Source organism: Micromys minutus, assembly GCF_963924665.1.
Source record: "Micromys minutus genome assembly, chromosome: 14".
Lineage (NCBI taxonomy): Eukaryota > Metazoa > Chordata > Mammalia > Rodentia > Muridae > Micromys > Micromys minutus.
In genome coordinates, this window is record NC_137983.1 from 41,884,030 (window position 1) to 41,955,020 (window position 70,991).

The 70,991-nt window shown below is 46.1% G+C and overlaps 2 protein-coding genes across 4 annotated transcripts; both read right to left on the bottom strand.

The window, feature by feature from the left end:
• Positions 1–14,604: 14,604 nt before the first annotated feature.
• On the bottom strand, positions 14,605–27,173 carry PLPBP (pyridoxal phosphate binding protein). 2 transcript variants are annotated; one of them, XM_080928560.1, is made up of 8 exons: positions 27,037–27,173; positions 24,767–24,874; positions 24,455–24,490; positions 23,894–23,969; positions 20,033–20,167; positions 17,749–17,891; positions 16,860–16,958; positions 14,605–15,958 (listed from the first exon to the last, which is right to left on the bottom strand). In XM_080928560.1, exons 1-8 carry the CDS (start codon positions 27,133–27,135, stop codon positions 15,827–15,829), a joined length of 828 nt encoding a protein of 275 aa, XP_080784686.1. In that variant the 5' UTR covers positions 27,136–27,173; the 3' UTR covers positions 14,605–15,826. The 2 variants fall into 2 exon arrangements, with proteins under 2 accessions (XP_080784686.1, XP_080784687.1); XM_080928561.1 differs by lacking the exon at positions 27,037–27,173 and adding an exon at positions 26,394–26,574.
• Positions 27,174–30,336: 3,163 nt separating this feature from the next.
• Positions 30,337–45,854, bottom strand: ERLIN2 (ER lipid raft associated 2). Of its 2 annotated transcripts, none has more exons than XM_080929065.1 (12): positions 45,797–45,854; positions 44,532–44,653; positions 42,445–42,526; positions 41,088–41,134; positions 40,663–40,724; positions 40,393–40,518; positions 38,258–38,331; positions 38,054–38,112; positions 37,423–37,514; positions 36,219–36,308; positions 33,470–33,549; positions 30,337–33,125 (listed from the first exon to the last, which is right to left on the bottom strand). In XM_080929065.1, exons 2-12 carry the CDS (start codon positions 44,636–44,638, stop codon positions 32,925–32,927), a joined length of 1,020 nt encoding a protein of 339 aa, XP_080785191.1. In that variant the 5' UTR covers positions 44,639–44,653; positions 45,797–45,854; the 3' UTR covers positions 30,337–32,924. The 2 variants fall into 2 exon arrangements, with proteins under 2 accessions (XP_080785191.1, XP_080785192.1); XM_080929066.1 differs by lacking the exon at positions 45,797–45,854 and adding an exon at positions 45,503–45,607.
• Between the last annotated feature and the right edge of the window lie 25,137 nt (positions 45,855–70,991).

Consider the following 70,991-nt stretch of genomic DNA (forward strand, 5'->3'; position numbering starts at 1 on the left):
TTATCTTGAGAAGTTTTCCCTGTGGGCTATCTTTCTGCCCAGTTTCCACTTTTAAAGATATGTTCAGATTGGGGAGGGATGTCCCATGGTGTGCATGTTGAGGTCAGAGGACAAACTTCGGAAGTAGGTTCTCTGCTTACTCCAGGTTTGTTCTGGGGGTTGAGAACTTCTACCCATGGAGCCATTTCCTTGCCCTGTAGCAACTTCTTGAGTGTTGGAATTGCATTCATATACCACCACCACCACTGAAGCAGATTTAAATTGACCCTCTTGGGGACCCATCGAGTGTGGAAGAAGTGGGACTTATAGGAAAGTAGGAAAAGCAACACCTCGGACCAGTTGAGAAATGAAGAGTCTTAGACACAGACGGTGTTGAAAGTGGTCAAGAGAATTTAAGCCAAGCTACTCATGGTGATACACTTAGGAGGCTGGCACATGTCTATGAGTTCAAGGCCAACCTGATCTACACAGAGAGTAGCAGGAAATCTAGGGCCACAGAGAGACCCTGTCTTAGAGAGGAGATGTGTGAAAGGAGGAGGGAGGAAGAGGGAACCAAGATGTTTGTACTGAAAGTGGAGCTCGGTGACACCATGATATAAATATTTGGTCTTGTTCCCACTTCCTGGCATAGACTCTAAAATCCTTGGAGTCTCTGAAATAAGAGTCTTTTTGTATGCTAATTAGTTGAATGAGCATAGACTGCTCCCAGAGGGGATCGGATAGAGGAAAGACCAGGACAAGAATCAATGGACTGGAACTTCATGTCCTGTCCACCAATCTCCTGGGACATGGGTAAGATTAACTTAATAACCAGTGCCTTGAGCAATCGTGTCTAGGTAACCACACCACTGTAAATCCCAAACTGGATGAGTTTGTTAAGCTTTCAAGTAGCTGAACATGTAGAGCGGAGCTCTTAGCCCTTCCCTGACAGTTCACCCATGAAATCTTTTCATCAAATCAGCAAATGTTAATAACCATTTTTTTCTGACATCAGGTCCAGCAATTTGATCAAACCCCAGCTGAGAACCCACATATAGCTAGTTGTCAGAAGCACTCCTGGGACTTGGGTTGACATCCAAGTCAGGTGGGAGCCAGGTATGGCTACACCTCCCTCTAATCCTAGACTTTGGAAGGTGGAGGTAGGAAGGACCAGGAGATCAGGGCTAGCCAGGGTTACATGTAAACAAAGGAAAGAAAGAACAAAGCAAACAAGTAAAAGCAAATTAACCAACAAACAACTCCCCAAGGCCAATCGATGTAGTATATTTTATAATCCTAGCATTAGAGAGGTGGGGCCAGGAGGCTCATTAGACTTAGGCCAGCCTTCTTGTCTTCTTGTTAGAAGACTGTCTCTCCTCCCACTTCTTCCACACTCATCGAAAACAAAAGCAAAAAAGAACAAACAAAAACAGTGGGGGATAGGTTCTGGGGAGCAGATGAAGTTTGGCTCTTCACTCTAAGTGAGTGGAAAAAGGATATGCTCAGTACCTTAATGGTACTGATCAACTAGGAGGAGAGCAGCTACTTAGTGGAGAAGGACATAGATGGTTATAGTTAGAAACTGTGGGAAATAGTTTAAGGGGAAGGGTAGCAGAGATTTAGAGGAAAGAATGGAGCAGAAGCCCTCTGGTTTCCTTGGTGGCACAAAAGGATACAAAAATGACTAAAATGGCCAATGGAACTCAAGTAGTCTGGGGGCTTCTGAAGCCCCACCTACCCCTGGACAGGAAGAACACGTTGCCTCACACAGAGCCAGGTTTGAGGATGCAGAGGAGACAAGGTAAAGACAGGGTAAGCATGGGTGTAAGGGAGCCCGTGAAGAGGCTGCCTCCTCCTCCACGGCCTCATAATGTCACAGAAAAAGGGCCTTTCCTGAAGGACTGAGATGGTGTGCCCATAGGGAACTAATTTCTCATCTGGTTTGGGAAGTCTGTGATCTCTTCTGGTTCCCCAGGGCTTTTCTCCCCAAGACAGTAAAGAGGCCCAACCAAGGACACCCTTCTTCTTAACCTCAATATGTGCAGATCACTCAGGTCCCTGAAGTAGAAGCAGCTGTGGCCAAGAGGAGATGAAAAACATGGAGGCCAGAGTTTTTATCAGCCAGATAGACCAGAGGCTTTAAGGTTGTGGAAGACAGAGGGAGAGAATGTGAGCCACCTTGGTGGGTAGGGTTAAGGTTCAGTGATGTTCAGTGTGATTATCAATTCGAGGACATTAAGAAACACCAGGGGCAGATGGGGGATGAGGGGGTGGTCCAGTCAGTGCTGTGTCCTCATCTCCCTTTCACTTCGGGAAGCATGGCCTCTGACGGAGGGGTCAGGTCATTCAGTGACATGGAGGTGTTTGGGTCCTCAGTGCTAGAGAAAGCAAGATGTAAGAAGACAAGGTCCTTCTGTCAAAAGAGAGGACAAGAAAAACGAGATCCTGCATAAAGGCAAGGGGATCCCGGCATGTGTTATGGAACGACCCGTAGACGGTCACCACCTTTGTCAAGATGCTGCCAGTCAAGAGCTTCTGTAGTCTTCTCTGTGATGCAAAGAAAGCAAGTTAGGGGAACCGGTGTTCGTCTTCTGGGCTGCTGAGGGCGCACCCTTAAGAGCAGACTTAGCTGGGCCAGCTCTACGGAGGGGAGGCATCAGGAAGAAGTCAACAGATCAAGCATGGATCTCAGGCAAACTGCAACAAGGTGGTCAAGGACAGCTGCGTCCTGGCTTTCATCTCCCTGGAGGGCAAGCTTTTATCAGTTACTTCAAGCCCCCGTGCCTGGAGCATCTATAGATACAGCCCAGGCCTGCTCTTAGATGCTGCAGGCTGCCCTTTTCCTACTAGACTGAGAGGCTGGGGGAAATCCCAGACTGGCCAGGGCAATCCCCTCTGCTCCCCACAAAATCTGTTCATCCCTGACAGTCTTGGCTTTCCCAAAGTGTTTTGACCTCCTGGTTCCTTTAGGTTGAGGCAGGCCAAGCACGCTACCGCCACCTGTACACACCAGTCTGGAGAGAGCATGACTAGTTTTAAAAAAATTTATTTATTATATGTGTGAGTACACTGTAGCTTCCCTCAGACAGACCAAAAGAGGACATCAGATCCCATTACAGATGGTTGTGAGCCACCACATGGTTGCTGGGATTTGGACTCAGGACCTCTGGAAGAGCAGTCAGTGCTCTTAACCACTGAGCCGTCTCTTCAGCGCGCATGTATTTTTAAAAATGACACCCCTTCTCCTTATCTGTCTCTTCCCATCTTTTACTTCTAATTTCTGGTGAAAACTAAACTGTTTAGTTCTGTGTGTAAACAGCATGTTGTGGAAACGACCCTTTTCTGCACCAGCTGGCCATCCTCTCCTTTCTCCCGGTCTTGGGCACTCTTGGAAGCAGGACCAATAAGAGATACTTGAGTCACATGGGGAGATCAGGCTGTACTCACCTGGAAGTTTCATTCCTGCTGGCTGGCTTTTACGGTGCTGGAATGTGCCATGCTCATTATCAGAGGAGAAAAGAAATCATTGACTTGGCCTAAAGAGATACACCCGCAGGTGCAACAATGGCATAAACGTTACAGAACTAACCATTCACTCTCTGGTTGAAGTAGCATTATTATCTGGCTTTGGTTTTTTTCTTCTTCTCTGTGTAACTCTGGTTGTCCTGAAACTCACTGTGTTGACCAGGCTGGACTCAAACTCAGAGATTCACTTGCCTCGGCTTCCCAAGGATTAAAGGCACATGCCACCACACCTAGATTTATCCAGCATTATTAAAGAGGTGAAGAGTCTGTGGTTAGATTGGTTGTAGGTCCAAGAGGTGAACCCAATATTATTGTTCTGCTAAATGGACATATTATGAAAATGACTCCTACTGGCATATTGCTATATTAGTAGATTATGGCATCTTTCCACCCCCACCAAAGAAGCTTCTTTTTACAGTAGGTAAAGAGTAACATGAAGACCCTCAACTGGTCACAGTGTGGAGGATAAAAGACTGTGGAGAGCTCTGTCCTAAAAGGGACAGACATATTACACCCTTCCTTCAGTGTTCAGGGATCTTCAAGGAAGAGGCAGCAGAAAGATTAGAGCCATAGATGGAAGACACCATTAAAGAAAAAGTGTTCTCTGAACACAAAAGCACAGTTGCACATAGGAACTTCTAGCCACTGTGACAGTGTGCACAACACATACCTTCAAAGGCTGAAGCCAGATCGAATACCAGCGTAGAGGGGGTGGGGTCGACAGGAGATTCCATACTAGCTGAGGAGTCATTGACTTTTGATAACGGCTGGGACCGGGACAGTCTGTGTTCCTTAATGATATGGCCCTCGTAGGTCAGTCCTCGTCACAGCACACCCACTTCCAAGATTAGTTCGTGGACACAAGCTGCACTGGAGATAGAAAGAAGATTCAAGTCAGGTGGGAAAGTGCCAGGTCCCAAAGAGACCTGGGACAAGTCTCACCCAGTACCCGTGGCTTCTCCCGGCACATCTTACCTCCCTCCCTATCCTAAACCTCTCCTGCCCAGGGCCTGGACTTCTCTTCTCTCAGCTTTGGATTCCTATAACACTTTGGCTAAGTGTGCTCTTGGTCTCCTGCCTCACTCCTGGTTCTCTTGGTTTCCAATGCACTCTCTTGGTCCTGTTGGCGCCTTTCCCCCTCTATCTCTTCCTCTCCTGCCTCTCTGCCTCCCTACCCGCGATGGCCAGGTCTGGTCTGCTGGTCATGTTCAGTCTGGACTCTCCAGATGTTTCTGGCTATTCTTTTCCTCATATTTATAACAAAACCCTCCTCTTCAACCATACCTAGGTGTGTGTGGTCATGTCCTCATTTTCATTCAAAAGGGATGGAGGAGTAGAAAAGGGTAGTTATGAGAGGAGCTGGGGAAGCATTATAGACACTCAAAATTCTCAATGAATCACTAAAGACACTGTTTCATAAATGGTACAAAAAAGGCTAATCAAGGTCGTGATTTCTAGGCAAGCCTACTCGATGAATAAAGAATTTTTACATTTATTTTTATCTTATGTGCATTGGTTTTCTGTCTGCATGTATGTCTGTGTGAGGGGGTTGATCCACTGAAACCATAGTTACAGGCAGTTGTGAGTGTACACCAAGTTGAGGTTGATGCTTATCTGAAAAGCTTGTCTGGTTCTATGCCTACTTCCGGTTGCCAGCACCAGAATTGAACTAGCATAGAGGCAGAGCTGGAGCAGAGGTCATGGGAGGGTGCTGCTTACTAGCTTGCTCTTCATGGCTTGCTCAGCCTGCTGTCTCTGTCTGTCTCAGTCTTTACTTCTGAGATAGGGTTTCTCTGCATAGCCTTGGTTGTCCTGGAGCTCTGTAGACCATCACCTCCTTTCTTACAGAACACAGGACCACCAGCCCAGGGATGATGGCACATCCCAAAATGGGCTGGGTCCTCCCCTATCAACCACTAATTAAGAAAATGCCCTACAGGCTTGTCTATAGTCCTATATTATGGGAGCATTTTCTCAACTTAGGTTTCCTCTTCTTGGATGACACAAGTTTGCACCAAGTTCACATAAAATTAGCCAGGACACTGTCTGCTACTGCTGCTGTGTCTGCTGGTGATAGTGGTGAGTGGTGGTGGAGGTGGTGGCGATGGTCTGTGTGTGTTTTCAAATCCAGCTTTCAAGTCTCAGCACCCCACCGGGCTACATCTCTCTTGGAGCTGGAGCCCCTCCATAGTGGGCAGACCAGATTTGCCTGAGTCACTACAGCTGTTTGTCAACACCGTGAGCCAGCCAGGAGCACAGAAAACTCTCATGTATGGGACTCAGACACATACCTCCATTAATACACAGTCCAAGTTGGTCGGCAGCCTGGGAGTTAGGATTGTCAGTTTGGTGTGAAAATCCAGGTCCGTGTGGACCCTAATGGCACCTCTCTCCCCAGCCTGGGCACCGCAGTGAAAGGGTCTGAGTGTTTGCTGGCGTCTAGAATCCCATCACATGTTTTGTGCCAGGGTTATTTTGATGTTTATCCGTCCCGGTTGGTGAGACTCTGTTGATTTTGTTTTGCAGTGCTGAGCGCGGACAAATGCTTTATGTGGAACAAGTACCCTGCCACTGAGCTACACAGCCAGCCCCGTGTCCCAGAAGTCAGGTCTTTCTGCTCTAAGATGGAAGGACCAAAGGGAAGGCTTGGATGCCCATATTTGGACAGCAGCTATGTGGATTCAGAGCCTTTCCACCCCGTCGCCCCAGCTGGTTATGTCAGTGGTCATCCATGAGTGACCCACGCTGAGAGGCCATGCAGAATGTGGGGCTTTGGTTGCTTTCTCCCTCTGCCTGACAGTTTCAGGTTTCACTGTGAGGGCAGGCAGGCAGCCATACTCCCCCCTCCTTATCTGCTCTTCCCATCGATGCTCCCCTGCTAGTTCTCTTTGCAGACCCCAGGCAGGCAGGACAAAGCTGCTGAGGCAGTAGGATGGACACCACCTTGCCTTCCAATATGTGCCAGGAGCTGGTCACATGTCAACGTCACAGCAATGTCATGCTGCTTGGGATGCCAGCCTCTATGCAGGGATAAGGACTCTAAGCCCCACTTGTCAGTAAGAATTTGATGGCTGTTCAGACTCAAACATATTGACACCAGTCTTCCAGTAACCGTTGCAACTTGTGTCTGTGACTGTGTTTGAACATGTGTGTCGCTGTGTACACACATGTGTATGTGTGTATATAAGCATGTGTATCTGTGGCTGTATATTTTTGATAGCATTATGTACATGTATGTACATGTGAGTGTATTATTTGTACTTTGGGTATATATGTTATGTGCTTGTTTATGGCTATATATGTGTATGCTCTTATATCCATGGTTGTAAACATATATGTGTGTATGTGCTATAGCATGCTTGTAGTTGCATGCATATGTGCATGGTATGGCTGTGTGTGTCTGAATATGGACTGCGCATGTGTGTATAGTAACTCCCACTTGGCAAGGCTGTCTTTTCTATTTTCCGTAGCTCCTCTTGGAGTATGTTCTTTAACTTACTGTACAAAGTCCTTTTGATAACTGGGCTCCTTAAAGTGAACACAGTGAGAGCCCTGTTCCCCTTTTCCCCACCCATTGCCCCAGGCTCTGGGCCTCAGCTTAGAGGGCAAAATGACCCACTGGCTGCCAAGGGGGTCCTGGGCCTCACAGGTGAGTACTGGCATTCTACAGAGAGCAAATACTAGCACAGGGCACATACTTTGTTTCCAAGAAGAGACAGCTTCTTGATGGACATAAAGAGTCAGTCACACAGAGCTCCTAGAAGGACACCACACATGTCCCAAGCGGAAAAGAACGGCTGTCTCCATAGCCCAGACACTCCCAGTCCCCACAAACTTAGAACAGGAAGGAAGTCAGACACAGTCAGAGTCATCCCCTACAACAAGGGGCTGCCCACCAGAATGAGGCCCAAGTCCCAGCATGCCTATGGCAGCCATCTCATGGTGCTGGCCATTTCCTGCCTCATTCAAAGGTGCTGATCAAAGTAGCAAAGTAATACCAGAGCCTTGTGTATTCATGGCCTCTCAGAATGCAGCTGTCTTTAGTGAATTGTGGAGAGGGGAAAGCAATGGGAACCAGAGAGAAAAGCAGATGGAGAGAGCAATAGAGATGGAAAAAAGGAAGGAGAGGGAGGAAAAGGAGGAGGAGAGGAAGAAGAGGGAAAAGAGGAAGGAGGGGAAGAAGGAAAGGAGGAAGGGATAGAGGAAAAAGAAAAAGAGCAGGGGAGGAAGAAAGGGAAGAGGAGGAGAAGAAAAGGAAGAGGAGGGAAAAAGGAAGAGGAGGAGAGAAGGAGAAAAGGAGGAGGAGAAGGGAGAGGGAGAAATGGCTTGGTTCATCTGAGGACCCCAAAGTGGTGAGGCACTTTTCAGTTTCCTCCACGGAAGCAGTGTTTCCTATGAAGACTTAGGAAGTAAGATGGAGATGCAGGACCAGGAGGAGATGGGCTGTCAGTCTGATACTGCAGACCCTGCACAGCATCACCTCTCTATAGTCTGGGGAGTCTGTGGCCCAGCAGGAACCTCCCTCCCTGAACCTAGCCGATTCTAGTTGGGGAGTGCAATTGGCAGCCGCTTGTCTCCAATCTCTGGCTTTATCTTCCCAACACATTGAAACCATCAAGCCCAGGCCTGACTGCAGAGGCCTCGATGTTGGGTAGTCTGGAGAAACACTGAGTTCATCCAAAGAAGACAGGCCTCCTGCATTCCTCACTCAACAGGGAAGAGGGGCAGGCCTTCCCCATGCTCCAGATGCAAACCTTAGGAACTAGGGTCTCTGAAATCTTTAGAGGACCGGACCCCTGCTTTACACTCATTCTCCGGAGGGAACGTTTGTCGCTGCTATTTGCAACAGTGACTCCTCGCCACCCCCAACCAAGCTATCCCATCAAAAGCAGCACCCTTCAGTGCTTTGAGTTCAGGGGAAGCCAAATCAAAAGCAAGCCCTGAATTCCTCTTGCTCATGGCCAATAAAAACCTTGCTTCGGAGCTGGCTTCCTTTGCTGAAATCAGATATCCTAGTAATAAACAAGTCCTAAAGGCAGGGGGGAGAGTCTTGCTTCTTTCTACTGATTAGTTTTTCTTCCTTTAAAAGGGGCCTCTCCTATAACAGGATGCCTGCCCTAGAAACTTGAGCACAGAAGGTGGCCCAGCCCTGCCCTGCCCTACCCTGTATCACCTCCCCCTGGGCAAGAACCTCCCACCCTGGGCTCCTATGGGTGGGATGGGCTCTGCTTCTCTGATGCTACACTGTTTAGCTCAAAGGCAAGACAAAGGGGCTTGGGGAGAAGAGGCCTTAGCTGTCTGAGGAACTGGCAGCTGTCATTTCCAGAAAGAGCTGAGCTCTTGCCTTTTGGCTCCTGGTACTGTTAGGAAAAGGAAAGTGGAGTTATCACAGGTGGGGGCCCCTTTCTTCCAAACAGTCTTGAGTTCTTGTTTCAGGCTGTTGAAACAGTTCCACGGTGTTTCTTTACTTGTTTTGGTTTGTTTTCATTGCTGGGGATGGAGCCCAGAGGCCTGTGCTTGCCTGGTAACGTACTCTATCAGGGAGGGCTACAGACTTAGCCCTCATGGGAATGTACCGTTGAGTCCAGGCCCAGAGAAGGCGTCAGAGCAGAGAGCAGGGGCAAAAGACGGGTGTGGGGGGGAATTAGCTTCCTGGGGCAGCCTTGCCCTTGCTCCTCAGCTCTTTCTAGGCCCCTCTTCCCGTCTTGCCCAATCTCTGGGCAGATACTGGTAGCCAGCTGTGGAGAGTGCCCTCCCTTGATATGCAGACATTGCTCATCCCCCAAATAGGTTTTTAAGTAACTTTGCTGTCAGAAGATGCACACCGCCGCTGTTTGTTTTTTCCTTCGACGCTATCTCTCGGGAGAGTTTCTGGTCAAGAGAATTATGTTGAGGCTGCAGATTGCGAGAGAATTGCGCCTAATGGGGAACAGACGGACAAGATACCTTTCATGTTTGGCCAAGTTTCTCTCCCCTCCGCTTTCTCTGTCTCTCTCGCTTCTCATCTTCCCTTTTTGGCTTCAAAATTGGCCCCAGTCTGCGCTTGTTTCTTTGGTACATCTGCTGAATAAGGTCACACGTTGATTTTATTTTGGAAATTGGCAGCTCAGTCGAGCTGAGCTCCGAGGCTGCAGAACAAGGCCACTGTTGGATGGCTATAGGAGCAACTCTAGCGCGCTGCTGGCCCAGAGTAGCCTAGTTCATCGAGCGGCGAGGAGCACTTCTGTACCCAAATTGCGCCATCTGCTGCTGAGGCATCTCAGAGTCGCCCAAGCTTGTAGGAATTAAAGGAATGCTCCCGACCTGTGCGATAGATACTCTATAGGGAAGAAAGTGTTAGTTCTAAGGCCCCTTGGGACGCTTAAGTCATTAAAGGAGAACTTAAGTCTAAGGGCCTTGTAAATGCCCACTTAAGGCCTGGTAAAACGACGCAGAGGGAAATAGTGTTTACTGAGCAAACACAATGACCGGAGTTCGACCCCTGGGTTGGGGTGGAAGGAGGTAGAGTGCAGATTCCAGCAAGAGGATCTCTGGTCTCCATATGCACACCTGCGCTCAACCATGCAAACGCCACGCGCGCGCGCACTGTACTTATAAATACCCAAAGGAATACATACAGAAGCACGGAAGACAGAAGTAGTTACAAAACGGATGGGAGAGAGCATCGTTTCCTCAGGGCTGGGAGTGTGGTGCTTTCCTTGCTTAGAACTGCTAGGACCAGAGTTAGATTTCCCTAGAACAACACAAAACAACCCCCCCCCCACACACACTTTCTTTGTGCTCCTCCAGAGAAGGCAGATTAGTAAAAAAATGTTTGGGAGGATGCTGGTGGTTTGGATTCCTTGGCCCTTAGTCATGAGGATGATGTAAGAGCATCCAACTGATTTCATGGTGAGGACAGTCACAGTTCTCAGCAAACCGTTTCCAATTGCACCCTATCCAGCCCCCTCTCAGGATCTGCTCTTCTCCCAAAGCTTTGGTGGGACGCATGAGTTACTTGCTTTCCAAAGCACAGAGTGAATGTCCTGTTGGGCCTCATTCCTTCCCTGTCTAGCCTTGGGTAACATAAGTCACTGTTGCTCCAGCCCAGGGGTTTTGAACACAGTGGTCCCCGTGGCCTGTGTGAGAATGGATCTGGAGGAGGGAAGTAGGAGTCAGGAATTCGGGCTGGTGATAGGCTGATGCTAAATGTTGGGAAATGGGATGATGGGAGGAAGGCAGATTCTCCTCCTGTCTGGGCTTAGTTCTCCTTCCTTTCTTCTTACACCCTCTGCTTGTGGTTTCAGTTTGTTTTGTATTAAGATATATCAGTTTTCAACCAACACAACAGACTGAAAAAGGAAAACCGTATACTGCTTTCCTAGCAAAATCTAGCACACTGCTTATCACTGATTAAAGCCAGCAACAGAAGCTGAGTGAGACTTGGTGGTAGAAGGCCTGTAGAAAAACCAGGGTGCCAATCTTAGCACTGCCAAATACTACTACTACTGATAATTACCACCACCATTATTCTGTCCTTAGTCAAGGTGTGTGTGTGTGTGTGTGTGTGTGTCTATCCCCAGCCTCAGTGCTGGATCCAAAAAGGGGATACTTACAGATTGCCTAAATTGAGCTGTCATGAGAAAACACAGGGCTGGGGAGATGACTTAGTGGATAAAGTGCTTACTGTGCAAGTATGAAGATCTGAGTTCAAATCCCCTAAAGCCATATAAGCCAGGCATAGCAGCATACTTTTGTAACCCCAGTGTTCCTACTGCAAGATGGGACATGGAGACCTGAAAAATCCCTGAAAGTTTGTGGTCCAGCTAGCCTGGTATATATAGCTATGAACAATGAAGTGACCCTGTCTCAAACAAGTGAGAACTAGACACCACACACATACACACACACACACACACACACACACACACACACAAGGCTGGCCTCTCATCTCTACCCATGTACAGTACACACAGTAAAGGCATGCCCCTACTCACACACATGAGTATGTACACACACTAATTAGAAAAAGTTAGGGGACCTGGAGAGCTGGCTCTGCAGTTAAGAATGCTGATTGTTCTTGCAGAGGACCTGGGTTTGAATCCTGACACCCATACTATGGTTAACAACTATCTGTAACTCTAGTTCCAGGGGATCTGACACCCTCTTCTGGCCTCCACAAGCACCGCACAAATGTAGTGTACAGATGTACATGCAAACAAATACACACATACATACACATATATACACATGCAATATACATATACACACTTACACATTTGTATATACATATACATTTTCAAGACAGGGTTTCTCTGTGTAGCCTGGCTGTCCTAGAACTCACTCTGTAGATGAGGCTAGCCTTAAACTCAGAGATCCACCTACCTCTGCCTTCCAGTGTTGGAAATAAAGGGGTACGCCACCACCGATCTGCTAAAATAAATATTTTTAATATGGTGGTGGCTGGAGAGATGGTCTAGCAGTTAAGAGTATCGGTTGCTGTTTTAGGGGACCCAGGTTTCTTTCTGAGTACCCATGTGGTGGCTCACAACCACCCATAACTCCAGCGATTCGATCCTCTTCTGACCTCCACGATCACCAGGCACACACGTGGTGTGTATACACAGATTTGAGCAAGACACCCACACGCATAAAAGGCTTAAATGTTTTATTTTTAAAGAGACAGAACACAGGGGAGAGGACTTACAGACTGCCAAGGTTTTAAAATGGGTGTGTGATGGGATGCAGAGATTTATTTATTTTTTTTCCTTTTTCTTAAAAAGGAATGTGGTGAATGGGGAAAAAAAGCCATGAAGGTAGAAGGGAGTGGTTGGGAAGAATATGGGGGTAAGTGGGCGGGGCCAAGAGAGCGTGCGTGATTGATGGGCGGTGAATGTGGTCAAAATACATTCTATACTCTAGGGGGTTGGTCTTGTGCACTGTATATGCAGATGCTAATTTCTGAGCCCAGAGACTGGTTACATACAGCCACTAACATCGCCAGGATTATTGATTGAACCGTCTCCTGTGTCAATGTTGTCTAAAGAATGTTCCCCAGTTATCTCTGATTGGTTAATAAAGAGCCAATCAGCCTGTGGCTGGGCAGAGGAGATAGGAAGGCTGGACTTCTGATCCCAGCCAGGGGAGAAGACAGAGACCACGTGGAGAGCTGGCGATAAGATGGTGTCCAGGCGGAGTTGTGATGAGCAGGACACCAAAGGATCTGCCATGAGGACACACATGGACCAGAGCAAGCCAGTGCAAGACCAGGTGGCAAGTCGCAGGGCATTTATCTGGCTGTTAACATCCTAGTTGGGTAAGAACAGCTCAGAACCTGCCCAGTTTAGGCTTGCAGCTTGTTAATAAATCTATTAGGTCTCCATGTTACTTATGTGGGTGCTAAGATGGACTAGAATGAGGACAGACAAGGACTTCATCCTTAAAGTACAGCTACACCATACATGCATGAAACATCATAATGACGCCGGTTATTGTGTATAATTAATGCATGAAAAAAAGGAAGGAGTGTGGTAATGGCCAGGGTGCAGCTTCATGATACTGTACTTCCCAGAGTGCACTAGGGCCTGGCTTCCATCACAAGGTTGGGGGTGTGTGTCTGTGTACACGGTCTCTTACCCGGGGCTTCTTGAGCCTCTCAAACCTGATGCTGGACTCAGGGTAACTGATGGCTCATCTTGGTTGTCGACTTGACAGCGTTTGGAATTATGCAAACCCAAGCAGCTGGGCACACCTGTGAGGGCTTTTTCTTGGTTGAATATCTGAAGAGGGAAGACCCACTTAAGTGCGGGATTGTTTGAGGTCAGAAGCCCCACCCTAATTCTGGGCCGCGCCACCTGGTGGTGACCCACATAAAGGGACTTGGGAGAAGGAAGCTTGTGCTTTCTGTCTGTCTGCCCCACCAGCTCATCTGTTCTGAGCCACTCCTTCGCTGGTGGGAGAGCCTACTTCCTTTTGGGATTCTAAAGGACTGAAAACCGGCAGCTCTCCAGGGTTTCCCTGGGATCCCAGCACCTGCACTGCTGAGACAGCCAGGCTTGTGGAATGAACAACTACGAGATCCTTGGCCTGTATCGGTCTGCTGATGGACTATTCGGACTGCAGCCTGTAAACCATCCTAATAAATCCCATGCATGCACCCCTGCCCATGTACACACACACACACACACACACACACACACACACACACACACGGGCTGTCGGGGAGAGGTAGTTACTTGTGCATGACTAGTTGGGTGGATGTCCCTAAAACTTCCCCCAATGCTGTCACTTCTGCTGTTAAGATCTGGGAGTAACCCAGGCAGCTGCCTCACATGAAACAAAAGACAGTCTCACAGTATGGCTGAATTTTCTCAAGAGAGCCATTCCATCATGGATACAGTCTGGCTTCCTTCCTTCATTTGGACTAATGTTCACTCTTGGCTTCTCCTCTGCTGTGTTCTTAATCCCCAGGCACAGCCAGGGAGATCTTTTATTGCTTAACCATTTCTTGCAAAGCTTCCAGCGTTGCCTTCAGATCCCTTAATCAAGTCAGCCTAGAATCTGCATTGACAAAAGCACCTTTCAAGACAGAGTGTGCGAGTCCATGGGTTACCGGGGCAAACACGTCCTCCCTGCCCTCCGCTTCCACTCATAGAGACTGAATAGGTCCTACTAGGATAAACAATGGCAAACGTGTGCTTTTCACAGTGAAGTTTGCCTGCTCCTCAGGCCAGCCAATGTCGCCATCTAGAGGCAATCAAAAGAGTTTCATACAACAGGCAGCAGGCACCTTTCTGACTCCTGACAAGCCAAACAACTTCATTTTCTTATTTTTTTGAGACAGGGTCTCAATATACATGCCAGGTGGCAAGAAACTGGCTATGTAGCCCTGGTTGGTCTTGAACTTGCCACCTTCTGTGTAGTGTGTTTATAGGCAAGTCACGAAGCTCTACGAAGACATTTTCTCACCCATGAAGTTCAGAACCATTCTTGTATGTCTGGTGTGGTTTTGGTGGCATCTTGGACGTAAGGATGGGCCTCTCCAGAGCCAGGCAGGATGCCAGACAATTTGCTTTCTATCAGGTCTGATGCCCCCTATGTCAATGTACTCATTACACCAGATCATAAAAATAAACCTTTAATGGCTGTATAGTTGGCACAGGTGGTGAAATTCAAGCTCACATTTGTACTGAATAAACTGAAACACCGCACTAGCTTTGATTGAGACAGAACAAGAATCATAGTGGTTTATGTTGTAAATTACATTCAGCAACAGCGGGTTCTGAAGTTCTTTGTTAAAAGAAGGATGAGGGCTGGAATAAACAAGAGGAAAGGCTATCAGGAAGCAAGCAGCCCATACTGAAGCTCTGTTGTGATTACTGTGGAACTGTGCTTTCTGGTTTATATTATTTGTAGAGAAAGAAGTGTCTCATTTAGCCTTTGTCTATCCTTGACCTTCCTACCTGCAACCACAAATGCCAGAGTTATGGGCAGGTGCTACTATGCCCAGCTGTTTCCTCGTTTTTGAAGTTCTAATGGCATCGTGAACAACCAAGAGCTGCAACATTCTGGCCTGTAAATACAGTGTGTATACTGGAAATAGCTGTAAGGATGCCTGGGAGATACATCCCCAGAAGAGGAAAAGCAAGTGACGCCTTGTAGGAACCATGTGCCAGGAAGGGAGGCTTTCATCTCCAAGTGGGGGCAGTCTTTGCTAAAAACCAGACAAGGATTATGATGGGGAGAAATCCTGTCACCCACCTTCCATCACCGTGGTCCTCAAGAACTAAGCTATAAGTCCTGCCCTTTAGCAAGGAAGGCTCCAGTGCGGTTTACAAGCTACATGGAATTTCAGGTCTGTGCCACAGAGGAGCTGTGACTGGAGACATCCACTGGCCAGGATAGAAACTGGGAGCAGAAACCACCCCATCCCAGAGTAGTGGGGACAGCAGGGTGGTCCATTAGAGTGAGATGGCAAAGAGAATCCCTCTGATTTTCTCCATTATAGATGCCAGCCACCCAAAAGAACTCAGAGTCAGGCATTCACAGTGTGTAGGGTGGGGGGTGGGGTGGGGTGTTGGGTATTCCTGGGCAGTGCTCAACCAAACTCAGGTCCTGGCTAATAATTTGGTGTCAGTTCTGAAGTCTCGCAACTCTTGAAATCCAAGCCTAAGCCACTGCTTGAACCGAGCTTCCTGTAGCAGAAGCTAAGCACAGGTGGTTTCCGTCAACACTTGTAATCCTCAGCGCTCTATAGCGGCCGCAGAAGAGTGTGACTGGGAACATGCAGAACACCAAAATGAACTAGGCTGGTGCGTGGTTCATCTGCTGAGCGGTCCTGGCTTCACTGTCTTTGCACGGGTGGTATTGTGGCCTTCAGGTCTGGTGTAGTCTTGTCTAGGGCAGGTTTCTTTGAGTAATCGCGCTCTCCAAAAATAGTGCTTCCTATGCGGACATTTGTAGATCCCACTTCGATCTGTGGGGAAGAAGCAAGTGTGGAAGAGAGTGTCAGACACTGCGATGGTCCGGAGGCTGCGTAAGGAACAACCAAGCTGCGGCTGAGGACGGCTGGGTGCCCTGGTGTCCCGGAGCAGAGCAGGGCCACTTTTCTGACCTTTCAAGAGAAAGGTCATGATCTCGGCTTGCACGGTGCTCGGGGAGTTCAACTGCATTGGGGGATATAGGGGTGAGGGACGGTGTAGATGTGGGTGTAGGACAGTACAGCACAGCAAAAAGCTGCCCTGAAGCTCATGACCCCAGGGTCATAGCCGGCCAAATTGGAGGAAAAAAAACTGGAGTTATCTGACATAAAGTAAGCTGTTTTTTTAGAATTTTTACACTGTTTTAATATGTATTATATTCCTAAAATTCAATTTTATACTTTAATTTTTTTTTAGAACTGTTATTTATTTCAAGGCAGGGTTTTACTATGTAGGCTTGGCTTGCATGGAACTTGTGTAGAATAAGCTGACTTGAAACTCAACAGCCATCCTCGAGACTTTTCCAGTGCTGGGTCTACAGGAGTGTGTCATGGTACCCAGTGATTATTTCTTACCTTGGAAATTCATGTATGTGAGTTGCTAACACAGTATTTACTTCAGTTTATACTTACTGTCCCATAGCTGATGCCCTAGGACTTACATTTGAAATGCCTTTTAAAAATCAGGTTAAAATTTCTTTTTTGGTGCTATGAAACCAAACCCAGGGTTAACACATTCATTTGAACATAAGTACACCCTAGCCTTTTCTTAGATTACATGTAGTGAATTACGTTGAGTTTTAAAAATTATAATTTCTATACATTTCATTTTGAAAGAAAAGGAGCGGTGTAGGGAGGGGGAACGTCAGGGCAGCCGAGCTCCGGCAGAGACACTTACTGCATGCTGGAAGTCCACGGACATGCCCATGCTCAGCTCCACGTGCTCCACAGGAACGCCCAGCTTCTCACACAGCTCCCGCCGCAGGGACAGCAACCTCTGCCCAAAACACAAGCGGCACCATTTTATTCTTGTTTCCAATGATGTCAAAAGGTGAGCAGGTCTGCCGGGCACAGTAGTGCTGGCCTGTAATACTTGGGACGAGGCGGAAGAATGCTGCGTCCATGCTAGCCTGGGTTTCACAGGGAAGTGAAGTTGTCTCCCAAACAAAGCAAGCTAAGCCAAGCAAAATCAAAACAAACAGAACAGGACAAAAATAAAACCCACCCAAACAAACACTACCAAACCAAAACGTTTCTGATGGCTCTATTTCTCATGATTCTGAGGTGTGTAATGATTACCAGAAGTTACTCTAAGCAAATATAAATTTTAGCCACATCTCCAGCTTTCAAAAAAACTACCAGGACCAGGAGGTGTGGCTCAGTGGCAGAATGCTTTACTAGATTATTCCAGACCCTGGGTTATACCCCAAGCTGTGAGAAAAGAAAATCCAACAACATCCTAAAAATCAAACAAACCCAACAACAGTAAAAATGCACACTGCCAGTCACTAGAAAGGAAGAAAAAGCTTGCTCTAAAAATTGTATTAGCTAAGTGAACACTGGCTTAAGGAAGGTGTGTGGGTGTGTGGGAGCCCAGTCTTCCTTTTCCATATGAGGACAGTTCAGAAGAGGCTGTAATACTGCACCTGACAGGCTGTGTTCTGAGAGGTCCCTGACATACCACACGGCTAGCCCTGCATGCTGGATGCTACACACCCGACTGTGGGCTGAACCCACAGCCCTATGATGTCTTCCTTGGCATGAGAACATCACCCTAACCCCAGTACCTGGAAGTCTGGGTTTGGTCCTTGACTTAGGTCATGTCCAAAGCTTCCTATGGTCATGAGACCCACGAACTCCAGGCTGGGACAACTGGACTTTATGTGTTCCACAACAGCTATGGTCTCCGAAGGCAGAAGGCCGTGTTTACCTTCACAGAAAAAAACAGAAGACGTATATGCCAGCGCATCTCAACTAGCCAGAAGAAGGCTCCATTTTCATCCCTTTCTTACAACAGAGGTGACTCTCAGAGGGAAACCTGATGAAGTAACTTTCCCTGGCCCTAAGGACTGTGCATGTGAGGTCTTTATGCCTGGCCCTCTTACACCTGGGTTCAACGTTTTTCAAGATTACTTCTCTTTACCCCATCTCAGGATTCTACTTTATTATTTCTAGTGCCAGAGACTGAACCCACGGATCTGTGTACACAAGAAGCTACCACTAAGACACACCCCACAGGATTTTAGCTGGGAATGGCTAGGGACGACAGAAAAAAATACGCTGTGGTTTGAATGAGAATGTCCCCCACGGGCTCCTAGGCTTGAATGCTTTGTCCCCAGGTTTTGGCACAGTTTGAATATGTCTAGGAGATGTCGCCTTGCTGGAAGTGCATCATGGGTGCTGGCTGTGACGTTTGAGTCAGGTATCCTTCCCAGTTCCCCTCTGCTCCGTGTGTGTGATTCAAAATGTGAGGACTGAGCCTCTGTTAAGGCTTGTCATGTCCCCTGGACTCTTCTCCTCTGGAGCCATAAAATACACAGACCGTTCCTTCTGTAAGATGTCTTGGCCATGATGCTTTATCACAGATAGAAAAGAAACAAGTATTTGTCTTGGGTCATTGAGGAGGGTGATACTGCCAAAGTTCTAGATGAATCTCAGATCTTTTTTCTAAATCTGACTTAAAAAAAAAGATTTTATTCATTTATTTTATGTATATAAGTACACTGTTGCTGTCATTAGACACACCAGAAGAGGGCATTGGGTCCCATTACAGATGGTTGTGAGCCACCATGTGATTGCTGGGGTTTGAACTCAGGACCTCTGGAAAAGCAGTCAGTGCTCTTAACCACTCAGCCATCTCTCTAGCCCTAAACCTGATATTTTTATGGTTTTATCAATTTATTAATAGAGCTGCAAAAATAAGCCAAATACACATAATAAAGTGGGGACTGTACAGTTGCAAAGTTTAACTTACTAGTTAAGAATGGCTGGAGGAACTACAGCATATGACTATTTGTTATATATTAATATTGCCTTGCCTTTGCCCCTATTTATTAATAAGTGGATTGGGGAGGAACTTTCACTGTTATTTAATTAAGGCAAATCACAGCTAATTGTCAAGAAATGCAATAAAGACACTCTGGAGTCAATTTTGTATCTAGTTATATGCAATGTGGCCATAGTCACGTTCCATGCTTGTAACGCTGTAATGGTAACTGTTAACTTACTGACCACTGTGCCAGTTCTAGGGACTTTTCATTTCATACAGTATCTCTAAGTATTCTTACTTGCACCAGTCTTCAGAGGAAACTAAGGTAGGTGGGCTAAATCTTTTCCTAAGGTTATGGACTAGAACTGTGCACCTGAGATTTGAACCTGACTTCAAGGCACGTATGGGAAACAGATGTCTATACTGAGCCCCTTCTCACCAAGATCTGCTACGTGTGAGTTCCTAGAAGATGTTTGTAAGCAAATGCTTGGTATTCACTCTTAACAAAAAGTGAGCAAGTGAGAAATTCAGGGTTCTGTACCACAGAATCCTCACCACATCCTTTTAACAATGGGCACTTTTTCGATGCCACTGACAAAGAAGGAAACCCAGGTACAGAGGGGTTAGGTAACTGACTGTGATTTCCAATGCTAGAAAGTGGTGAGCTCAAGCAAACATCTCTCTGATGTCAAGGTCACACTCCTCTGTAACTCACGGTCACACTGCTAAGCCAGGCCCATGGGACAGTCATTACTGGTATTCAGCAGCAAGTTTTTTTTCCTATTCTTGCCCAATGAAGCACTGGGTAATTTTCCTAAGTATTACACATATAGTTCTCAATCCCTTCCAGGAGGGAATTTCCAGGACATCAAAGTTATAATTCTTCAAAATCAATACCCAACAAGCCATAATACATTAAAGAATTACATTAGATCATCACACTGGTAAATCCTGACAAAGCAGCTCACCAGAAGGTTGGAGCTTCTCCCCACAATCTCCTCATTGGATGTTTCCACTCACACTCTACCCTAGCCTCAGCCGTCTAAGCGAGCAAACACCCACGGTCAGGCCTAGTCACTTACTGTCCTCTCCACTGGTGTTGATCTGCACCATAACCTTCAGTCGCTCAGTAGACCCTTTCTTCTGCCAGGAACTGTTCACCTTGTCGGCCAACTTCACAGAGTCCACAGTTTCCAGCATGGAGAGGTTGGGGACAGCTGTAGAGAGAAAGAGGGAAGGGAGCAGCCTTTGTTTTCCCCACTACCAGTGGGGAGTTGCAGCAAACCTTTGCTCTGGTAGAGGGAGAAGTATGCAGGGGAAAGAAAAGGACAGTTAAACCTTATGACTGGCTAAGAAGACAAGCATGAGAGTTTGCTAGTCATGAAGTTCGAAGGAGGACGAGCCCTATCCCACCAGCAGAGATGGATGAAGGAGACAGAGACACTTCAGTCAGGCTCCTAAGTATGGAGACAATTGGGAAAGTTGGTAATGGAGATTCTGACTAGCAGTTCTGGTCTAATTATGTCTAAGTTCAAACTGAGTGAAACAGGTCAAGTGACAAAGAACAAAGACTATCCAGAAGCCAAAATGCTAGCCTGGAAAGACACCGTGATCCTACACTTCCCAGGATGCGTCTTCTTGTTTGACAACGGCAGCAGAGTAGCTCACACTGGATGCTTAGTGACGTCATCAAAGCTACCGTCAATGAAGATGAACTGTGACTCTTGGCACAACTCCACCAGCTTACTGTACTAAGCACAAAATTTTCCAGACAGTCAGCTAACTACTTCCCCGTCCCCCATCCCTCCTTTCTTTCTTCTTCCCTGGTGAAGACTGAGCCCAGAGTCCTGTTGGGATAGAGACACTATAGGGTGTACAGGAAGGCTATGCCTGGGTAGTGTAAATAATTAATTCTAAACTCAGCTCTGACCTGGTTATACACCAACTGATAGTAAGAACAAGCCTAAAGTGGTAGTGCACACCTTTATCCCCAGCTGGGAAGCAGAGGCAGATCTCTGAGTCCAAGGTCAGTCTGGTCTATAGAGTTCCAGGGACCACAGCAAAATCCTGTCACAGCAAAACAACCAACCAAAAATCCCAAACCCTAAAAGGATCAAAATGTTTCAATAAAATGTAAACTATGTTCCAGAACAAAGTTGCAGAAGAATATCTGTAGGGATATAAAAATAGCTGGAACTAAGCAAGACAAATTTATGTGTGAAATCCAAGCAAAACTGTCAGGCATGTTGTAATTCAGTATACTGAGACAGGAGGATCGTCACAAGTTCTAGGCCAGCCTGGGTTAGTCAGACAAACCAAACTAGCAACATAAAAAGCAACTATCCACAGGATGATGTATGAGAAGTTATACGAAGTTTTTCCCTCAAAACTGAGGAAAAGAATTAGTAGATAAGGACATTAAGTTCTTTCTTCCATGTATTTAAGAAGACTCAAAGTTCTAGCAAAAGCAAATATACCCTCCTCAAACTACAATGTATCATATGACAAACTCTCAGAGCTAACAAATTTGGCATTAGCCAATGAGAAATTCTTTAGAATGGCAAAGCTGGTTGTACTGGTTGGTTTTGTGTTTATTCTGTTATTTTTTTGTCAACTTGACAGTAGCCCGGGTCATCTGGGAAGTGTAAACTTCAACTGAGAAAATGCCTTAAGATTGGCCTATAGGCAAAAGTCCGTGCCATTTGATTAGTGATTGATGTAGGAAGGCACAGCTCACCGTGTGCGTTGTGCCATCCCTGAGCAGGTGCTCCGGGTTGTATAGGACAGTAGGCTGAGTGAGCCGTGAGGAACATGCCAGGAAGCAACATTTCTCCATGGTATCTGCTTCAGTTCCTGCCTCTGGATTCCTGCCTTGACTTCCTTCCGTGATTAACTGTGATGTGGAAGTAGAAGCCAAATAAACCCTTTCCTCTCAGGTTGCTTTTGCTCATTGTCTTTATCACAGCAACAAAAAGCAAACAAGGACTCCAGTCCAAACATGTGCCATGATCTGAGGCTCTGGGGATAGCAGTGGGGGGAATTCTCCATCCAGGGGTAGCCTTGATATCTTTTAATGCTTAATCTTGGGCATGTTGTTTAATTTCTCAAACCTTAGCTTTCTTACTGTATCCCTGCTTGTGGGACTAATTCTATAATGACTACATCATTTAGTCATCATTAGCCACAACTCCTTGTTGTATTATTTTTGTGGGTGGTCTTAGAATTTATAGTATAAAAATTGAAGATCCAAAATTTGAAACTTCTTAAGCATCAGGGTCAAGACCTATATTGCATGATTAAACTTCACACTATGTGGCTATTATATATTTAAACAATTAATTAAAACATTTAAGCTGATTGTAGTGGTACATGCCTATAGTCCCAGCATTTAGGGGGCCAGGAAAGGAGGATGTTCAAGGCTATCCTATCCCTTATAGGCAGATCCTGTCTCGACAAATAAAACAACTCAAAATGAATCACAGAAGAAAATGATTTAAGTTGTTTTTTAATTTTCTTTAAAAATTTTTAATTTAAGTCTATGCACGTGGATGTTTTTACCTGTACGTATTTACCACATCTCTGCTTGGTGCCTAAGGAGACCAAAGAGGCTGTTGGATCCCTGAGACTCCGGTTAGAAACAGCTGTGAGCTGACACGTGTATGCTGGGAAGCCAAACCCAGGTCTTTTGGAAGAGCAGCAGTGCTCTTAACTTCAGAGCCATCTCACCAGCCCTTTGTTTTTAGTTTATTTTAGGTGTATATAGCTTTGGCTGGCCTGAAACTGTGTAGACCAGTGGCCTCTTAACTTTAGAGATCTGCCTGTCGTTGTCTCCAGAGTGCTGAGATTAGAATCACGCATCACCATGGCCAGAGAAGAAATGAAGACAACCAAGCAGAGAATTCTGAAACAGCAAAACAAGCAACATGAGAGCAGAGGATAGAGTTGATTGGTCTGAATTTTTGCTTATTTTTTATTATATTCATTTATTAATTCTGGCTTGTGCAACCATATCTAGCATAGCAGCTCATTTATAATACCCCCAATCTACAAGTAACCTAAATACTCATCAGTGTGGATGGAAACATTGTGACGTGTTATGACATGTTAACATGGTGGAATTCTGCTCAATAGGAAGATGGTAGGACCGCATGCCGTGATAAAGGCCAATGCTGGATCAGGATAGAAAGAAGGAAGACTTTCTCTTTTGTAATTCCATTCACACAAAAAGTCTGAGCTATGGAAATGATAGCAGTGGCACAGACTAGGGCTTGAGCAAGATGACAGGAAGGAGCCTTTAGTGGTAAAGCTATTTTAATTATTGTTCACAGTTGTAATCCTCGGTCAAAATTCGTCAAGTCAGACACTTTCAATCTGTGTAATTTATGCTTTTTTTCAATTTTACCCTGATAAAATCATTAAGAAAAATAAATAGCAGGGGAGGAAAGATGGTTCAGTGTGTAAAGGTGCCTAACGCCGTTTGAAAACCCGAGTTCAATCTCTGGGACCCACAGAATGGAAAGCAAGACCCAGCTCCTCTGTGTTGCTCTGACCTCCATACACACATCTGGTCTCTCCCCATTCCTTTCTTCCCACCAAAAGCCCCATACAGGTTTCTCAAATTCTGATACCTTGCCGGAAATAAGTATGGTTACTTGAGATCCTCATGTCACATGGTTAAATCTTTCTGTAATTAGTAATTATTTATTATTTTGATGGTGCTGGGGACTGACCTAGGACCTTGTAAACGTTAGGCAAGCCCTCCGCTGCCGAGCCACACCCTCTAGTCCTTGTACTTCATTCTTATCATTTTGCCATTTTATTTGAAGCATTCCCACAGCACAAATGGTGAGCTGCGGGTGTCCTCAAAGCTGCTTCCTCAGAAGGTGGTATAAGTCACAGAACCACAGAGAAGGCCCGTCTCCGTATTGAGAGTTTTGTCTTACCCATCAATTTGTTGACGTTTTGTTTCTGTAAATGACCAATGAAGTGCCATTTGATCTCAGGACATGAAGACAGAATCTGAAGAGAAGAAGGGAACCATTTGATAGAGATTTCGTGGAGGCTCTGCCGGCTCAGATGCCCTTCACTCCTGTGCTCTCCTAGGAGTGATGAATGCCAACCCTCTCTTCAGCCAGTCTCCCACTGGAGACGCAAGGAACCTCGGAGTCATCTAAGCCTAATGCTGTTTCCCTTCCGCATTCCCATCAATTCACTGTATTATTCAGAAATGATTATGTTTTCAGGGCCCTTTACTGCTGAGCCACATCCCAAACCCTTTGGTTTATGCTTTCAAATCTCCAAGGGTTCTCCTAGAAATCACTATTCACCAGCAGCCACACAAGAGATGAGCCAGCTGAGACTCATTTAGGGTGCAATGGAAATAAATATGGACGGTTTCTATCCCTAGCCCAGCTTTCTGTTTTACTATTCTACCATCAACATGGGTGCAGCTTTTAACTGGGAGCGAAGACGTCTATACGAAATCAACACTTAAGTCTACGTACCATAGGGTTTGATGCTTTTTCCAGTAGTTCTTGAACCTAAGGAGCAAGCATAGAATGAGTCAGAAGCCTGGTGGTCACAATGCCCCCAAAGGTTCTTTTTTTTTTTTTTTTTAAATTTATTTATTATATGTTATACACTGTCGCTGTCTTCAGACACACCAGTAAATAACATCAGATCTCATTACAGATGGTTGTGAGCCACCATGTGGTTGCTGGGATTTGAACTCAGGACCTCTGGAAGAGCAGTCAGTGCTCTTAACCTCTGAGCCATCTCTCCAGCCCCCCAAAGGTTCTTTATAAGAGAGATCTTACATAGTTCTCCCCAAACGTGCGCTGGCCATGACTGTAGGCTTCAATCACCATGTCTGCGGGTTTTGTTTTGCTGACTGCTACTAGCCGAGGCTGGATGGCTGGGAGATCCTGCCGCGAAAGAAAGAGCCACAGGAGTGAATGTGTGGACTTTTGTCTCCATAAAACACACATTGTAGAGCCAGGTGGTGGCAGCAAACACCTTTAATCCCAGCACTTGAGAGGCAGAGACAGGCGGATCTCTGAGTTCGAGGCCAACTTGATAAAGTGAGTTCTAGGACATTCAGGGCTACACACAGAGACCCTGTCTCACAAAACAACAACAACAAAATGACACGCCTTGTGAAATAGATGGGCATGGGTCTCAGCTTGGCACTAATAAGATCAATTCTCCCCTTTCTTTTGTTCTGGGGGCACTGGGACAGCAGACAAATGCTCCAACCCTGCCTGATGATTTCCTTTTGAGTGTTCCAGATGATTCTCATGTAAACCAGCACTGGAGGTCTCAGCAGAAGAGATGGCTCGGTGGGAAAATGGTAGCCATGGAAGCAGGAGGGCATTAGCTTAGATTCCAACATCCATACAGAAAGTTTGGTGCCCTTGTCTGTCATCCCCGTGCTGGGGGAGGGGCAAGACAGGTGGATCCTTGGGACTTGTTGGCTAGCTAGCTCCAGGTTCAGGGTGTCAAAACATGAAGTGGAGGGTGATAAGAGAAAGATGCCTGACATTAACATCTGCCTTCCACACATGCATTCGTGGCATGCACACTTGCACATATGTGAGTATATCCCGCACACACGTACTTGCATATACATGAATATAACACACATATACATGCACTTGTACATACATGAATATAACACATACACACACACTTTATTGGGTTGAGAGTACAGTAACAGTGGCACAAGGCCTGCTTAGCATTTGTGAGGTTCTGAGTTGTACCCCTAGCACTAAAAAACCAAACCAAACCAAACCAAAAAAAAAAAAAAAAAAAAAAAAAAAAAAAAAAAAAAAAAAAAAAAACCCAACCCAAATCAAACCAAACCAAATCAAACAAATGTAAAACAAAATCCAAAAGTATCACTTCATAAAGGGAAGGCAACATCTTGTTTATCAGGGAGGCCACTTCTGGCTTCTGATGTAAACAATTTAGAAACTCATTTTGATATAATTATTAATAATGCTTCCATTCACCCTGGAGGAGGCTCATTTGAGATAAGGACATACAATGCATTGTTCAGTCTATGATTCAACCAATAGATAGCAGAGCTGACAGGAGACACAAACAATTCTGTATTCAGGATTAGATTCATCCAAAGTCTCCCCACATCCGTTACTAAAATGCCAAATCCTCACATAGCTGTCTTCATGTAACCCATCATGTCTGAGACTTTCACAGAACCACAGTATACAAGGACTTGGAGATTCACCACACAGTCTCTTGTAGCTTCCTTCTGGGACTGGGTCATCACTGTCTCATAGACTGTGTCTAATTCCTAGTATAACTTGATGAACTGGAGGCGTCCACAGACAAACCAGGAGTGGGCTGCACTAGGAAAATCCTGAGAATTTTTCTTTGAAGAAACAGAACATTACCAGGAAGGAGGTAGGAACACCCCAGGCTCACCTCATTTTCTTCAGCTATGAGGAATCCAAGGGTTAGAGTAGTTAACAGGCCTTAAGGTAATGTCCAGACATCAGTTAAGAGAAGACTATGTAATTCAGACTGTGGTCTTCAGGCATCATTTTGAAATCTGAGACCATAAACACTAAGAACAGAAAGGAAAGGTCTTTGCTTTTATTCTGTCTCACTTCACAAAACGTAGCTTAATTTGAATGGAGAAGAGCAGATACTGGCTCCGGTCTACATACGAAAATAACAAATGCTCGTGACTGTGCACCTGACAGCACCCGCCTGCTCTGTGGAGGTAAAACCTTGACAAGTTCACTCGCACCTAGACCACAGCTCCCCGCCGCCGCAACGCACGTGATCGCGGGTGAACACGGCCCTTCGAGGGCTCTAGTACCGTGGTGACGGGCAATGACGAGTGGCGAGACACATGCGCACGAGTTTCCCTAAGTGAGCACCTTTCTCCAACCAAGTCAACCTCCAAGGAAGTCCCGATCCTCAGGGCTAGACCGCAGAGGAAACCTCGCGAGCCCCTGCAGCCCCCGCCCCTCCGGGAGTCCCTTCTGCGTCATCGTGACACCGGGTCCCACGCAGGTGTCCCCCTCTCCACCCGCCCCAGTCTCCTATGGCCAGTCCTTACCCGCGGCCGCCGTGCCACGCTCTGCTGGACGCGCTCATTCACCGTCCGCAGCGCGAACCCGACTCCCAGCTCCGCTGTCATGCTGCCACCTCTCAACATTCCCTAGAGGATGCCCGGGGGCCCCCGCGACCCAAGACCATCTTCCGGTCCCGCCCCTTCCTGAGAGGTCCAATCACCGCTCACTATCTAGCCACCTCCCCCAACAGAGGTTGGCGGCCGGGGCGGGCGCCATCTTGGGGAGGGCGAAGGTTACCCGGGCTGAAAGCGCGAGTGCCCAGCCTGTTAGAGAGCTGGACGGACCGATATAAACCAAATATTAAAGTAGCTTTCATTCATCTGTTTTTTCCTTTCCTTTTTCTTTTATTTTTCCCTTTTCTGCCCTCTCCTCCTTTCCCCCCTCCCCTCTTTTCTTCACTCTCCTTTCTCCTCCCCTCTACCCTCTTCTCCCCTTCCCAACCCTCTCCTTTCCTTTTTCATTTAAAAATGTGTTTTTTCGAGACAGGGTTTCTCTTTGTAGCCCTGGCTGCCCTAGAACTCACTCTGTGGACCAGGGTGGCCTTGAACTCCCAAGTACTGGGATTAAGGGCGTGTGCCACCACTGCCCCGCCATTATTTCTTTTTAAGAAAAGTTGTATTTATTTTTATTTTACGTGTGTCGACTTGTTCTGTCCTCGTGTATGTATGTGCAGCATCGTGTCTGCTGCGCCGTGGCCAGAAGAGAGTTTTGGATCTCCTGGACCTGGAGTTAGAGACGGTTGTGAGCCATCCTGGGTGTGCTGGGAACAGAATTCTGGTCCTTTGCAAGAGCAACAGATGCACTTAACCACTGATCCATCTCTTCAGCCCCCACCTTTTAATTTAAAGACTTTTATATTTTTCTGTTGTATGGGCATTTCCCCTGAATGTAAGTCTGTGTGAACTGCCCACAGAGGTCAGAGGAGGGAGAAGACCCTGGGAACTGATGAGTAGAGATGCAGGCTGTTGAGTTCTGAGCCTCTAGAAGAGCAGTAAGTGCTTTCTCTCCATCCAAACTTTAGGAGTAATGATGTTGAAGGAAAATGCCTCTTGATATATTGCTACTGTCACCTCAGTAAAAATCCAACAATAAACTGAAAGGGACCAGAAGCCTGTTACAGAGTAAGTCTAATGAGTAGTTTGCTGAATTGCTGCAGTTGGAAAGAACTAGTCAGCAGCAAGGAATAAGTGGGTCAAGTTCAAAGGATTCGTGAGGGATGGGATGCATGTGAAATTGAAGAGACATGCTGCTTCAAAAAAAGACTGAAGGCAATAAGTGGTTCAGGGGTCAGTGAGGTGCTTTCGATGAAGTCTGAGAATCGGTGTTGGAGCCTTGACACTTGTGGCAGGAGGAGGGAGCAAACTCCTACAGATTGTCCTCTGATCTCCACTGAGTGCCAGGGTGCTTGAGCATGTGTAATGTATATTGTAATGTAATAATGTAATATATATATATTACAGAGAACCTCTTACTACTGTTTTGCTAAATGAACATGGCATCAAGTTTGCCTTCTAAATATTTATACCCATAGATTAGTGCTGATTTCAGGCTTGGTTTTAAAGAAGCTGGTTTTTTTTTTTATAATGGGTAATGATTGACAGAGTCACAACTGGTCAAAGTGCTCAAAATAAGTGACTATTGAACCCTAACAGAGCATCTGTATTACCCCCTTCAAGGTTCAAAGAACATCTTGGAAGAGGGGGATGTTGGAGAAAGAGTAAGAGCCAGAGGACAGGGAGGAGCAGTGTGAAGTGCTATCATCTTCTGGGCATCGCATGGCCCGTGTGCCCATTACCAACAGCCAGTGTAAAGGACTGGGGCCATCAGCATTCCATCATGAATGAGGAAGGAGCTCCTGAGGCCCTGCCAGTCTCTGAGGAGTGTGAGACAGTTGTGGTTGCTGGGGGCTGGAGTGAGCCATCTTTCTCAGTGGTTTGCTACTTGGAAGTTATCCTTGGCCAAGGAACTCCCAGCTCAGGCTTATGAAAGCAACCCTGTGTGTGTGTGGTGGGGGGTGGGGGCTGGGAAGAGAAAAGGGGCTGATATTGGGATATAAAGTGAATAGATAAAGAAAAATAACATGATTCATTAAATAAGCTCAGTTTTAGTGAACTTTTTTTTTTTTTTTTTTTTTTTTTTTTTTTAAGTAGGAAGGATAAGAAAAGTTTGGTGGGAGGGAAGGGATTAAGATGATAATGAATGGGGGGTAATGGCCACAGTGCAAACTGTGAAAGCCATTTTCAAAAAGTAAGCATGGTGTAAGAAAAACATAAGAAAACAATGAAAATATGGTGGGGTGGGGGAGGGGCTGGAGATGGCTCAGAGGTCAGGAGCACTGGCTGCTCTTCAGGAGGACCCTGGTTGATTCTCTGTATGCACAGGACAGGTCGGCCACAACTGCCCTATCTGGGGAATCCAATGCCCTCTTCTGGCCTCCACAGGTGCCAGGTATGCATGTGACATGCAAACATACATGCAGGCAAAACACCCTACACTATATACAGAAAAAAAAAAAAAAAAAAAAAAAAAAAAGACAAAAACCCAAACAAACTTTTTATTTAAAAGGAAATATCCAGTTAAATGTGAATTTCAGATAAAGTGCAAATTCTTCTATAAAAGTTGGTTTTGTGGTATTCAGGATGCCATATAGTTATAAAGTTAGCTGACATTAACATTTAACTACTGACACTAGGCTAAGCAGTTTGCCAGAGCCAGTCTGGGAGTTACCTACTTAAAACTGTTATCACATGAGTTTTGGGTCAAATGGGAATGCCTTTATCTTTTGGAGAAATGCAGCAATGTGTTAATTCTGTTTGTTTTTTGACAGGGTCTTATGTAGACCAGGCTGGGCTCAAACTGATCCTCCTACTTGAGTGTTGGGCTAAAGGCCTATACCACCATGCTGGTAAGAATATATTACCTGGATATATTCTTAGGGAAAGCCTAAGAAGGAAGTTTGATTTTTGTCTCCTATCTTAGTATTTACTGGTAAATTACCTTAATCAAAAAAGTAAAGACAAAGACATTTTATTTATCAAAACTGAAATTAAATCCAAGATATAAGTATATTCATGAGAGACCTTTTGTGTCTTCTGAAAACAAATCCTGGAGCTATTAACTCAAGGCGATTTCTCTAGTAGTGTCACTCATGGAATAATTACTACAAGAATCATTTCTTAGTTATAAAGGCTCATCAATGCCCCTGGGGAGCACTGGAAAAACTGCTTTAACTATTCAATCAGTTTTCACAGAAGTAGAGATAAGAAGGAAGTACAGACACATGATTGCCCATTACAGCTTTTATAAGGAAGCAGTGGCTAGAACCAACACTGACGACAACAAAGTAGGAACAGTTCACAGAGTAGCTATTGTCCAGGTCCAGTTTACACAAGTCCAGGTGATGACAGTCCACTCAGTAAGCATGGCTGTCTCACCTTCACAAGACACACAGCCCGAAGATCGCTTAAGAATGCCTGCCTTCCTTTTCAGAGCACATCATTACTCAGCTCGATCAGTGGTTCCCTCGCCCTCCTCCCTCTCCCTCCTCAGTAACCACAGAGTCCTCCACACCTATTTTTAGTTATATAAAACTTATTAAACTTAGGCTTCCTAACAAACACTCTAACCATATATTGAAAAGTGATTAAAAACTGTATGGAATATGAATTGTTTCTGCAACATTTAGTGAGCGAGAAGCATTCCACCAAGGTGGCTGTGCCTTGGGAAGGTCCTACAAAAACTGAATTTTACAAACAGTTACTTATTCTGATAAAAGTTCTACTTAAAAATAGCAGCCATGACTTCACTGCCTACAAAACTGCAGGCTTATCACATTTTATATGTTTAGAATTCAAATGCTTTACAATCAGATTTTATAGTATTACAAAAAAAAAAAGGTCACAAAGATAGATGGGCTAGGTATCCCATGCTAAAAAGACATCTGAGTTCCATGATTTCACTGCTGTGACAGACACCAACAACTACTGAATTTATGCTATGACATGGGAACATTTATGTTTTGTTAAAGAGGTGACATTAAAGGGGCGGGCAAACAGCAGCTGCAGCAGGACTTCATTGTGGTTCTTTGTGATGGAGGGATGAGCTATCAGAGTGCTAGTCTCAGAGAGACTTTCAGGCTAGGAAGGTGCTGTTTGCTGGGTACCCTTACTCCTGCACCGAATCCACTGAAGTAGTGTTCTGAGGTTCATGAAGAAGAGAGGATGCTAGGTACAGCATGTTGATCTCAACAAGTGATCAGCAACAACAAATGGGAGGAAGATGAGTTGGTCATGGGAGGAAAAATCCACTTTTGCAAGAGCTTTAGTTTGTACAGTGTGGCCAGGGTCAGTGGTCTGAGAAGTCTCAGCCTGAGGAGTCAGGACAGAGAAGGGAACATTTAAAGTAAGCACAATGAACTCTGCCTCTTTCTGGGTGGACTGAATGCTTCCTAAATACCTGACAAGTCTAGTGTCACTTAGGAGCAAACTGGCCTGGCTTATCAAAACCAAAAATGAGGTGGGAATGGATGACAGAAAATATCATTTACAGTAGTCACCTAAGAAAGAACAGTAGGTGCGTTGTGTGTGTGTGGATGGGGTAGGGGACCAGCTAACAAGGCCAAGTCCTAAGCTAGAGCTGGTCATGGGTGCACAGGGTACTGCCATGTCTGCAAATTAACTGCATAGCTGCCCTCCACAAAAGTATTTTGTGTACTCACAGGCCATGCAGGAGCCCCACCCTTAGCCTAATTGCAGGATAAGAAATACCTTTCTTTCATATCTGTTCTTCCCATTCTCAATTTCTAGGGTGGCTCACTGTTTTCCTAACAAACAATGAAAGAGATAACCCGGGGATTCAATGCAGCCCATAGGGCATGGGCCTGACTCTGCCTCACATCTGCTGCTCTGGAGCTGACTCAAGTGGCTGCCTGCTCTCTGGATCAGTGTGTCAGACAAACCCCAGCACAGGCCATAGGCACTACTACTTGGATTGTCTACTGGCTGGGCCCTTCTCCTCCAGTGTTAGGAGCTCTTCAGTGACGAATCTCCATAATGATAAAGATGTTTGGTCTCAAAAGTATGCACATAATTAGCTAAACAGTGCTACAGTGCGAGTGGGTATAAGGAGCTATGTCATCAGCTAGTACAGCACTTGTCTGTTCCCATCTTAATGCTGAGTGAAACTAATGAATAGATTAATCAAGAAGAAATTAAATCACAGATCAGGTCAAAGTATGGAAAAGGAGTGTGTGGTGTGACCGAGCCCTGCTGCGGTGAGATGTAGTCAGCAAATACGAGGGCAGAGTACAATGTGTAGAAAACCTTGCAAAACCTAGCACCAAGTTCTTCCTAAAAGGGTTCAAGACAGCTTAACTCTAGAGTGATCCACTCACAGTTCTCTGCAGCTGATGTTCCACAGCAGACGCCCCTTCTGTTGTGAGCCTCACATGCAGACATTGCCTCCATTAGAGGCAAGGGAGAGAACTGTGGAGTGCATTTTCCCATGAAGAAAGTCAAACCATGAGGAGGCAGCACCACATGTCTCCCTCTTCATATTGACAATATCCCCAGTTAACCCAGCTTCAAAGTGACAAAGTTGGTGTCTGCAGGTCAGAGGTCAAATCTATGGTGTACACACCTTATTAGAAATCACACAACTTACTTACCTGAATTAAAAATAACCCCAAAACCAATTCTCCATCTGCTCTCCCTTCCCAGAAGGGGGTAAGTTTATGTCCATTTCTTCCTTTTTTTAACCACAGTAACGAAGAGTCAAGGAAGGTAGTGTGGAAAGGAGGAGCACTCTCTCTCATCTTAAAAAATAAAGATCTCTCTAAGCTGCACAATCAGAGGTTGCATACATTTTTTTTTCTTCAATTATCCTTTGTGGTTGGTTCTAGGGGCTCATCCTCCAGGCCAAAGCCCAGCTTGTCACTCAGCCCCTCAAACTGCTTGCCCAGACCACCTGCGGAGTCCATAAACATGTTGGGGATGTCCTTGCCGAAGTAAATCTTGCTGTTGGAAGCAATGGCCTTGTACTTCATCAGCTGCAGGTATTCTGGAGTCAGCTTGAGCTGTGGTATAAAGGTGAAGAGAGCTTAGGGAGAGGACACAGAGAGGGATTTCATCTGGAGAGAGTGGCTGTCAAGCATATATGCAGCTTCCACTTCTCATGGCCTTCCTGGTACCCAGAAACCATTTTTTTCCCGAGAGAAAATAATCTAAGGTCTTATGACAAAGGAGCAACAGTTTCAAGAGTTTCTGTGTTCTTCACAAAAATGAAGCTTCTATTAAGGCTTCCCACATAAGATAAGTGCCTGTCTCACACAGCAGAAGGGTCCTCAGTTCTGTTGTGAGGGCTCTGAGTAGTGAGCAGCAAAGGCAAACACATCCTCAGGATGGTGGGTCAGGCCTTTACCTTATTTGCTTCTGCGATCTTCAGAGCAGTGTAGCATTCAGCATCAGCTTTCGCCTTCTCCCGGGCCAGAAATGCAGCATCTAAGGGGTGAAGGGTGCAGGGAACTGATCAAGTACAAAACCAAGGGAAGGCACAGAAGCCTGTTGTCTGGGGACTGGCAGTTATAGCTCAGTGGTATAGATAGCACTTACCCAGCATACATAAAGCCCAGGTGTCATTCCTGGCACTGCAGAAAACAAAAAGCCAACAGACATTTTCTGGTCTCCATGGCCTTGGAGAGATCGCATTTGTGTGTGTGTTTTGTTTTTGAAATGGTCCCACCTTATAGCTAGGTTAACATTGGACTATGTAGACTTCTTGTTAGTACAGAGAAACCATTTCTCTAAAAGCAAGTGACCTGACATCTTCACGACAGTGTAGCGAGAGTTTCAGTTTAACACAGAAGAACCTCCATATGGTTTCGTTAGATATGAATGTGTGCTGTGTGTATGCATCACCCTGACTCTGCCTTTGCAGTGCTGGGATTACAGACATGTGCCATGTGCATGCCAAAGACTGAGTACCACAAATATAAAGTAGCCCAAGTCCCTTTCCAACCTCATCTTCCCAAAGATTCTAACAGTGGTTAAGTTGGCTAATTCTAGATTTATGCACGCTGGTCCAGAGGAATGCTGTTTGGTTCACACCTGCTTCATCTCATCATGCAGTAGGAACCCTCCCTCCTCAGTGATGACGCACAGCTCAGCTTTGAGCCCCATGGCCTGGGAATGTGCCAGCCGCACTCTAGTCACATTATAAGGAAATATTCAGGGACGATATTTGGGGATGTTGTTTTATGGTTACGTTTGTTTCCTTCCCACCATTTTAAAGACCAAAACCTTGTCATTATTACATTATTTACTGAGAGGGTGGGCCCTGGGCAGCCATGCTTGGCAGTCTATGTTTTTGCTATTGAGCCATCTTGCTGACTGGTTGCTGGTGTTTTTGAAACGGTTTTTCTATATAATCCAGGCTGGCTTAGAACTCTAATTCCTCCTGTTCCACCTCCTAAGTAGTGGGGTTTTAGGTGTAACAATACCAGGAAAATGTAAGTCCTTAAGTTCTTCAATTTGGCTGTTGCAAAAGACCCTGAGCTCTTACTTTGGGGTGTCTTACTGCACCCTAATAAGGTGGTAAGTAAAGTGATCCAGTTACAAAAGTTTTAATTTGGGCTGGAGAGATGGCTCAGCGGTTTAGAGCACTGACTGCTCTTCCAGAGGTCCTGAGTTCAAGTCCTAGCAACCACATGGTGGCTCACAACCATCTGTAATGAGATCTGATGCTCACTTCTGGTGTGTCTGAAGACAGCTATAGTGTACTCATATATAAAAAATTTTTTTAAAGATTTAATTTTAATTATGTGTATCTATATGTAATTATGTGCTTGTAAGTGCAGATGTCTATGAAACAAAGAAGTGTCAAATCTTTCTGGAGTGGGATTTATAGGTGGTTGTAACCTGCACAATGTGTGCACTGGGTATTGAACTCAGGTCCTCTGCAAGAGCAATAAACTCTTAGTAGCCCTGTCTCTCTCAGGCCCATAACAAACATTTACAGGAAATGAGGGCACTGGTTCCAAGAGCTCCCTGGTGAGAGCCCATGGATCTGTGACATTCTAATCAGCTCCTCGGTAGGTCCCTGCAAAGCCTGAAGGCTCCACAGTGAGTGTATAATTACACAGAACAATGTGGCCTGAAGCTTCCATGAGGATCTTGGAAATCTTGTCCTGGAAATCACTTGACAAAAGGCACCATGAAGCAAGGTGAGGGTAGTGGGGGAAGTGAGGGCCTGGGGGAGGACTGCAGGTGAGCAATGGCCAGGAAGCTAGTGACCACACTTTCGCAGCCCCAGAGCTGCACATGCTGAAAAGTGTCATCACCATGGCTGACTTAATGTCTGTGTGGACCCAGAGAGCAAACTCTAAGATGAAAATATGCAACCAACGGATTCCCTCTCCCCTAACAAGGTCTTGCTATGGGTGATAGTGTGTATTGACATGTCTGGCTTTAGAGGGCTTTTGAAGAAGAGGTAGCCAAGGCAGGGAGAGCTGCTGTTTTTGGGTCCAATGTTAAGAGTGCTCAGAGATACTTGCTAGACTGAGTTCCAGGTCAACAGGAACTGTTATATCTCTTTCCTTCTCTTTTCTTTTCTTCTTTTCTTTTTTGAGCCAGGGTCTTGTTCTGTAGCCCAAGATGTCTTCTGACCCACCACCCTCTTCTGCCTTTACCCTAGGTGCTGAGACTATAGGAATGTCACCATGCCTGGAATGACCCTTACTCCCAGCCCTGTTTAGTTAGTTATAAAATTTCTCTGTGTGAGTGAATGTGCAAGCATGCCATGATGCGTGTACAGAGGTCAGATTACAACTTTCAGGAGTTGGCTCTCTCTTTCCACCCTGAGGCTTGTTGATATCAAGTTCAGGTCTTTCCGGTTTGTCAGCAAGCACTTTTACCCACTGGGCCATTTCATCAGCCCTTCATGTCTCTTTTCATTCCCCACAAAATGCCCAGTGCGTAATCAATACAACCAACACTTGATGAGCTAGTATTCCATTGCTTCCTGTCAATGCTGGTTCAAAGTTCTGACCCTGATTCTGAGCAGAGCAGAGCTAGAATTTCAGAGATATCAAAACACCGAGACAGAGACTAGAGCGCTCAGGAAATCACTCATCCACCCGTGCTCCATCAGGCACATGATCAAGAGTACTCACCTTCAATTTCTGAAATCTTCTTCTCTGTCTCTTTCTCCATCACCTTCTGCCCATACGTGATTTCTGCAACCTGTGCCACTTTTTCTGCCTCTGAGTGAATAAAGTGGAGACATGATTTAGTGCTGACGTGTCAAAAGCTTGGCCAGGGAAGTGAGATGGCTCAGTGGGTAAAGGTGCCTGCTGGTGCAAGTTCAATCCCAGGACCCACATGGTGGAAGGAGAACTGGTTCCCAAAGTTGTTCACTAGCCTCCACATAAGCACCACGGCATGCACGTGCCCACACACTTACAAACAAATAAATGTAAAAACACAAGACCTTGAATGACTGTACCTGTCCCCTGATCTGAGTGCCCTAATACCTGAATGGGTTTCTCAGATAAAGCCAAGTCCACAGAGGGCAGCTGCAATGGGCACACTTGAGCAATGCCTCAGTGAGCACAGGAGCACAGCGTCAGCATCAAACAGTAACCGAAGGAGCTGACCCAGGAGAAAAGCAGACTTTGGGGAAGTCAGGGAGGCAATCTAACTTCTCTCCCACGTCGTCCTTTACAGAGTAAGTTCCACCTGACATTTCACTTTAGGAAATGGCTCAGGTTGGCCGGGGCTCCGGTGCTTTCTCTTATTTGCCACATGGCCTCGGACATGTGTACAAATCTCTGAGTTCAGTGAAACAAAGCAAGTACCTCAAGATGGCTGAGTGGGTGTAGTGCTTGCCAGACAGTCTGCAACCTCAGCACACAGAGGGAGGAGCATCCTTGGAAGTTGTTCTCTGACTTCCACAATTGTGCCATGGTATATGAGCTCCTACTTATAGCCATATCTCCCCACCTCCCACTCCACCCCCACAGAATAATATATAATATTTAAGAAGTCAAATGAACAAGAAATCCAAGCAAATGATAATTACTTTCCCCTGGAGATGATATGAGAATTAAATTATGTCACGTATGAAGTTCTCAGTGAATGGTGGTCATTCCCATTAAGAAAAATGCCCTTCCATTTCAGAGATACAAAATACTCAAGACTCCCTCACTATCTGTGTCCGCAATCTTGATGATTTCCACTTGGCCCCTGGGGATATGAACGTCACTCCAGCCCACCAGAAGCATTTTGAGGGCCTTAACCATGGCCTGGCCTTCCTTACATCATCCCACCATCCCCAACCCTAATTCCAGGAAAGGGGATTAGAGAACAAATACAGACCAATGAGGGCCTTTTTCCTCTCTGTTTCCGCCTCCTTTTCCACCACCTTCTGTTTCTGGGCTGCAATGAGAAGCTTTGTCTTCTCGCTTTCCCTGGAAGGAAAAAGCATGCAGCTGTGAGACTGTGGTGGTGGGCTGGGGGACTCCCTGCAGAAACCCAACTCTGGCTGAGGAGAGGCACACTCGGACATCTTTGCTCTCCCAAGCAAGGCTGTTCAGTGGCTCAGCCTTTATACTGATCATACATCATATGGCTTTCTTTTGTGTCTGCTTGTAGTTCCAGCTACTCGGGAAGCTGAGGCAGAAGGACAGCTTAAGCACAGGAGCTTGGGACTAGCCTGGACACTTAACAAGACCCTCTCTCAGAGCAAAATAACAGAAACATTAACGACCTTAATGAAGTAGACCTGCTAGTAAACTCACTTGTCTCTGTATCTCCACTGCTAGGACTTGCTCACCCTTTAAAAAGCACCCCTGCTCTCCAGAGCATCTCTGTGGCCTTGAGTGCTGACATGCCCGCCCAACCTTATGGTATAGCAGACTAATATGCTAAGGGAAGGGGACAACAAATCAGAGCCTGTGACTCTGGGCTGGGAGCTCAGGGCGGTCAGCTTAGGCCAGGGCATACTCACATCAACTCATAGTTCCTGCGGATTGCCTCAGGTATATTGGGCTTTGTCACTCGTACAGCCTGGAGAAGGGCACAAATAACAACAGACGGGAAGATGAAAATGGTCAGGGACATAAGCTCCGATGGGCTCTGGTGTCACTGTGCTAACCTTGAGAGAGAGCACATAGTGTCAAACACAGGTACTCTCCACTGAGGCAATGCTTACTTGGATAACAAGCCCAGGGGCCATGGAGGTCAGGTCCTGCTGCAAAGCCAATTTGAGGTTTTCATCAATTTGATCTAGAATCAAGAAAGACACAAATGGAGCTGTTAAACTGTCTAGGTGGGGAGGGAAGAGTGTGAGGGAAAGCAGCAGCAAAAACATCAGCTCCCTGTAGTCTTTCCAACACAGGGTACACACCTAAGCCAGAAACCTAAGGTGAGACCTTACAGTGGTCCTCCATGGAAGTAAAATACAGAAGCAATCCATCACTCTGGCCTCAAAATAAAACCCCCTTCATTGTTTAGAACATCAACCGTACCTTTTGGAGTGCCTAGGCTTAAGAAACAGAAAACAATTTTACAACATTCCTCGAGCAGCTTTTCTCAACTGCTATCACTGACCTCCTCTGTGAACAGCAACATTAAAGCTGCCTCTCTGGCCTGTGCCTCCTTTTCCTTCCTCCTACCACTGAGATCTTACTGAGATGCTGGAAAAAGTCAACAGAGCCAGGCTGGGATATCGAAGCAGAATCACACTATTGTTGTCAGCTGCCACATGCTTTAGTCAGCTGTGCCCAAGCCAAAGCTTCTGAGGAAAAGTGAGTCTCTTTCCTTTACAGATTTCAAACTGAGGACAATGGAAGCTAGCTAGGACATGAGGACGTGAGCCTTTGGTTTGGGGATGGGGTGGGGAGTGGCACAGTGGCAGAGCACTTGTTGGGCGTGCATAACTCTGGGCCTAGATTCCATCTAACAACACACACACACACACACACACACACACACAGAGAGAGAGAGAGAGAGAGAGAGAGAGAGATAGAGATAGAGACCTCCTTAATTACTATGTTTTGATTGTTACAATGTTAAAACTATTCTCACCTGCCTTATAGTAGGCAAGGACTTGTCATGTTTCTATATGTGAATGTGTTCTCACAAGCCTCTTAGTATTGAGGGAAAGCATAAAATTAGCACCTCCATCTGATATGAGTTTAAGAGTACAAGAAGAAATAAATATCATGCTGGCTAATTTTTGTCAACACAACACAAACTGGAGACAACTAGGGAAAAGGAACCTCAACTAAGGATCTGCTTCCACCAGGCTAACCCAACGGGCATGCTACAGGGCATTTTCCTGACTACAACAGACACGGGAGGGCCCAGACCACTGTTGAGCATGGATTCTATAAAATGCGCAGAGTGAAGTGTGGAGAGCAAGCCAGTAAGCAGTCCTCTCCATGGTCTCTACTTCAGTTTCTGCCCCCAGGCTCCTGCTCTGACTTCCCTTACTGATAGACCTTGATGGAGACGTATGTAAACTACACTTCTTTCCTTACTTCTAGAGTTAAACAGGAACCCACCATTCTCACCACACAACACTGCTTTCCCTGCACTCAGTGGGAACAACACTTAGGTGACAGGGCAGGGGGGGAGGAGGGTCTGGTTGCAGCTCTGCCATCTACTTGCAACAGCTCTCTCATTTTCTTGCTCTTGGCCCAGTGAAGGTTTGTGCCTTGTCCTATTGTGCCAAGTTTAGTTGATGTCCCTGGGAGGCCTACTCTTCTCTCTAGGGAGACTCTCATTGGAGAGTGAATCTAGGGGAGAGGGTAAGAAGGGGTGGGACTGGGAAGAGTGGAGGAAGGGAAAGCTGCAATATAGATGCAATGTATTGTATGAGAGAAGGAAAAAACTTAAGAGTATGTTAGGCTAAATGCCTTGTAAGATTCTTCTAGAAACCATTACAGGATATTCTGGGGCAGTGAGGACATTTCTGTCCCAGTCCGATGTTCAGGATAGCAGTGGCTGCTCTATCCACTCTCACTCCAAGGCTTGTGTGTGGCTACTCTACAATCTTCACAGTTCTTAACTTTGCTTTTTTTGGGGGTGGGGGTGGGGGATGGTGTTTATTTAGAAAAAGTCTTACTTTGTAGCCCTGGCTGGCTTTCAACATGCTTTTCTCCTGTGTCAGCCTCCTGAATGCTGTGATCACAGGTATAGACAACTATGCTGGGTTGTTCTTGATATTATCTGAAACCCTCTTCATGACTGGCTGCTGTGTACCACCCCACTCTGTCTGTGGTGTGGCTCAAGCAGACAGAGACTCGCCTCAGGGAGAGGGGTGGAGTGGCACCATATTCTTACCAAACAGCTCGATATAGACCTCCTGGAGTGTATGGACGCTGCAGAACTGGTTAAGCTCGTGATGGATCTTGTTGAAGATGAGGGCCTTGTCATAGTCTGCAGTATAGTTCTTCACTATATCATACACTGTGGGCAAGGAAGGAGAGGCTCAGCATAAGAAAAGCCAAGACTTACAACTTCTCAAAACACTCTCATCAGCTGTACTTCTCAGTTCTTGTGGGACGCAGACAAATGGTGTGCACACATATATGGACAAGCTAGAAGGCATACCTGCATTTGGGACCAGGAAGTTCACCACTTCAATTCTGTCAAAGTAGATCATCACTCCACCACTATGGGAGGGAGAGGTGACAAGGATGTTACCAGAGAGCTCTGGAGTCTGGTAAAATCTCATAAGAAGAGGACCTAAGACATGTAACAATGGGAGGCAGCTCACAGCTCTGAGCAGATGCGCAGAGGTTCTGAACTACACAAGGAAACAGAAAGACCTTTGCAGTGTCAGGAAAGAAAGGGTAGTTCCTGTCTTCTGACAAACAAACGACCAGGTTTTCAGAGTGCACTGGGTGCCTGCAGTTTGTCTCCCAGCCTGGCCTCACTTCAGTCTGCATTGCCTTTCCCTCCCAGCATCTCTCTGCGGTCATCGTCTCTGCTCGCTTACTTGCTGGGGTTCACCAGCCTTATTCTGGGTACCTTACCTGGTTCCACATGGTACATTCTTCACTTCATCAGTTTGGAGAGTGGTCTGGAGACAGAGGAAACATCAACTAATGTAAAAGGAGCAGTGACAAAGCGGCCCGAATACCATTTGGAAGGCACAAAGCCTTTGTCTTCAAAACTGGTGGTTTAACTGGACTGAGCTTGGCTCCTGCTAAACATCTAGCATCCTGTACAGGCTGTAACTTGAAACCAAGCAAAAGTGCCTACTCTTGTGTCACTGTCTGTGAAGCACATGTGGATGGACAGGACCATAAAAAAGAAAAAAAATGACAGTTTGGAGCCTGACGTGTGCATTTTACTAGTGCTGAAGCAGCAGGCTCCTTTCTGCCCATTTCAGAATATAGTACCTGCTCAGCATCTCTGTGAGACTCAGATAAGAAGAAACTACCCAAAGTACTGTGAAGACCACACAGCAGGCAAAAGAAAGAAACTCACAAGGGAGGATGGGTGTTCTGTTGGGTTAATTTAATTTTCTCTCTTTCATTGAGCTCAGGGCCTGGTGTAAGCTTGCTTCCATCTCTGTGTGACATCTGCCAGTCCCTTGCTGGTTTGGCTTAAAAGTTATTCTTGAAGTCTGAGTTTTCTTAGTTAGATATACTTTTATATATATATGTAATTATATATATAATTCATTTTTATTATTACTTACACTGCTGTTTTGTCTGTATGTGTAAGAGAATAAGGTCAGCTGGAAAAGGAGTTACAGACATTTGTGAGCTGTGAGCTACCTTGTGGGTACTGGGAATTGAACCAGGCTTCTCTGGAAGAGCAGACAGTGTTCTTAACCATTCTGCCGTCTCTCCAGCCCCATCTTAGTTGAATATACTTGAGAGATGCTTAGTATACCTCCGTCAGAGGAGGCTGGCTACAACTTATCTTACTCTGATTTTACATGGCATAGGCCCTTACCTAACCAACCTTCCTCCCCATGAAATTATATTTACAGTTTTAAATTTTAAACAAGTACAAGCAAAATTTCATGTTTTATTTCTGTCATGGTATCCTGTGATTTAATATGCACACACACTTGACATTTTTCTAAACATTCATAAAAAAATTCTTTAGTTCTACCTCAAAAGTGAGTAAATAATTTCCACTTGGGGCCAACAGGCCAAAGTGAAGCAATGAGTTCATTCAACTATTTCAATGATCAAGTGAAATATAAAAGGCTCTGACATGTAACCCCCTCACCCATATGTGTGTGTGTGTGTGTGTGTGTGTGTGTGTGTGTAGTGAGAGAGGAGGTATTTTATTTATCTAACATCTAAATAACTTCAAATTGTGCATTAGTCAAACCCAAATTTTAACAGCCCAGCCGCACCACAGCACTTATACCTGTACAGACTTATAGGATGTGATGAACGGGAGCATGAGATGGAAACCCGGGCCACTAGTGGAGGTCAGCAGGGCACCGCCTCTGTCGAGGAGGGAGAAAGGCAGGTTCAGCATCCCAAGAGAGGGGCCCTTAGATCAACAGTTCTCAACCTGTGGGTTGCTACCCCTTTGGAGGTCAATCAACTCTTTCACAGGGGTCACTTAAAACACAGACATTTACATTACAGTTCATAACAGAAGCAAGATTTGCAGATATAAAGTAGCAATGAACATAACTGTATGACTGGGGTCACCACAACATAGGCAACTCTATTAAAGGGTCACAGCATTAGAAAGGTGTGAACCACTGCCTTAGATCAATATTTATGGTTCACCCATCTCTCTATTCCTATAAAAATTTAATGTAGTGATATGTCTACTCCTCTCTTTATTCTGTCTCAACATTCTAGGAAGCCTGATGGAGAACATAAAACCATTAGTCAAACTTTTTCCACCAGAGAAATAAGTACATAGCTGAAGTAAACCAAAGACAGCAGAATCACTGGCCATACAGTGACCAGAGAGAGAAGTCTGTCAGACTGCTGTGCCTGTGGTGGTCACCAGGGTGTTCCAACCAGTTTCAAAGAGCAGTATGTTAAGAATCCAGTGACATGGGCCATTAAAAGAATATTTTTTGGGGCAGTGCCAGGGTTGAACCCAGGGCATCACACATTCTAGTACTCTACCATTATAAGCTACACTTTACTCCTTAAATATACTTTATGGCAAGTGACAAAGATTTCATACTAGGAGAGACAAGTGGAATTTAAGGGAGAAGGATCTTTACATGTTTCAGTCTAACTTAGAGCAAAAAGGTAACTCACTTGGCTTTACCTCACCAAGTTCCAGAATCATCTGGGAACTGGCATATAATATTTCACCATAACAGATCTTGCTACATAGCTCTGATATGCATAGTACTTGCTATGTAGGCCAGGCTGGCCTAAAACTTATAGTAATCTTCTTGCCTTAGCCTTAACCCAAGTGGTAGAATTACTGGTATTGAGCCACTATACTTGGTTCAAGAATAAATGTAAAGTCATTTCAATACATAATACATATAATATATATTTGACATATATTTCTAATCAAGTTGTATGTGAGTGATAAAATTCAAAGTTTTGGGGGAACATGAAGACAGATGGCAGAGATAAATTACCAAAGAAAGGAAACTCAATAAATGTTTACATTTATTTTTTTAAATTCAGGATCTTGGGTATGTTAGTCAGAAGCTTTTCCGCAGAGCTACAACTCTAATTTAATGATCATTTAGAGTTTACTATTGGCAGTCCATAAATAAGTACTAAAGGGCTCATATAAAGAAAGGGGGGGGTCACAATGAACATACTGACACACACCTATAATCCTAATCTCTGGGAAGTAGAGGCAGGAAGATCTGAGTTCAAGTCAGTCTGGTCCACACAGAGGATTCCAGGTGCCAGAGCTGCACAGTGAGACCCTGTCTCAGAAGGGGTATTGGTGTCATATAGGCTCACAACAAGGGCTGGGGTTATATTTACTGGTAGGGAAATTACCCAGCATGCATTAGCCTGTGAGTTTGATCCTCACCACCACAAACCAAACAATTAGTCATGCAAATTCCCCTTCTAAAACCTAAAATGAAAACCTTGGCCACAGAAGTCGCTGGAAAGAAAGTAATTCAAGATTACTTAGGACTCCCTGAAAGCTGCCTTGATACAAATCATCCTGCAGAGCCTGTAAACTTCTTTGAAATATCCACTTTAAAACAGTCTCTCAAGTTAGCAGAGTACGCTTCTCAAGTTGCCGTCAAGAACTGGGACTATGCCAACTTTTGGAGAGGCAGCCTTGAAGTGTGGAGACAAGGTTCTTCAAGGGTGCAAGAGAAAACTATGTCAGAGATGCTCTTGAAAGGGAAACCGATTCTTCAGCTTTTGTCTTTAAACCCACAAATCCACACCAGCAGCACCTTAAAATACTAAAGACAACTTTAAAGTCTGCAAACTTAAATACCCACAAACGCTCTTACTCATGGCCACTGGCTTGTGTGCTGTCTCTCTCTGCCTTACCTGTAATATACTCCAATATGTCCCTCTTCTATCTTGTGCACAGCTGAGAAGAGAGATGCGCAAAAGAAACTGGACGCCACGGCCACAACTGCTCCCAACTGAGCCATCAGTGAACCTGTATCCTAGAGATCAGATATGGGACAATGTGTGGCGTGACGCACAGGAGAGCCACTACACCACTGAGAGGGGCTGACCAAGCTGCAGCTCATGAAAAGTGATTCCCACGCAGCCTGTTGAAGGAGACACACACTACTAGCCAGATCTACAACTCACTGTATCCTTGTTCCCAGTCAACATTCCGTTCCTTAATTGTGGGAATATAATCCTCAGTGAAGCGAAGGGGCGCTAGCTCCATATACTGCTATACCTAAGGGAGATTCAGTGCCAATTGGGCAGGGTGCAAAACACAGCCCTCTCTTCACTTCTGGTTAATGTGTTGTCAATGGAGCTACTTATGCTGTAAGCAACAGAGGCAGCTGCAGTGTGTTGGCCCAAATTATAGAGGATGTCAAATGACAGGCAGCTGTGGCTATGCATTTCTGGTCAGAGCCTCCTACTTCTAATTGCCTGCCATTTCGAAGGAAACCACCAGTCATTCCCCTGAGACCCTAGAGAGAGAGAGACATCAGCAACTGAGTTCCGATGTAGGATTCTCTGGTCTGTCATCCACCGTCCCTGTTCTTCTTTTGGACTTAAACGGGACAGATCTCTTAATAAAACTGAAACACATTCTCCCATATCTTTTGCCCCGGAGCCCCATGGTTATAGGAAACTGCGGATGTCTCAGGCTGAAGACTCTGGTCTACTCTTGGGGCAGGAGGTCCAAAAAAACGTCCAGATACCCAGATGCCACAGAGTTACATGTAGAAACTCATTTCCTGAACACTGAATGGTCTGGGAAAACTACAGTGACGGACAGGCACACCGGCGCAGGGAACCGATGCCACCTCTCAGGTCTAACTTATTTTTACCGTAGCGGCCTTCAGCTACCGAGCAGCAGTAGTGTCCTCTCTGCAAATGTCCTCACTACCATCACTTGCCCTTTCCCCGCCCTCCTCCGCGAGACAGACACGTCTAAGAGCTTCCGCTCGGACCCGCTTAAGGACCCGTGGGCAGGGGACTGGACAGACAGGGGTTCTTTCGGCTCCTGGGTGGGCGAGCTGAGGGGCTGTGGGGGGGGCTAGAGCTCCGGAGCTCTGCACGTCAGCTCCAGCCCCCGAGCCTCAGCGAGGCCGAGCGTGCACTGAGGGGCGGGGGCCGCGTACCAGGCTGTCCCTCCAGGCGCTCCGTACACGTCTGAACCCCCTGTGCAACCGCAGGAACCGCCACACCCCTCAGCACGCTACTTCCTTCCGGGCCAGTCGCTTCGATGACGCCATCAGTCCGCGCAAAAAAGACCCCGCCCACACCCCCGGGCTTGGTCTGCCGCCCCGCCCCTTGCGCTGAGAGCGGCAGTGTTCGGTGGTGGCGCCAGGGGGCGCTCACGAGCCAACCCTGTGGCTGCAGACCTGGGATTGCTGGTTTAAGGATGTCCAAGGCACAGGTGACAGCCAGGGCTTGCAGAGTGGGCTCCCGACACCACGGCTCTAGTATCACCTTCCGAGGTTCTGACTTTGGAGATTGCTAGAGCTTCTCCTTTGCTTCAAGTCGAGCTGGATTTCGTTTCTTCTTCCGGAGCCGGTACCAGTGCGATGCAGCGTTCTCGTCTTTTGCTCTCTGCTTTCCTGCTTCACCAGTGGAAGAAAAAAAAAAAACCTTCCAAACGTGCAGATTACGACGTTGCCAGTCAACAGTCCTGTTCTGAATTGCTCTTTATACTTTTCCGAGAGCTTTGTTTGGCCTTGAGGTCCCCACAGCAACATAAAGTAATTAACAAAGAATTATTGTCCCGATTTTCATGAAAGGATTCTGAATTCTGTGAGTGCTGAGGCCAACAGCAGTTGTTGAAAACTTCCTTAGCGTTTCCTTTATAGTTCGGACTTCATGTCTTGCTTAACACATGCCACGGTGAGCTTTTGTCTGCCATCTGCACCCCAGGGTATAGTGGACCATGAAGAAAACATGTCCTAGCGCAAAGCCCTCACATGACCTCAAGCTGCAGCAGTATGGCATTTGGGACATTCATATTGGGCCTTTTCTACTGTCTTGTCCTGGGGATGAAACTAAGGGCTTTGTGGCAGCACTCTGTCCCCAAGCTGCTTCCTTAGTAGCTTTCTAAACCAGCCACTGAAGTCATTTTGTTTGCAGGCCAGGAAGTGCCCACTTTTAACTCCAGCTTTTCCACACAGTAGATGGCCAGTTGTCAATGTTGGATGCTTCTAGGACTCAGGAAGAGGAGAGTAAAGGAACCCCTTTGTCTTCTCCCAAAAGTTAAGGCACTGAAACTGAATTCAAAGTTCTGGGAGGCCAGATGTTTGGGGACTGAAGAAGAAAAGCAGCTGCCCCCAATCTCAGACGTCCAGGGGCTGCAAAAGCAGACAAGAGACCCTGTGGTTTCAAAAACAGCTTGTCTAAGGGAACCGCTAACCGCCCCCTCTTCCCCCTAAAGACTCCCCTTCCACTTCCCGACTCTTAGTTACAAAACCTGAGGCTTGAAGCATGCGATCTGAATTCTCCTGAACTCTGGTTCCTAAGTGACTGGGTCCTATGCCCTGACCAGAGTGTGGTCCAAACTAGAGCCTCTACCTCAGGCAGTAAATAAAGCCACCCACAGCTGTTTGAGGTCATCCAAATTCTCAGCGTTTGTTTCTCTTTACAAATAGTTCTTACATATTCTTACATAATGGTACCAGAGCCCCTTTGTCACCCCTGTCCTATCCCTTATCTCCAGTCTCTCAACTTTCTTTCCCTTCCAAGACCCACTGTGCCCTTAGTGGTCACCAAGGCTAAACAGAAAGCAGGTCAGGTCCCTTACTGGAGATGTCGCCCACTCTGGAGCCATGGTTCCTAACAGCCTCATTGATGTGTGAGTAGAACATAGGTTTTAGTCTGACTTACCATTTTCAGAATTGGTAAACTTTCCTGCTCTTATGCTCTGATAAGACCTCCAGTACCCGAGAGGCCAGCCTTTGCTATTTCTGGAGCCATACCCAATAGCAGCCATTTCCCGGCTCAGCAGGCGTGTGGGTAAAGGGCCCATTTGTTTGCAGCAGTGTCCTGGGAACTTGACTCTGCTTCAGGATTCTTTTATTCTTCTCTCTGGAAACGCTTGGGAATTTAATTCCAGTGAAACTTGTGTCTCTGGAGGACATTCCAGAGCAGGAAGCTGACCTTGGCCCAGTTTTAGACCTACGAACATGGGCAATAGTGTCTCTGTTCCCAAAGACAGTCTTGACTTGCCTAAAAAAAATTTTTTTTTTCTTAGACCATTGGGCCTCAAGTTAGATGTTGATCTGGTCCTAATATCTCCTTGACAACCAAAACTGCTTTCAATCAAATACCTTGAAAGATCTTGACAAAATGCTTGCAGTGGGGTGACAAATAGTCAGAGGTTCCCCATTCCCTCTCCTTCACCATAGGTTCAGGGGATCAAACTCAGGCTGTTGGGTTTATATAAATAACACCCCCTTCCACCCAAACCCTCCTCCCCTGGTCTGAAAAAGATTTTATGTGAACTCCATCTTAGAGAAGGAAAAATGTACCCGATGTTTAAAAAGCTCACTTGGTTGGGGAAAAGATACTCCGACTGAAGATATAACATTTATGATTGGATAGTTTCCAGAGGAGAATTAATGAAATATGGAAGGATATTTGGACAGAAAAAGTTACATAACACTTCCTTTGAGGACAGCCTTGCTTTGGAAAGTTCCTGGACCTTCCTCTCAAATTACCCATTTTCCCCAGTAAGATGTGATTTCTGAAGAAAGGTGGTTTGGCTGATTTGAAAACATCAGACAACAGCACTAACCGCTCTTGCAGAGGACCCTGGTTGGATTCCCAGCACCCACAGGCAGGTTACCAACATCTGTAATTCCAGTTTCAGGGGTTTGACGCCCTCTGTTGGCCACAACAGGCACTGCACACACGGTACATAGACACGCATGAGACTTGCTTTCTTTCAGTAGCTCAGGTAGTTTCTCCTCTTTCTGTTCTCCTCCCTTTGCCCGTCTCCCCACAAATGCCACTTTCTGGGTTTCCATTTCAGCCATTTTCTTTCTGAACTTCTGCTGTTCCTTGGCTCTCTCCCCAGTGGACAGCTGAAAAGGTCCTGAACAGCAACTGATTTTTCTCTTCTCTTTCCTAGGGAACAAAGGTCTCCTAGAAAGGGATGATGCTGAGCCTCGAGAATAGGTGCTTTTTCCTACTCTTTCAGTTCTCCCATCGGTCAGTGCATCATCATCTTCTCTGGTGAGCATGTATTCTTCGGTGTAAAAGCAGGTGGCTTGCTCACAGTGACAAGAGGTACCTTCTTTAATGGAAAACTCACAGCATCTCCCAAGAGCTTAGCAGGGCAAGATCTGGAATAAAATTCCAAATGTTCACCCTCTGACTTCTTTGGCTCTGACTCTTTCATCCATTTATCGACACCAAGAGGCTTACCAGATGGGGTCCCAGTCAAGAAGGGCTCAGGTTTAAAAAGCCTGGGACCAAGTCCTGGTGCTCTGAGCTTATATGGTTACAGTTGTTCAGCTTTCGGTTCTGCTGCACTTGCGCATGCGCATGCCACGAGCCTTGTGCTCGCTGTTTGGTTTGCAGTACGGGAGTCTGGGAATCTCATGCCTAAACTAGCTACTTAGTCTTTCCTGTCCCCACTGATTCTATCAAATTCTCATCTATGCTTGCTGAGGAAAATACTGAAAATCTAGGCGCACGGGCAGGCCGAGGGCAGACAAACTGTGCCCATTGTACCACCTGCAAGGCCACCATTTCTGAAAAGCACTTAGGAGCAAGAGCTGGAGAAGAGGATGCAGATGAGTCCGCGGAAGGTAGTGGGGGCGGGGCGGAGAATGAGCAGCTTAAGAAACATTCTCTACAGGGAGTGGCAACCTGGGAAGAAGTCCGAGAGCCATACCACCAAGGTCCGATTGTTTCCAAAAATTGGCAAGAAAACTCAAAAGCCAAAAAACAAAACAAAACAAAACAACAACAACAACAACAACAAAAAACCAAAAAAACAAACAGGAGGCAATGACTTCCAACGAGATTAAAAACTATGAATAGTATGACTTGCCATCTAAGGCCACAGTTACAGTTGGCATTAAAGATCTTTAGTTCTGACAACTTTCCCTCTGCTAGTTCTTGTTTACAAAGAATGTTTCTTCATCCAAATCCATTGGTATGTCTAAAGCCCTTGCTAACATGGAAACCCATTCACCCAGGATCTGTGATACCTAACGAAATCATAAATATTTAAAGCAAACTTACAAAATATCCAAATAAGTTGCACAAGGTCTGGGGAGAATGTCTCAAGTCAACTTTGTTAATTATTAATTGTATATATCTATCTTTTTAAAAATATTTTTATTTTATGTGTATGGGTATTTTGTGAGCATGAATGTCTATGCACCATGCACACGTAGTGCCCAATGGAAGTCAGAAGAGGAAGACAGCCCGTCTGGAACTGGAGTTACAGACAGTTGTGAGCTACCATGTGGGTGCTGGGAATTGAACTGTGTCCTCTGAAAAGCAGCTAGTGCTCTCCACAGCTCCATATTTTATCCTTATGAAAATCAGCTTGATTGCTCTCTCCTATGATTATGTTACTTATGATGAAAATGAGACTTCTTGGTTGTGTGGTGTTGGCACTAATCCCAGCACTCAGAAGGCAGAAGTAGGTAGATCTCTGAGTTCAAGGCCGGTCTGGTCTACAGAGAAAGAGTTCTGGGACAGAGCTATAATATCAAATGTTGACCTTCCAAAACTCTTCACTTTGGATATGAGGTTCTCAACTTCTCTAAGGGTGGTATGTATAGTTTAAAGTTTATTTTGGTACTAATTCAAAGAGTGTTATTAATTTCTTTCTGTGCACCGGTGTTTTGTTGGCATGCACGTCTGTGTAAGGGAGTCAGACCCTCGGAAACTTGAGCTTCAGACAGTTGTGTATGTTCTGGGAATCGAACCCTGTCCTCTGGAAGGGCAGTGCTGTTAACCGCCGAGGCCTCTCTCCAGCTCAAAAGAATGTTATTTGCCAAGGCTCTAAAGTTTGAAGAGATAAATTACTTTAGTTGGTAAAGTACCAGTCTTGTGGGAGTTTAAATACGACAACTGAGTAGGACAGTACACTGCGTACATTCTAAGAGTGATTGTTGATGAACTCACGTGTCAGGGCATCTCCAGATGCAGGTAGCCCCGTCTCCCTTGGGTGGGACACAGACCCCATCAGACTCAGCTGCATGCTAACCTCAAACACAGGAAAAGGATTCATGGGAAATAAGACCTGCCATACTCTGTTCCCATTCCCAGTTGTGTGGGTGGGACCAGTGAAACCGCCTCCTTATCTACAGGGAAGAAGCATTGCTCTTCCTGATTCATGGGAGGGGAATAGATTCTCTTACTCAGGGGAGGATCTTGGAGTCGGCATTCTAAATAACTCAAGGAACGGAGAGGCAGATAGCAGTCTGCACTGCAAACTCACATATGATGCTGCTGGAAACAGAGAAACCTTGAACACAAGCCTACTGACTGGTTTGGGATCTGAATGCCCATTCAGTTGGCTATGCCTTTGTCCTCCAGTGTCCAGTTTTCCTCTGATTAGCAAAGCCAATCTCAGGATTGAGAGGTCAATGCTGATTCTTTGAGAAAAATTGGGAGGGGCCCAGGTAAACAAAATGCTCTACCAAAGATAACAGTGCTGGAGGGAGAAGAGGCATGGTTGATCCTATTAGAAAGTTACATTCTTCACATCTACTAGGTATGCTTACTGTTTTGTAATTGAAAAAGTCTGGCATAGTGACACATCTTTAATCCCAGCACTTGGCAAACCGAGGCAGGGGGAATCGAAAGTACAGGCAAGATTGGGCTACATACATAGGGGACCCTGCCTTACAAAATATAGTTGAGTGAACATGTACGAAAATGAAAATACTGAGGCTTATGATCCCAATAAATGGGCTCAGGCTGCAGCATAAAATGTTAACTTTGATCTAAGAATTTCTTGTCCAACTCTAGGGTGAACTGTGAGTGGGATGAGGGCGGAGGCCATAAATGACTGAGCAGCTCCAGAGAGCAAAGCGCTTTCCCAAGAGTCTCAGCATTGAGTCAGCAAGCAGGTAAGCCTGATGGTTTCTTCGACAAAGGGTCAAAATGCACTCTCGAAGCTTGCAGTGCAGAGCACTAGGTGTGCCCAGGGACCCAGCAGCCTGAACATCTGGCTTGACATCGTGGCTTTCATTTTTTTTTTTTTTTTTTATTAGCTGTGCCCATCTGGGAAAGCAACCTATCCTAGCTGTGTCCCGGTTCCTTTGCCTGCAGAATGGAGATAATAGCAGCATGAGCCTTTTAGTGAGAGCATCAGCCACTTCCAAACCCATACTTCATGAACACTTCTAAAAGCTGCTCGATATTGTGTTTTTTCCTTCATCCTTGACACAGCACTAGCAGAAGCAGGCTGAACAAGCCACAGCGAGCAAGCCAGTAAGCAGCACTCCTCCATCACATCTGCATCAGCTCCTGCCTACAGGTTCCAGTCCTGCTTTGAGTTTCCTGTCCTGACTTCCTTCAGTGATGGTTTATGATGTGGAAGTGTGAGCTGAATAAAATAAACCCTTTACTCCCTAGTTGTGGGTGTCTCATCATGGCAGTAGAAACTCTAACTAGGACAGTGACCTAGTCTCTTAACTTCTTTAAGCTCACCTTACTCTAGCATGCAATTTTAGAACTAACTAAATAAAGTGTCTGGGGCTACAGAGATGGCTTAGCAAGCAAGGGTGCTTACTACCAAGCCTGATGACCCAAGTTCAATTCATGAAACAGACGTGCTGAAAGAAAATTCTTTCTCTTCTGCAACTGCCCTCTTTTTTTTTTTTTTTTTAAAGATTTATTTATATATTTGATGTATGTGAGTACACTGTCCCTGTCTTCAGACACACCAAAAGAGGGCATCAGATCCCATTATAGATGGTTAGGAGCCACCATGTGGTTGCTGGGAATTGAACTCAGAACCTCTGGGAGAGCAGCCCGTGTTCGTAACTGTTATCTCCCTCACACACATACTCACACACAACTTTATGGAGTTACTTCTTTCCATTCATTGGTGCCAGGCATTGGCCAAATGTCACCGGGCTAACACAGAAAGCACCTTACTCACTGGACCATCTTGCCAGTCCTCTATTCTTTTTCTTTCTTTCTTTCTTTCTTTCTTTCTTTCTTTCTTTCTTTCTTTCTTTCTTTTCTTTCTTCCTTCCTTCCTTTCTTTCTTTTCTTTCTTCCTTCCTTCCTTCCTTTCTTTCTTTCTTTCTTTCTTCCTTCCTTCCTTTCTTTCTTTCTAGTAAGCTAGGTGGAAAGTGTTTGAGCTTATACACATCCACATACATATGTGGATAGACTCAGGCACACACACAGGTTATTTCATGTGCAGCCTTTCGGGAACATAGAAGGTGATCCAAAACTGCGTATCTTTAATTTGGACCCTGCCAGCATCACGTTGTAAAGCCTTGTGGATGAGTTACATGGCGGAGTTCATCTTGTCTTCATAGATAGCTGCTAAACATTCACCCCTGTAACAGAATACTTGAGATCATTAACCTAAGGGGTTTACTCTGACTTACAGTTTCCTTCCTGGTCAGTTGGCTCTGTGACTTTGGGACTGTTCTAGGCCGGGAAAGTGTGGTGGATGAGGCATGAAGGCGTTGGCCTGTCCTTTTCAAGGGCATGTCTCCAACAGCCTAACTTCCTTTTACCAGGCTTCACCTACTGAAGTTTCCACCATTTCCACAGGCTAAAGACCAGGCCTTCAACACACCAGCCTTTGTATGACACTGAAGGTCAAAATAGGAAGAAATAGGGGAGGAGTGTAACGCTGTTCCCAGTGGTGGTCTCCACCTCCCCATCTCTGGGATGCTGTCTGGTTGGTCCACTTAGCACTCTGTGCACGCCCCTCCTAAGAGGGAGCCAGGGTCTTCTTGTACAACCAGAGCTCATCTTAAAAATTAGTGACTAGCTGAACCCCAAAGGGTAAAGCAACCCTCACAGTCTTCCTTCTGTTCTTTGACATCACAAAAAGTGGAAGTTGCTAGGAAAGGTTTTTTTTTTTTTTAATCTGATTTAGGTGTTTCTTTCTGTAAGCTCTAAAAGAGAGAGTAGAAGCCATCTTTCGGATTTGGGTGAACATGGCTGAAAATCTGGAAGCCCAGGAGCAGGGGTTAGTGTGCTTAGTGTGTACACTGGGTTCCCTCCCAGCACTGCAAAAATACTATTCTTAATTCTAAAGAGGCTTTCTTGGACCGTGTTACAGTGTGTTAGAAAACTCTCAATTAGTGCTTTCCAAGAACAAACAAATGTTTGCACGGGACCGTGACTATTCTTGAAGTTACTCGTGAAAAGGGTATCACAGAGTATCGTGGTCACAAATGATAAAGATCACCCTGTGATATGTTTTTATAGCTCTGTTGGGGTATCACTCACACACAAGAGACTGCCCATAAAGTGTGTTATTTTGGCTTTAGCGTGTGGATGTCTGTGAAACAGCACCGTCATCAAGATCCTGACAAAAAGCCTGGTGCCTGAAGCTCTCCCTGCACAGCCTCTCAGTCTCTTCCCCCACTTTCCTCAGTGGCAGCCCCGTCCTTCTTCCAGACTCTCCCAGATCTCCTTACAGCATCCTTTGTCCCGCGCAACCGTCTCGCCTGCAAGAACGACGCGGCACACGAAATAGAATCCTTCTGCGGTAAACTTTATTGCTCTGGAAAACCAGTACTTGCTTCACGTGACGAAAAGACAAAGAAGGCGGAGAAAACCAAAAGACGAACACGATGAACAAGACGGACGAGCCCACGAACCAGACCACGAACGGAAACACACGGGAGCGGGACCAACGAGCGGGGAAGAGAGGGGAAGAGAGGGGAAGAAGAGAGGAAGAAGAGAGAGAGCTATCCAGCCCGTCCCCTTATAAAGGGATCAGTCCTTGCCTTGGACGCGGAGCCCCCTGATTGGTTGAAACTCACCAGGCCCTATGACGCCACGGAAGAGGCGGAACTCATGAAGCGGAAAAGTTACCCAGCGTGTGCGCACATGGCTTGTTTACTGCTAACTCCAGCCGGATATCAGCGCCATCTTGTAATGGCGAATGCGTGGGAATGTGTGGGCGGGGCCCCACAGCCGGATATCAGTGCCATCTTGTAATGGCGAATGCGTGGGAATGTGTGGGCGGCGCCCCACAATCCTTGGTTTGTATTTTCTAGAGTTCTGTAGAAATGGATCTCTACGGCATGCACTCTTTTCTTGCATGAGTGTTCTTTGTATTTCTTTGATCTACAGCAATTACACAGAGAGACATCTGTGTTCTGTGTATGGGCAGCACTGCTGGGTGGGGTCTCATCTAGGGTAGAGGCTGTTACCATGAACCCCATTTAGCCCATTGACTTTCTTCAGGGAGAATCAGGCTGACAAGGAAAAAGTATTTAGAAGGCAGCCATAGCCAGGGTCTACAGTGTAGTCTGAAGATGGTCAGAAACAATATTCCTTTAGCCCAAATTGCTTTGCCAATTGGCCTGGATGTTTGCAGTTTCCTTGGCCTTTGACATTTCTGGCTATCCGGACTCCCAACTCTGTTATGGGGATGTTAGAATAAATGGGTGGTGGTAGGTGTTAAATAGAGGGCCTTACCCCAGTAAATATTGATATCCACGAGGCATAGATTAGGATAATAATTCTTTGGATGCTGTGTAGAAATGAACAAAGGCCTATGTAAAAATTAAATTTGTTTTCCTCAGCCATACTCTTTCCATGAAAGACATCACTGTTCATCCAACCATTTAAGGTCTATTCAACCTCTTTTATTCTATTTTATTATGACCCTGTTCTTGTGGTGCTGGGGCTTGGACCCAGAGCTACATGGATGGTAAACACTCTGCCGTTGAGACACATCCCAAATCTATCAGCCTCTCTCTTGCTCTGCTTTGTCTGCTTCATCACAGAGTTCTAACCATTTTTATTCTATTCAGCCTATGGCTTTGTCACTGGGATTGTTGCAATCACCTGAACTAACAGAGTTTCTGAATCTGCTTGTCTTTTCCCTTCTACAGTGTGTCTTGTGCTGTCAATTGTGTTTGTTTGTTTTTTCTTTTTCTAGACAGGGTTTCCCTGTGCAGCCCCTGCTGTCCTGGAACTCACTGCAGACCAGGTTGGAGCTCAACTAATTTTTGACTGTGGGTTTTTTATTTTTATTTTTATTTGTTTATTTTTTTACTTAAACATGCAATTATTAGATTTCTCAGTGAGAACAACTCCAAACCTTTTTTGTTATCATATTGACTTTTTAATGTGATTCTCCTATCTACACCCCAGTCTTTTCAAAGTATTTGAAATGTATATTCAATATATATATTGTGCATGTTCACACGCACTTGTGTGTGTGTGTGTGTTGTGTGTGTGTGTCTATACTAATTCTTATTTGTCTTCCACGGCTCTTCCTAACATTCTTCTATGTCCAAAGCATCTTAGGCATACTTCAGAGTCTTGAGTAGAATCATTCGATTCTAAATCCAATACTTTCTCCTGCACACTTGTAACTTGGAAGCTAGTCACAGTATCGGGATGGAAATCTGGTTTAATTCAGGCAACATTCATTGAAACAAGCACTTGCTTTAAGCCACAATTTGATTCTGACATTAGACTGGCCCTTGAGACAGACCATTGGCGGCCTGTTGTGTCAGCCTCCCTGCTTGCTGGTAAAAAGTCAAAGCCAGTGCTGATGGCTATATATTCCCCCCAGGGAATATTCCCACGTACTCCAACTGCCCAGGTGAACCCAGAGCGCTTCCATCTGACTTAGGTGCTCTGCCAATGCTGCCCATGACCTTGTATTCACTGTAGTTAAAACTATAACGATGGAAAAGCAGGACCACCAGTATAACAGATTTGACCTTGCCCAGACTTGGGGATGGAAAGAGTGGTTTTCTGATTCCTGGAAAAGTTTCTCCATGAGAACCTTTAAGAACAATATGGCTACCACACTCCTCACAACCTACTCCTAGCAAAAATCCAGTTGTAGACCTCTGACGGAGGTTATGTTTAGAGTTTGAGCCCTTCTCCATCCATTGACAATTGAATAAAATTCCCAGAACTGTCTAGTTATTCCTACACAATGGTATTGCTGTAGGAAAAGAGACTGTAGGTCTGAGACAAGTCACAAAGGCACCCGAGGATCCATCCCACATGCAGACACACAAGCCCAGACACTACTGCTGATGCCAAGAAGTGCCTGTTGAGAGGAATCTGATACAGCTGTCTCCTAAGAGGCTCTGCAAGATCCTTACCAGTACAGATGTGGATGCTTGAAGCCAAGCATCAGAATAATCACAGGGACCCCAATGGAGGAGTTAGGGGAAGGACTGAAGGAGCGGAAGGGGTCTTATCTGGCATCAATAGGAGGGGAGGCCCTTGGTTCTGTGAAGGCTTGATGCCCCAGTGTAGAGGAATGCCAGGGCGGTGAGGTGAGAGTGAAGGGGCGCACCCTCACAGAAGAAGGGTAAGGGGGGAGGAAATGGGGGTTTGTAAAGGGGAAACCGGGAAAGGGGATAACATTTGAAATGTAAATAAATAAAATATTTAAAAAATCCCGAAAGCACATTAAGAAGGAAGGGCCCCTCATCCTTGCTGCTAGGCACTGACTTTCACATCTGCCCAAGTTTGTGTGTCTATAAGAGGGGACCTTTGGGGGGTGAGTGGATCCTGTATGCTCTGATATAATCAATGGCTCAGCCGGATGCTCATAACCACACACTCCAGCTGCGCTCATAATGAACGGGCTTTGGAGGAGCACTTCCGCTATAAGCACTAGCTGCTTCCAGCCCACTGGGATGAGCTGGGCAGCTTTGTCACCTCCTGTACTTTCTCCCTGCCAGAAAGCTTTGCCTTCTCAGAGGCTCGGGGTCCACAGGGCTGGCAACCATGGATGGAAGCCCCCAAGACTTTGTATGAGTCCAAATAAAGAATTCTGTCTTTCTTCTGAGTTGATCATCTCAGGCGGTTTCTGTCACAGCAATGGAAAACGTGTGGCCACGCCTGTCATGATGCTATTGTGCAGTTCTTCAGTCTCCACACTGTTGGGTGCTGACAAGTACGGAGTGCGGCGTTATCCCGCCCAGTGTAAGCTGATGATCTGGAGTCTATCCCTAGGGGCCAATAGCGCTCTGCCTCACCCAGGTATGACAACAAACATGTCCCAGGTGTTGCTGAATGTTCATCCCCCCCCCCCCCCCCGTGTACTGTCACAGAAGTGTCCCAGCTGAGAAACACCATGGGGGGAGCTTTTAAAAGTGACGCACTGAGAACTGGACGGCAGCCTTTTCTTGTGGGCTTCCCGAGTGTGATGTGCCGTAACTTCCTGCGCCGACGTGTCATAAGGGTTGAGAAGGGCTGAGATGTCGGCATGCGCTCACAGAAAGAGCGTGTTAGCCTTCCACTGCTGTGATTAAAAACTCCTAAGACGAAGAACCCAAAAGAGTAAGGGTTATGTTGGTTCACGGTGTCAGAGGTTTCAGTCTGTGGTTGCTAGGCCGCGTTGCTTTTAGTCTGGTAGGTACAGTAAGTATATCGTGGCTGGGATGTGTGGTGAGAGAACATCATTGTGCCTTATGCTGGCCGGGAAGGAGCCATAGAGGAGAGAGGAGAGGAAGGGAGCAAAGATCTAGGACTCACTCTGAGAGTACCCATGCCTTGAAAAGGTTTCTCCACTCCCACAAGCTGGTGACTGGCTTTTGGGGTATGTGGAAGATCCAAATCCACAGAGTTCATGAGGAAGTCTAGAGGAGGATGGTTTATTGGGGGGGGGGTGAGTTTCTACAGGGGGGGTGAGTTTCTACGGGGGGGGTGAGTTTCTACAGGGGGGTGAGTTTCTACAGAACCCAGTTTAAACCTCTGTCTCTGAAAAACATTTACATTACGATTCACAGCAGTAGCAAAATTACAGTCATGAAGTAGAAGCAAAATAATTTTATGACTGCGGGTCATACCATAATACGAGGAACCATAATGAAGGGTCTCGGCATCAGGAAGGTTGGGGACCACTGGGCTGGAGGACGGGGGAGATGGACCGTCAGTGTGAGGTAGGAAACACGTATCTCAGCCCATCCTACTGAACCGAATTCTAAAGAGAGGACTCACTTGTTCCTGAGGAGGATCAAGCTTTGGGAGAGGCTGGGCTGTAAATCCTGGGAGGGAAGACTTTAATGCACTTCGAAGTCAGGCCTGAAATACCCATAATGTTTGTCAGTCTGTGTTTGAGTGTTTGCGAGTCAGTGTACAGGGTGTGAGGAATGAAATATGGCAGGTATTTGATTTAAAAACCCGGCACGGATTTAACGTCCTGATAAAATGTATTAAATCTTTTAAGGTTTTAATGAATCTAGTATGTGTTTCATAAATCAAGAACTCTGCTAAACCGTCTCCTGGTTTAATAAGAGCAAACTAGGAAATTGCTCTAAGCAGAAGCAAAATGCATTTGTATCACACTGAAAAGTAATAGATTTTTAAGCTGAGGGGGTCTTTCTGGGCCTTTTAAGCTGTTTGCTTATTACATCGCTCCAACTCCTTCAAATATTAAACTACAGGCAAGCATGTGCTTAACCATATCAAGATGTGGAACAGCACAAAGGTAAATATTATTTGTGAGAGAGAAGAAAACAAGGTTGGTATTTCGTTAATGTCTTAACCCTCACACAAGGGCCATCTTGATTTCTAAACTTAAACCTGGCTTTGTGGATCCTAGATTAAGGTGAAGGTTAAAATAGTTCTTCCTCCACCTTTTCAGTTCTTGGGGTGGCAGCCAAGGACTTGTTCAGGTTACTAAGCTGAACTAAACAACCCAGTGCCCAACTACTGAGCCCGGCCCCTAGCTTCAGAAATCTTTATTAATGGTTTTAAGCCTTCTTTCCCTACTCAGATTGCTTCTGCATCCTTGCCCCCTTAAGACATCGCAGACTGACATGGTGAATATGTAAAGTCAGCCTTGAGATTTACAGCTGTCTGGGGTGGTTGTCAAGGGTGATGGACCCAGATGCAGCTGTCTAGAGCAAACCTTCCGACCTCCATCCCCTAGGCTACGATGTTTGTTTGTCTCTATTCTTCTTCCTTCTTCTGGTTCTACTGCTCAAGCTCCAGGGTGGGTGGTAACTGCCTTAGGGACTTAGGTGCCACAGATAGGTATCTCCAGCAGGGCAAGCCAGTGCCCCTGCTACCTAGCTTCCTTTGTACATGGGCGAGGTTCTGGGTGAGATGGGAGTTGGGGGAGGTGGTGTTGAAGGAATGAAGGGGGGTAGGGCTTGAACATTCCTGTGCACAAAAGCTGGCAAGGCTTGTGAGCTCTGCAGGGGAGGGAGCAGGCTCCATAAAGCTCAGTGTGGAGAAGCCTGTCCAACCTCATTAGCTGTCACGGGCAACAATACTGATCTGGCAATAAAAGGCGATTCCAAACCTGTTGGTCATTAATCACCCGCCTGACAGTTTCGAATGGAAGTGGAAAAACTTCACCACCCCGCTCCCTAACCCCCCTCCCGTGGCCCACTGGAGTTTAGCGTTACCTCTGAGTAGATGTGTGGTTCCCTGCAGCATCCTGGTCTCTTCTGTGGTGTTTTGGGGGGGGGGGCTTTTCAGTGTAGAGAAGCGGCAGGATGGTCAGAACCCTGGAAGGCTGGCAGCAAGTCTGCATACAGGGATCAGAGGAGAATGAGAAAGTTGAAAGGAACTGGCCTCCAGAGCCTGCCTTGTGCCTGTGGGACACAGGGCTTGGCCTTGGCAGCCATGAGGTCTGGGTTTGTCTCATCTCTCTAGGCCACTTTTCCACACCCTCCCCTGGTTCCCTGGAATACTGTCTCCTCCTCTTCCTCAGCCACAGAATGGCAGAATATGCATGTCTGTGTCCCTTTCTTGGCCCCTGCCCTCCATTCCTGAAGGAACAGAGTCTGTTCTCAGGAAAACACTTCGTCGCCATCTTTCCATCGCATCCTTCCCATTCCCTTTTGTTCCCAGCCTCCTTCCTAGTAGGGGAATATGGTGATCAGTGGTATCCGGTGTGTAAGAAGTAAAGTAGGGATAATGGAGGTGTGTAGGAGCTCCTCAGGTCAACCCAACTTGGCTGCCTTCTCTGTTCCTCTGGGTTATACGCACAAAGGAGGAAAGTAGAGAGCCGAGAATTCTTGCAGGCCATCTAGGAGACTGTACTATTCTTAAAATCACTTGAAGATACTTCAGAGCACTTGGACCAAGTTGCCACTCGAAAGGAGGACACTGGACTGCTGCTAAGTGGCATAGCAGAGGGAAGAGGGGCGTGAGCATTAGCCAAGAGGTTCTAAACCAGTGGCCTCATAGAATTATTGTGCTCTGGATTTGCCAGGAGGTGAGAGTAAGATGACCACTATCACGGGGAGGAGAAGTTTCAACAGTTTCCAGTGGCTGGAAATAGCCCTCCACTCCCTCACACCTTCCTTCCTGTGTTCTGGAGTTTCCACTCCCTCACACCTTCCTTCCTGTGTCCTGGAGTTTCCACTCCCTCACACCTTCCTTCCTGTGTCCCTGAATTTCCACTCCCTCACATCTTTCTTCCTGTGTCCCTGAGTTTCCACTCCCTCACACCTTTCTTCCTGTGTCTCGGAGTTTCACACTGACCTGGGCCTCGGCTGTGTCAGCTCGCTTCACAAACAGACAGACTTCTTGCCACTCCTCAGAGCTTAAGAAGATGACAGTAGCTTCTGTCCACAGTAGATCTAGAGAGCTTCCTCTGGCAAGAGTAAAATGGAGAGGAAGGCGAGGCAGGCTAGAGTACTCAGGCCTGTTTTCCAATCCTTTGTACACTCATTTCTCTAAGTGCCCATTGTTTTCTCTAATCCTGTGGTCGTCCTTAACCCCAGGTACACATCACAATCACTGTGGGGGAACTTTGAAAATACACTAATGCCTGGACCATATTTTCATTCCCTCATACATACATATGTACATACATACATATGTACATACATATGTATGTATATACATACACACATATATGTAATACTTCAATTCTCTCTGTCTCTTCCCTGTTTTCTCTCTCTCTCATGCTAGGGATCACCTTACCTGAAATATATCCTCTTTTTCTCTGCCTGTTAACTCATTCATGGCACTGCCTATAGCATGCTTGTTTCTCTTTACATAATAAAAGAGACAAAAACTGTGGTTCTTATCTGAGTTAACACATATGTACACCCTTAAGAGATCGATTCATTATTTTTAAATAATGTCTATGTGTGCTGGGCTGTGTGGCATTTGGAGACCAATGGCTTCAGAGACCTGAAGTGCCAAATCCCTTCGGAGCAGGAGTTGAGCAGTGACCCATCACATGGGGGTACTAGGATTAGAACTCGTGTCTCCTGAAAGAGTGGTCTGTGCTCTTAATTTCTGAGCTACCTCTTTATCCCCATATACTCCCTTTACGCCCCACATGCTTTTAACTTTAAGTCTTGGCTTGAAATGGTGTACGTTCTACAGAGCTGAGAGGGAAAAAAGCTGTGAGCAAGCCAGGACTACTGCCTGGAGGAAGGGGTTGAGGTGGAGCATCGATGGGTGGGTGAAGTTAGGGTCATAGGCAAAGCTAGGCAAGGACTACACACAGCCCATGGATCAGCAGTGGTAAGTGAGCAGGATCTGGAATGTTTGGGCTAGGGACAAGGGGATAGCATAATTGATGAAGTCGAGGACAACTTATGTCCTTTCTCCTCAATCCTGAACCAGTTCTTGGGTGCCTACCATGGCACAGTGCATCTCCCTAGCCAAGTGTCATAGGCTGTCCATGAGACGCTTCAGTGCTTGAAACTACTGGGCCGTCTCCTAATCAACAGTGTAAAGAACGGAAAAGCAACCAGCACACAGTGTTCACGCAGTTCAATAAAATCCAAGTTAATCTGATTTAATCCAATCCAGTCTGATTTGGCATGTATTTAATCCAATCCAGTCCGATTTGGCATATATTTATTAAGTGCCAGTTCCGGTGTTTGCGAGTCTACTAAAGGGATGATAATGGCAACAGTAACACAGTGGCTAGCAGACAAACTATGTAGCACAGAGACCAGGGTGTGGGTGAGCCTCTGTTGTAGTTAATGGAATGCGGGAAGCAGAAGGAGCCATTCCTGGAGGTTTCAGACTAGGTCTCTCTGAGAAGAAAGACTTGAAGGAAATAAAGGAATTGTTAAGTGGCTACTCCAGAGAAGTTTTCCAGAAGGGGGCAGCTGGAGTGAAAGCCTCAAGTCTGAGCATGCCTAGCATGCTTGAGAAACAGCAAGGAGACCGTGTGGCTGGCAGCCAAGGAAATGAAGGAGACCATGGTAGGAGAAATTAGAGAAGGACAGGGCGTGGGATCATGTCTGGCTTCAGAAGCCATGTTGGGAACTTTGGCCTTTATTCTGAGGTTTCTAACCAGTGGGTGGCATGATCTAAGTGGTGGTATTCAAAGATCTCTTTGGCTAAATTGGGGATAGGCAAAGGGGTTTGGGAGGTATGGAATAAATCAAGACAGAAGCTGTTTTGTTTTTGTTTTTGCAAACATGTAGAACTTAGGCAGCTCAATGAAATCTGATGTTTGGAGTCACTTTGAGGCATGGTTTTACTTTGTAGCTCAGGCTTGTAACTCACTGTGCAGCACAGGCTTGTCTAGAACTCGTGGGAATGCTCCTGCTTCAGCCTCCTCAGTCTTGAGGTTGTAGGTGTAAAGCCCATGTTCATCAGGGCTTCACTATACGATACTTCTATATTTAAAGGTTTACTTTCTGGGCATATGTTGTATGTACATCTCTGTGACTGTATCAGTACTGTGTATATGCGGTAGCCAGTGGAGTCCAGAGGGGTGTTGAATCCCATGTGCCTGCAGTTACAGGCAGTTGTAAGCTGCCTGACACACTGCCCTTAACCACCAAGCCTTCTCTCTGGCCCTTCATTTAGATTTTTTGGCCTGACTAGGTAAATCTCAATGTCCGGGGTTGGTTTTAGCAGATACTCTTCTACGTTAGAGTCTGAGAGTCTGACATGCTCCCTAAAGGCCCACATGTTGAGGACTTAGTCTCCAACATGTAGGGCTACTGGACGTGGCCGAGACATTACGAGGTGAGCCCTAGTAGGAAGAACCTAGGTCACTGATGATATGCTGGCTTAGAGGCTAACCAAGAACCTAACCACTTTCTCTGTTTCACAGCTGCCATGAAATAACCAGTCTGCCTCTGTGGTACATTCCTGCCACAATATACCATGTATCACAGGCCCAAGCGATCATGGACTAAACCCTCCGAAACTAGGAGCCAAAGTAAAACTTTCTTCTTCATAAGATGACTTATCCCAGGTATTTTATCACAGTGATTGAAAACTGACTTCCTGCCTGCATCAGTACATAAAACTTTGTCACTGTCAGAAAGCCACAAACTTTTAAAGGCAGACTGGGGCAAAAGGACCACATCCTTCAAAGTGGCCATTTTGAATGAGCCGTGTTTATTTTGGTATCTCAGCCTTGCTGTGCATGCAGGGATGAGATCACCTGGGAGGCAGAAATAGGAGGGTAGAGAGTTCAGGGCCTGTTTCAGCAATACAGCGAGTACCTTGGAGGCCAGACTGGACTCCAGAGTGAGGCCTTGTCTGAAACAAACAGACCGTCATGGGACACTGTTGCTTCTGTGTTTCCCTGACTGCTGAGCCAGCGCTTGGCCCATGGCACACTCAGTAAGAACCTGGAGAGTGGAATTAAACCGTGGGCATGCTAGTGTGGTGTTAATTGGCAAGGCAGTATTAGAAATTCCATTCGGATGCCTTAATAAAGCTTTAAGATTGTTCTTTTGCGTGCCAAAATATTTTTAATCTCTTTTATTTATTACTTTGCAGTCTCATACATGTATAAAATATAGTTTGATCATGTTCAACCCTAACTTTTCCCTCCCAACTCCCCTTTAGGAATCTCCTGACACAACACTCTCCGCGTGCTCTCCTGACTTCTTTGTAACTCTCTTGAGTCCAGTGGACACTGTGTGCGCAGTGTTGACTGATCGTTGGCTTGAGCCTGTGCAGATAATTATGCTGCAGAGAGATCATAAGAGCATTGGCCACATCATGTCTAGGAGACAGCACCCCAGCACCCCTCCATTCGCCTCCATGTTCCCCAAGCCTTTCAAAGGTTGGGATAGATACCCTCTTTAGCGGGGAGAACTCAGTAGCCACTTATTCTCAGAAGTGTAGGAAGACACTTCTCTGGCCAAGCACAGCACTGTCTATGGGTTTGAAAGATAATGAAAAAATAGTTTTTAGTGTATTGTGTGTGCATGTGTATGTGTGAGTGTGTGTGTATGAGTGTGTGTATGTGTGAATGTGTGTGTGTGTGAGTTTGTGTGAATGTGTGTGTGTGAGTTTGTGTGTGTGTGTTGAATAGGTTAGAGGACAACTCTGTGGAGTTCATTTTCTCCTTTCACCTTGCTAGGTGGGACTCAAACTTCCCATGCCAGTTCTTGGCAGGCAAGCATCTTTAGCTACTGAGCCATTAACTGCACAGTCTCCTTTAAAAGACAAGATCTCATGTGCTCTTGCTGGTTTAAAGTGCTGTGATCACCAGCATACACACACCAGCTTGGCTCAACTCTAGCTAGTTTTGAGGGCTAAACTAATGTAATTACCTTCTAGAGAATTGAGACATGCATACATACATTACATACATGCATACACACATACACACATACATACATACATGCATACACACATACACACATACATACATGCATACGAGTGTTTTTTCTTTGCTCTTTCCTTCCCCCACCTCTCCTTTTAGTTTTTAAGACAGGGTCTCTGGCTGTCCCAGAGCCCACTCTGTAGACCTGGCTGGCCTTGAACTCACTGTCTGACTACTTTCCTTTCTTAAGAGGCAAAGATGGGCACTTGTCTGTGAAGCTTCTAATGATTCTACTTAAGTGAACAAGCAGCTGGGAGGGCAATCAGCCCGCCTCCTGCAAACAACGCCCGTGAGTGGCTTCTGTGGGTGTCAGTCACGGAGAGGTCCATAAAGCCATAGAATCTTCCATCTTTGCCCTCACGTCCCTTCCCAGATGGAGAGGAAAATGGAAGAATAGAAACAATAGAACCCTTCCAGCCTTGTGCTGGACTCCAGTGAACGAGCAAGTGAGTCTCCTCAGGTCCAGGTGCTAAGATTCTTTAAAGATGCTTTGGTGGGGGCTGGAGAGATGGCTCAGCAGTTAAGAACACCCAGAATACCTGGGTTCCATTTCCAGCACCCACATAGCAGCTCACAACCGTTGTAACTCCATTTTTGGGGGAATCTGACGGACAGGCGCAGGCAAAACAGGAGTGCACTGCACAGAAAAAAAAAATGAAGTCAAAAAGGTGCTTTAGGGAATTTTAACATCCCTCATTTCGGTATTCTCAAACACACCCTCTAGTAAAATCAGAGTGTCACAGCTGAAAGGATATTGAAAACCAACCAACCCATGCCAACCCTTACAATGTATCCACAAAATCAGGACTGGTTACTTTTGTATAGCTGTCACCCAAACCCCTGATGGAGATAGCATAAAGAAAGAGAGGCTTATTCTGACTGAGGATTCCAGTCCAACCTGGTAGGAATTGCAGCAGGAGTGTGTTGCCAGACTGTTCACATTAATATCTGACCAGGAGCAGAGACTGGCTGCAACTAGCGGCCCGGGCTATAACTTTTAGAGCCTGTTCTTCATGATCCTCTAAAGCCCACTTCCTAAAGGGTCTGGCAGACTCCTCAAATCCTGTCGCCAGGACTATTCCGGTATTCCGTGGGGATACATTTTAATCAAATTCTAACATTCTACAAAGAGGAAGATAGAGGCCAGTAAGGGAGCAAGAGCTCGAACTAGAACCAAGGCTCTGGATTTCAGACTGCTTTTCAGAAAGGGGTGTGGCAGGGATGGAAGTCACAGGAGCATCAGGTATCACAGGGAGACAAGCGGTGCCAAGTGGAAAGAGCCCCTAACTGCGCATGTGGAGCGGTTCCATGCGTGGAGAGGCTGAGGTCCAAAGGAACCAGCGGGCTGAACCACACAGCAGGAGCGCACCCAGGCAAGTCACAGTTGGAAAATGCTAACTGTTAATTTTTGTTTTCTGAGGCACACAGCCCTCCCACAGTTGGAGGGGCTGGAGCAGGGTAATCAGGGAGGCTAGGAATGCCTAAAGGGCTGAACATTAGCTGGCAGTAATTACACCAGGCCTCAGTAATGAGCTGAATTCCTCAGCATGGGGTCCTTAGGTTTCAACCACTGGACTGGAACAAAGGCCAGAGCTGGGACACCCACAGGAGAAAGTCGCTTGCCCCTGCTCCTGACCCTAGCCCTTCAGCGCAAAGGGTAACTGTCTCACAGAGCCCCTCAGAGGACCAGGACTAAGTTTTCTCTCCTACACTTGAGCTCACCCTTCCTACCCTCTGCTCAGTTTTCCTCTTCATCCTCCTTTCCTTTCTCCTTCCTTCCTTTTCCCACAGCCCATGCTGTCCCTGAACATTCTGCTTGCCTCAACCTCCCAAGGCTGGGATTGCAGGCAAGCGCCACCACATCTGGTCCACAGAGGTTTTATTTTTTTAAATATAGAAGAACACCATGGGCCCCTATCACAGAACCGCCAGGCATCACGTCTTGGACAAGCCTTGCTTCTTGGCCAGCGCTCTGAGAAGTTCTTCTCTCACCTCCGATCTACAATGTACCCACCGTTACTTAGGGGGCTGACGGGAAATTACAGCTGTGGAATTGTGGGTAGTGTCCTAGAGTCTGCCTTACAACAGGCTCCTGGGCCATGTGGCTGCTGCCGATTTTCTACAGCTAGTGGCACAAACCTTTAGCGGGGATTAATTAATGGGGATTAATTAATGGGGATTAATTAAGTGGGGACTAGTGGTCCTAAGTCATCACCTAGATGATCACCTTCTCAGAGCTCCCCTAGTGCATCCCACCTTTCAGATCTCTTTACGTCTGCTTTTTGTTTTTGTTTTTTTGTTCTTCCCAGCCCTAGCTGCTGGCCTCTCTGAGCACCCTTATGGCATTTCCCATCTTTCCCCATCATGTGCTCCTTAGCATTCATTGTCTAGCCGGTTCCACATGTCCATCTGTTATCCCCCCACAGCTAGATGGCTAGCTCCTTGCACGCCATTCACTTCCATCTGTCCTTGTAAGACAGGAGACTGGAGGGGGAACTGGTACCCTAGAGGCATCGGTTCCCAGCACTGATCTGCCCTTCAGAGCCAACATCTTCTCTCGGAAACCCCATGTCACCTTGCTCAACTGGCCCAAAGAATCTATGCCAGGCCCGTCTCTCAGCCCCGATTGCCTGGGATGTTGTTTCTAGAACAATAAGATGGATTCAGTCCATCTCCTGAGAGAGCCCCGAGTTCCGGAATGGGGGGTGACATAGTTTTCTTTTGGCAAAGGAGGAGCCGCCCAGTGAGGCAGGCCAAGGCGCCATTGATCCGAGTCCAGTGAAAAGTAGCTTCTTGGGAGCCCTGGATCCTGGCCCACTTTGAGACAACTTCTTTCAGTCTCCTTTCATGTATTTTAACTTCACAAACACGCCAGCTCCCAGCTGCCCCCCAGAGACACCAGCAGGGAGAACGGTATGGCCGAGAGCAGTATCACAGCCAGGCGCTGATACTGCTGGGTTGGCAGTGATAACCCAGCCCTGCGTATTAAAACAGAGAGCCACACTGCCCACTGAGGGCAAATTCACCCTTGGACAGCTTGCATATCTCCCATGTACATGTGTGTGTGTACACACACACACACACACACACACACACACACACACACACACACACAAATACTTAACCAATTAAGTCCGTCGAGCACTATTTGCAGATGACGGTGTGGAATTGTGCTGGAGTTGTGTCCGGCCTCATTAAATGTCAGGCTTAACAATAGAGCACTTGGCAATCAAGGCTGCTCCGTGGCTGTTAGTCATTAATCACCGACTGACAGTCCTGAATTGGAAACGAGGCTCTGCTCACACGTGCTCCCAGTACCTAGTTCCCTTCCTGGTAATCAGTCTCAGCGAAGTTTTTTTTTCTTTTTTACCCCCTGCCTATGAGGGCCTTTGGTCTGGCGAGGACCAGCACTAGGCTTGGCTTGCCTCTTGTCTCTCCCCCAACCCCCACACACAGGGAAAAGAAACTGAGGTCCTGGGAGCGGGGACCTACAGGAGAGGTGAACAGATTGTTCTTGGCCTACTCTTTCCCTCGTAGGCATGTTTTATAAAGCCTTGTTAGTCTGTTCTGGCCTCATGGATGTGAAAATTACTTTTTTTTTTTTTTTTTCCTTGAAGGGATTCTGAAAGACGGGAGGGAGCTTGGATCTGTTCTAGAGACCTTTGGAGTACATCTGTGAACTGAGATTTTCCCAAGCTGCCGGCATGGGCCTCGTCTTCTGGGAGATGAGTGTCACTGGTTCAGGTGTCATTCTAGTGGTCAGGCTGCCTTTCAGTGTGCCTTCCAGGTCCCCAGGTCCCTCTGCAGATCCCCTGTGCAAGGACTAGGGTTTTTTTTTTTTTTTTTTTTTTTTTAAAGCACATTTCCAGTCTCATTCATTCATCTATAGATTTAGAAAAAAAAATGTATTCAAGAAGTATCTATGGGCCACTGAGATGGCTCAGTGGTAAAAGGTGCTTGTCACCAAGCCTGATGACCTGAGTTCAGTACACTGGACTCACATGGTGGAGGAGAGAACCAAATCCCACACATTGTCTACAGACCTTTTAATGGGCATTCTCTCTCTCTCTCTCTCTCTCTCTCTTTCTCTCTCTCTCTGTGTGTGTGTGTGTGTGTGTGTGTGCAAGCATGCACATGCAACCCCCCCTCACTAAATAAATTAAAAAATAAAAAACTAAAGAGGAAATATCTGTCCTCCATCCCCAGGGCATTGATTCTGGAACTGCTTTTGTTGGGAACGTGTTTGTGACTTGGCACTGTCTCACCCTCCAATGGTCTCGTGTCCCTTGGACCTCAGACCCCAATTCTCTTTACCTCGATGTGATTTTCATCCTGTTTAGTAGACACTGTGCACCAGCAGGACTGTCTCCACCCCCCCCACACACTTTGGGCACATTTCTATTATTTTTTATTTTGCAGAAACAGAGTTTCACTATGTAATCTGGGAGGAGATGCTCTTCCTCAGTCTGCTGAGGGCTGGGGTTACAGATAGGCATCATCCTGTTTGGCCTCTATGGTACTTCTCTTATGACCTCCTCTCTCCAAGTACTGACTCGAAGGGAACATTTTTAGCCACTATTGTATGTTGGTAGAGGAAGGGAGTCTCTGCTCTTCTGTTTAGTTTGAAGCTGTGGCCCTCAGAGCGACCACGTGCTTGGTCTGGACAAGGGAGACTGACTGGAGAAAGGAGTCTCCCATGTCCACGGAATGACTCAGTTCAAAGACACTGACAAACGTTAATCCCTGCGGCGATTTCAACTAACGGGGCTCAGAAAGCATTTATCGATTACCTACCAGGTGCTGGGTCCCCTCGTAGGTGGAGGGGACAAGAAGATGAATAGAATACCTTTAAGCAGTTTCTGGTCCATTTCAGGAAGATGAGAGGGATGTATTTGAGGATTACAGGGGAGATAAAGAGATGAGAATGTTTTCAGTGCCACGTCCTTCCCCCCCCCCCAAAAAAAAACAAAACCTCATAAGGGCCTTGGATGAACTGGCAGCTCCGAGAGGCACGGGAGACTCCAAGAGACAAGGCCCGGGTCCCTGAAGAGCTTGATGAATAGGAAGCAACTAGTCGTCCCATTGGTTCCTATGGGGGATGCTGGTAGGGGATGTAGCCACACTGGGGACATGAGGACATCTACACTAAAGTAAAGGTTTGGCTTTATTAGACAACGTGGGCATGGTGACGTCCTGCTCAGTAGTTTGGCTATAGAACTTCTCTCAAAGGCTCGTGTAATTAAAGGTTTGGTCTCCATCTTGGTAATACTGGGAGCTGGTGTAACCTTAAGGGGTGAGTTGAAGCCCAATGGAGGGTTGAAGGTCATAATACATAACCCCTTTTGTCTCCTGATCATGAATTGAATGCTTTTCTTTACACTATGTCCGTCCATGATATTCTGCTTTGCCAAGGCCCCAAAGGGACGTGGCAAAATTCTCTTTCTGAGATTGTCTCACTCTATATAGCCAAGGCTGTCCAGAACTTACTGTTTGCTGGCCTCAGCTTTGGGAGTACTTCAATTACAAGCCACCAAAACCTGGTTATCATTTCTTTTTTGAATGCCTTTAAAATTTTTACTTATTTTATTTTGTAGGTATAAGTCTTTTGCCTGCCGTGTGTGTGCCTGGTGCCAGTG

Coding starts and splice junctions, on each gene's coding strand:
- PLPBP (XM_080928560.1), bottom strand. CDS start 27,135: ATGTTGAGAGGTGGCAGCATGACAGCGGAGCTGGGAGTCGGGTTCGCG. Junction 24,491..24,766: donor GCACGTTTGGGGAGAACTAT/GTAAGATCTCTC, acceptor CTTGCTCCTTAG/GTTCAAGAACTACTGGAAAA. Junction 20,168..23,893: donor AAACGTCAACAAATTGATGG/GTAAGACAAAAC, acceptor TTCTCTCTACAG/CTGTCCCCAACCTCTCCATG.
- ERLIN2 (XM_080929065.1), bottom strand. CDS start 44,638: ATGGCTCAGTTGGGAGCAGTTGTGGCCGTGGCGTCCAGTTTCTTTTGC. Junction 40,725..41,087: donor AATGTACCATGTGGAACCAG/GTAAGGTACCCA, acceptor TCCCTCCCATAG/TGGTGGAGTGATGATCTACT. Junction 38,113..38,257: donor CCCCTGGGCTTGTTATCCAA/GTAAGCATTGCC, acceptor GCCCTTCTCCAG/GCTGTACGAGTGACAAAGCC.